This window comes from Gossypium raimondii, chromosome 9 (assembly GCF_025698545.1).
Source record: "Gossypium raimondii isolate GPD5lz chromosome 9, ASM2569854v1, whole genome shotgun sequence".
Lineage (NCBI taxonomy): Eukaryota > Viridiplantae > Streptophyta > Magnoliopsida > Malvales > Malvaceae > Gossypium > Gossypium raimondii.
In genome coordinates this window covers 22468332-22540420 of record NC_068573.1, presented here as the reverse complement: position 1 = coordinate 22540420, position 72089 = coordinate 22468332, and the positions used below count along the sequence as shown (strand labels likewise).

At 31.9% G+C, this 72089-nt stretch overlaps 3 protein-coding genes across 4 annotated transcripts; 1 reads left to right on the top strand and 2 right to left on the bottom strand.

Moving 5' to 3' along the window:
- Nucleotides 1-2: 2 nt before the first annotated feature.
- On the bottom strand, nt 3-1849 carry LOC105798673 (transcription factor BEE 1). Its single transcript, XM_012628831.2, has 5 exons — nt 1434-1849; nt 1160-1345; nt 986-1054; nt 420-497; nt 3-294 (listed from the first exon to the last, which is right to left on the bottom strand). The coding sequence occupies exons 1-5, from the start codon at nt 1794-1796 to the stop codon at nt 181-183; spliced, it is 810 nt and encodes a 269-aa protein (XP_012484285.1). The 5' UTR covers nt 1797-1849; the 3' UTR covers nt 3-180.
- A 44990-nt stretch (nt 1850-46839) lies between these two features.
- LOC105798674 (hypothetical protein) lies at nt 46840-54798 on the top strand. Of its 2 annotated transcripts, none has more exons than XM_012628832.2 (11): nt 46840-47190; nt 47276-47337; nt 47735-47953; nt 48166-48394; nt 49817-49986; nt 51270-51412; nt 51571-51748; nt 51926-52511; nt 52872-52984; nt 54060-54303; nt 54396-54798. In XM_012628832.2, exons 3-11 carry the CDS (start codon nt 47790-47792, stop codon nt 54621-54623), a joined length of 2055 nt encoding a protein of 684 aa, XP_012484286.1. In that variant the 5' UTR covers nt 46840-47190; nt 47276-47337; nt 47735-47789; the 3' UTR covers nt 54624-54798. The 2 variants fall into 2 exon arrangements, with proteins under 2 accessions (XP_012484286.1, XP_012484287.1); XM_012628833.2 differs by having other exon boundaries at nt 47708-47953.
- A 3085-nt stretch (nt 54799-57883) lies between these two features.
- LOC105798675 (cleavage stimulating factor 64) lies at nt 57884-61574 on the bottom strand. Its single transcript, XM_012628835.2, has 7 exons — nt 61395-61574; nt 61195-61272; nt 60660-60698; nt 60011-60580; nt 59835-59930; nt 58444-58626; nt 57884-58350 (listed from the first exon to the last, which is right to left on the bottom strand). Exons 1-7 carry the CDS (start codon nt 61485-61487, stop codon nt 58225-58227), a joined length of 1185 nt encoding a protein of 394 aa, XP_012484289.1. The 5' UTR covers nt 61488-61574; the 3' UTR covers nt 57884-58224.
- Between the last annotated feature and the right edge of the window lie 10515 nt (nt 61575-72089).

The following is a 72089-nucleotide window of genomic DNA, read 5'->3' as shown; positions in this document are numbered from 1 at the left end:
TCTGTTGTAAACATTGAAATGGAATTCCATAAATGCTTTGTGACTAACAATAAATTACAAGTAAAAAAAATTCACATATGCTAGTGGGGAACATTTGTGACACTTTATAAACTTGAAAAGGTGTTGAAAAATATGGCATCTTCCTCTTGTCATGTGTTGTAAGGCAATATATATTAGGTTTTAAGTCAAAGAGGACCATGTTGATGATGATGATGAGTGGAAGCAAGCTAGCCCTCCAACATATCCTTCTCTCATTAATCTTTCCAACTCTTTTGCCTCCTGTGCCTTTTCCCTCTTAAATTACATTGCAAAAAAAAAAAAAAAAAACAAAGTCATTTGTGAGATTAATTAATGAAATTTACATTTAAATAAAAGAAAAATATTGAAAGATTATGAGCTTTATAAGAATAATATTTTACCTGCATTCTTTCCAAGGCATCTGGCTCTGAGTTGAAATCATAATATGTGCTTGCTGCCGTCAGCTTCATTGAAAGAAACTGTAACATTTAGGAAACAATAGGTCAGTGAGATTGTGTTACAGCTATACAAAAAGGCACACATACAATTTACAATACATATATGCAACCATACATACATAATAGATTTATATTAAATAAAAAAAGTATTTATATTAAATCAAAAAATAAATTGATCATTTTGTTAGAATTTTATTTATTTTTGTTGTTAAAAACTGATCCTTTACGTTAGCATGACATATCCATAACACCCCACGTGTTATTATCGGGTTATTTTGTCAACTATGTCGGTAATTAACAGTACAAATGAATAAAACTTTTATAAAAAATGATCAATTTACTCTTTGATATAATGTACAAAGATTATTTTATCCATTTTTTTAATAAAAAAAATCAAATGCAATATACTCCTAATACAAAATATTCATGATACTTTTACCATATATTTATATTCTACACTAAGTTGAGAATGGGCCAAGGCAAATGAGTAATCTTTGTTTTAAACCCACCTCAATTTGATTCTGCAAAGATTGTACATAATTGATTATCTCATCTAACATTACTGCCATGCCCATGGTCTGCACAATATCAAACACAGTAGACAATGTGTAAGTGTATAAATAAACTTCACTGTTTTTCACAAATTCCTTGTCCTTGAAGAAAGAAGAAAAAAAAACGTTTACCCTATGGCACCCTGGAACAATATCTTGCAAGCATCTTAACCTTTCATTAATTTTCCCTCTTCTAACCCTTTCTGCCAAGCTGTGACTATCAGTAGCTTGACCTCTTCTGGCTCTAACATGAACTACATCTTTTGGTTTCTCTTCTTCCTTTTCATTACGTTTTGCTCTTTTCCCTCTTCCTGAATCCTGCATACCAATCAAAAAGTCTAATTGAAATTAAAACCCAAAAACATGAAAAGGAAAAAGAAAAAAAAGAAAGAACATATATATTTACATTTCTTCTCTTGACTTCAGCTTCAGAAACCTGAGGAGATGATAATGAGTTCCCAAAACTACTACTTTTTGATACATCCAAAGCTTTTCTCTTCATGCTTTCATGGATTAATTCAGTTTTAGCAGAGAGAAGGGGCTGGAAAACTGATGCTGTGCTCTGCAAGTTTCCTCCCTCGTGTCCTGGGATAGCCTGTGCTTGATTGCTGAAGAAGTTGTCAATGGAGGAGGGCAAGAAGCTTTGGTAATTCATGACTGAATTATCTAAGAGACGGGGGTTTAGTTCAGTGAAATGGTTAAGTGATTCCATATCCAAGAAAGAAAATGATTGTTTAAAACTTTGAAAGTCTGATGTAAAATCAGCCATTGGAATTTATGAGACAAGTTTTTTTATTTGAAGATGGGGAATGGGTATTTTGGATAATGAGGAGTGGGACTTGTATTTATAGAGTGGAATCAAAATTCAATAAGCACACACGTAAAAATGTTTTATGAAAGTAAAGATGCATTCTGAGAGGACCACGTGGCGTTTTAGGCTTCTGTGATTCATGTTCAGAAGCTTTTAGCTAAGGTAGAAATCTCCTTCAACTTTTTTTTTCTAGGTGATACTTCCCAATATATCTAATTATGAAAAGTTATAAAATAATTATTTTATTATTTTATTTTATTTTTCTAAAATTCAAAATAATTAGATGATAAAAATAAAATTGAATAATTAATTATAATTTTTCAAAAACATAATTTAATTATACTAATAAAATTTACCCTTTATTTAATTTTAAATTTAATTTATCCTAAAAAGTTTTTAAAGAGAAAAGAATTATCTTAGAGAGTAAGCATTTTAAAGAAAAAGAAAACTAAGAAAAGAAATTGAGAATTAGTGTAGTGGGGCTTTCATTTTCCTTCTTTTTTGTTATAATAATAAGATTAAATTCACCATTGGATTCATTGAATTATTTGGATAAAATAATATGTATGGTCCATGGTGTGATTTCCTTTCCTTTTCTTTTTATAATGTTATTATAGATTCCGATTCTATTTGTTTTTGACATAATGTCTAAAATTATCCATAGGTCTTCCTCAATTCATAAATAAGTGAATAATGCAATTTAGAACACTCAAATCCACATTCTCTTGCGTTGACAATAATACTCAATTGACTTTCCTTTATAATTATTTCACATATATATATATATATATATATATATATATATATATACATTTAAAATTTTGTTTTGAGGGCTTATCACCACCACCACCTCATTGAACAAACTCATGTTATCATAACTTTTTTTATTCATATTAAACACTTATATTCAATAAATATTTAAATAAAGTATGAGATATAATATAAAACGGTCCCTTTTATCTAAGTTTTACGTCCTTATGCATTCATGTGTTTTTTTTATACTTCTATATTGTGAAGATGCTGAAATTTAATTGCAAATATTTAATAATTCTCATATTGTGTTTGTATTATTCTTTTCATAATGTTTATCAAGATATATTCTTTTCATGCTTTATTTATTGAATATTGAGTTTAAAATCTTATAAATTAAAGAAGACATTTTATTCTCCTAAACAAATAATTTTAAGTGAAAAATTAAAGCTAAAATTTAAAGAGTAAATTCTTAAATGCATTCACATAAATCCAAGTAACAAAAGCTATCATTTCTGTTTAAGTGCATTTGGACATAAAATGGGAATATCAAATGCATTTTGCCTTTAGTGGTTACAAAGGTGTGAAGCTTTAATCAAAATATTCAATATGGAACCATGTATTCCTAATTTCTATTTTCTCCACTTGAAGAAAATATATGTCAACCTCACAATGCACTTACCATTTACAAGTGCCCATCCTTTTCCAAGTACCATGATCAATTTTATGGTTTTCTTCACTAAATCCTCTCTTATCAAGATTTTTTTATTTATTTAAAATACATAGTATCTTTGAAATACAAAATGGGTTTTACGGATGGGCTGTTTTTAGTATTAAGGTTTTTTTTTTTTTTAACAATCTCATTATATAGCTTCTGATCGTATCTGTTATTTTTGATATAATGCCTAGAACTATTTATAGCTCCTCCCTAACTTATAAATAGAAGAACAATGCGCTTCAGTGTGCTCGAACCCACATCCTCTTGCATTGACAATAATGCCCATATTAGTCGAGTTAAGACCCAATCAACCTTTTTAGTATTAAGGTTAAAAGCAATGGTAAATGATCAACGTTTTAAAGAAAAGGATTTCAACCTAAATCAAAAAGTTAAAATATTTTAACTTAACTTTTGCAAAAGTGTTTTTAGCTAAAATTACTTTCATATCCTTATTAAAGAGGTTCAATATTTTTTTTACTTTACAACATCATGTTAAAATGAACATTTATTTTTCAAATAAACTTTTGATAATGATGATAGACAACTAAATTGACTCGTAGTAGAATTCGAATCTAATTAGATTTTTCAAAATATAAAATTTATCCACTTTGTTTTTTTTCTCCATCTACACAATGGGTGCATTATATTCTAGCATATGTAAACTCTAAGAAAAAGATTGTTCCCAAGTAAATATTTAAGAAAATGGTAAAAGTATCATGGAGGCCTTTGTATTAGGAGTTGGATTGTATTTTTCCTCTACTCAAAAAATGGACAAATTAGTCATTGTGCATCAGATCAAAGAGCAAACCGATCCTTTTGCTAAACATTCCATCCATTTTTCTATTAAAAATTGGTCTTTATACATTAACATAAGATACACGTGCACACCACGTGTAACTATCTGGTTATCTCATCAACCATACCAATTTTTAACAATAGAAATGGATGAAATTTTTAATAGAATAAAACCAGTTTACATTTTAATCTAACGTATAAAGACTAAATTGCCCCTTTTTTTCACCTCAAGATAACATAAACACAGTATAAATATACTGTGTACGTAGGGAAGCAAGGGGAGGATGAAAATGAGAGAGGTCCGCCCCATATTGGATCCTTATGTGCCGACGTCTTGAAAGCTAAATCTGGCCAACAATAATAATGGCCATTGCCAATCCATTTCCATATATTGCGCGACGAGCGACCAACTTGCATGGGCTCCTTTTGCTTTTTCCACTGTTGGTTTTGGCCGATACCCTTCCTTTTCATCTCTATAAATCCATATTTACATATGTCTATGGTTTATTAATGGGATTCATACAAAAATAGACAACAAAAGCAAAAACTACATCAACAATAATTAAATGAACTCAATTTGCACGTGTGATGTGTGTTTGGCATACGTGGAAAAAACCCATCTTATTTCCTTCTAAATGCATAAATTGCTAGGTTTCCACCATGATTTATAGTAGCTATAATTAAAATGATATCGTTTGTAAAATCTAAGCCCCTTTCCCCAAAATGGGATATGGTTTCACAATTTGATTATTATTAGACTTGTACAAATATTTGGTTATAATTGGATTTGGATATAGATTTTATGAATTAAATTGTTTTAGATAATCTAAATTTCTATTTAATTATAAGCATGTCAATATAGTAATCTAAAATTTATATACTTAATTTGTACAAAAGCTTTCAAATTTTACTATTTTTTATTAGAAGAAAATCTTACTCAAGTTCGATTTGGACCGAACTTATACAAGGAAAAAAATTAATATTTCAGACCTAATCCTCTTAATTATTAATTATGAGAAGGATTTGGTCTCCATTAAACATATAATAATGATTCCCATTCCTCACAAAGTATTGGATTTTAGCAACCATTGAAATTCGTTTGGTGTACAAATTTACTACTTTGGGAAAGGTTTTGTTTGACTTTAGAAGCATATAATTTTGAGGCCTAACCCATTGGGACTTGGATGTGGCTACACGTTATTTCCAAGTTATGGGGATATTAACTATGAAAATGGGGAAGAAACATAAAAGGAAATTAATATTCTATTCATATGTACACGTTTGTTTATCTCTATGATCTTTCTTTTTTTTTTATCAAACTCAAGACATGCTGACCATGAATCCAAAATGTAACTCAATTACTTCATTTTAAGAGCCTTAGTTTAATTGGTATAAACATTGTTGTTAATGTAAGAGGATGTAGGTTCAAGTGCACTAAAGCGGATTATGTCACATCTAAAAACCGGGTTAGTAGAAATTGAGTTAGTAAAACTAAGGGTAGTCACATCCTGTTTTTGAATTAAAGTTTTGAAAATTTTGTCAAGAAATTTAATCTACTTTAGTGGATAAGTGTTATGAGAAGAATGTGAGAGGTTTTGGGTTTGAATCATTTCCCTTTGAATTTTGTTAAATTTGTTTTTTCTAATCCCCTACTTGGACCTTCTGGCTTAAGTAATATTTTCGCTCAATTGATGATAAGAATGAGCTTGTTGGTTCAATGGTAAGGCATTGACTTATTTAAAGGTCTTATGTTTGAAACCCTATGTGTGTAAAGTTAAAATTATCTTTGTTTTTAACTCTGCATAAGCTGATAAATTGTTAGAAAATTAGTTTGGTTAGGATTTAATTTAAAAAAAAACAATAGTTAGTTAATATTAATAAAAGATTTAACTTTCCCAACTTTCTTCTTCCATTACCTCACGTTCTTTTACCCACTTTTCCCAATTTTTCTTCTGTTTATTCTTTTTCCTTCTGCCATTTTATATTTTGTTTTTTCTTTTAGCTTCTTTGTTGGTTTGTACCTTTACCAGAATGAATATTACGATATTATTTCTCCAGAAAATCATTAATCCGACACCTCTGATACCAATAGGGGAAGACACATAATATCCCTGTTTAGGATAAAATGGTATTTGAGTAGGTACAAATCCTTTTTTGGAGTTTGATTCTGCTTTCCCTTTGTTAGATTTTTTGTGAACAGTAGTCCATTCACCAACTATTTCTTGTAGAGGTTTTTTACCTCTATCCATAGGGCCTGCTAAGATAATCAACAACAATATTATCAGTACTTTTTATATATAAAACTTCAAAAGAAAAATACATAAATCATTGTACCACCTAATTCTTCTTGGTACAGTTTTCAAACTATTGTTAGTTAGGAATTGCTTTACCGCCTGATTATTAGTTTTTATAATAAACTTTTCAGGTGCTAAATATATAAAGAAAATTTTATTGCCTTTTAATTGCTAATAATTCTTTTCATATATAACATAATTAACCTCATTTGGTTTAAATTTACGAACTATATCCACATATTAATTCTTCATTATTAGCAATTTTAGCTTTTAAAATTCATCCCCAATAGTTTTATGACGCATCGGTTTCTAAAATTAATTTATCACATTGTTTAGGTAGATAAACTTTAGGATTTTGATTTATTTGATTTTAAATTTTTTATAATTTCGAGTCTTTTTAGACCAAATAAAAGGTATATCCTTTTTAATTTCTCATATAACTCACCTATTTTTTCGGTAAGTTATGAAAGAAATTTATTCCATAGTTAACAATTCCCAAAAATTGTTGAAGTTGTTTTTGTCTTCAATCTTTTCGGAAATTCTTATTTTTACAATAATATGATCTTGGAGTTTAAGACCATCCATGAGATAATTTTAATCCTAAAATTACATCTTTGTTTTCTCTAGCTCTATCTTTTAGGGCTTAATATAATTCCATGTTTTAGGAATTCTTGAGAAATAATATTTAGATTTTTTCTATGCTTTTCTAGTGTTTCTGAAAAGACTAAAATATCATCTATATATACCACACAAAATCTTTTATACTTATGGAAAATGGAATCCATCCATCTCTGGAAGATTTGTGGAGCATTACATAATCCAAATGGCATTACCTTCCATTGATAATGACCATTAGGGGCACTAAAAACCGTTAAAGTTTTTGACTCTTCGGTTAGCATAATTTGCCAAAATCCCGATTTACAGTCAAATTTACTAAAGTCTTAGCTTGTTTAGCCTGATTAATCAAAACTTCTTTTCTTGGGATAAAGTATCCGTCAAAAATAGTATATTGATTTAATCTTTTATAATTAATTACCATCCTAGCTTTTCTTCTTTTAATTTCAGCATGGTTTCTTACCTTGAAAGCTGTACTAGAATGAGGACTATTAGTTTTTCTATTAATCCTTTTCTAATAGTTCATATATTTGAACATCAAACTCATCTATATCTTGTTTAGTATAGATCATGGGCTTAACCTTAATGATTTTTTTAGGATTTTCTAATTTTATCTCACAATATCTAGGGCTATTTTTCCATAATTTTAGTAGTTCTTCACTAAAATTATCTTCTAGGATTTTAAACAACCAATGATTTGTTCCAAGTTGTTTAATTTGTTCCTTTTGAGTTGGTGTAAAGTTTTTATCACACACAAACTTATGGTTTTCTACAAGTGGTATTTCCACTGAGAAATTTTCTACGGATAAAGTGACTAGATTTTTATCTATAGAAAATGGTAGATGTTGATATATAAAATTATTTCCTAGTAATATGTCTCCATGCATTTCAGGAAAACATAAAATCTTAGGAATGACAAATCTAACATTGTTTATGTAGATTGGTATATTTCTAGCTTTGAATTGTATTATGGTTTCGTTACCATCTATTCCTATTGCTCTTATAGGATTATTCATAGGTTCCCATTTTTCTATAGGAATAGCATTTTTTCTGCAACTACTGGTTGTAGCTCCAGTATCTAATAAAGCATGTAAAGAATATTTTTTATATTCTCTGAATTGAAAATTAATTTCAATTTATGTATAATATTTCCTCGGTTGGAAATTTGAAAATGTAATAATATCATTTTTCCAATTTTCATTTGTTGAATAATTGTTTTTAACTTTCCAATTCTAGTATTTCTAGAATTTTCTAATAGAAATATATTTTCATCATTATTAATTTTAAATTATGATTCATAACATATTTCCAAATCTTGTTTTCAAGACTTTTAATTCTTTTTCCAACTTCTTTTCTTTTGTTAGAAAAGTTTTTGACTATATGACCTTTCTTAATATCTAAAATACATTTAAGTTTTCTAGAAGTTTTTCTTCTAAAAGACTGACTATTATAACCAGAAAATTTTTTATTTCCTGTTAGGATCACCCCAATTAAGCAACGAACAAGTAAAAATTGTAGAAGAAATTGAGAAGATGAACACACAAATTTAACGTGGAAAAACCCCTTCAAAGAGGATACAAAACCACAGGCAAAGATAATTTTACTATACTGGCAAAGGAATGAAGAGTACAAAAGATGGAGATAAAAACTAAACCCCGAAAACCCGAAAAACAAAGAACCCTCAAACGTAAACACAAAATTCTCTGAATGTGTTATGAGTTCTAATCTAATGGGTGTATTTTCCTAAGATTGTAAAATAGCCTATTTATAGGCTAAATTATTAAGTCAAATAAACTATGCTAATAAAAACTAAAAATATATTATACTAATAAATACTAAATCTTCTAGAAAGAAAATATATTTTTGTTTAACTTGACTTGCAAGCAATCTCTTAGAATTTGGGTCACACAACTCTAACAATGTCTACCTTTACACGAATTCTTTCAACGCCATATTTGCCAAAACCTGCCATGGGCCTATCTTGAACTATGCAGGAAATTAACTGAGTCGAATCTATGCTTAGAAGCTGGAAGACTTCGAGCCTTCAACTTGTGCACTGCCAAATCAAAACTAACCCCGGTCTAATTTTCACGAATACAGTGCCCTAACTTTTCAAAACCTGCATCCAAAAGAGAACCTCTCTTCAACGAAACGGTCATACCTTTTTCCCTCCTATGACCAAGTTGCCTTTGCTCCAAACGAGTTGACTTTGACTCTGTAACGGAAGAGGGACGTTTGATTTCACCGGTCACTGTAGAACCTTCCAGAATATAAAGACTGCCAGTTCTTTTACCTATTAACAAAACGAGAGCTCCATGAGATACTTTAATGTCGCTCAACTCGATGTTGATTCTGCATCCTTTCAAGTCTAAAATACTCAAGGAGATGAGATTATTTCGTAAATCAGGTACATACCTGACATCTGAGAGTGTCCTAATCGTCCCATCGTGTATCCTAATTTTAACAGTACCAATACCAATTATCTTACTAGATGAATCGTTTTCCATGTGCACAACTCCACCTTCAATTGAACTGTATGTGGAGAACCATTCTCTATTGGGACACATGTGGAAAGAACATCCTGAATCTAGGATCCACTCAGACGTAAGCTTGGAGTTATTGCTTGTTGACACTAACAAGAAATCACCACTCCTTCATCGACCAAATTAGCACCAGCTACATCTTCCTCGTTACTCTCAGCAGCTCTTTTATTTCGCAGTTTATAACAATCTGCTTTGACATGACCTAACTTTTTACAATAGCGACACATTTTGTCTCTTTTCTTTGATGCTACCAAAACAAAAGCTTGACTATCTGCTTTGCTATTCAAACCAAACTCATTGTCGAGTTTGTCTCTACTCAACAAATGACCCTTCACATCTTCGAATGAGAGTTTGTCTCTGTCATAAATCAGGGTCTCCTTGAAAGACTTGTATGAAGAGGGTAAAGAGCACAATAATAGCATAGCTTGATCTTCATCGTCAATATGAACCTCAACATTCTTTAAATCATTTAAAAGAGTAATGAATTGACTGATGTGATCTCTAAGAAGCTCACCTTCGTTCATGCGAAATGTAAATAGACTTTGTTTCAACACTAAACGGTTAACCAGAGACTTATTCGCATTAAGAGTTTCTAACCTTTTCCACAAGGCGGATGAGGTCTTCTCCATCAATACCTCCTGCAATACTGTATTCATGAGGCACAACTGGATTGTAGACAAGGCCTTTTCATCAAGCTCTTCCCATTCTATTTAATTTAGATTCTCAGGCTTTTTCCCTATAACAACCTTTTTCAAGCCATTCTGAACTAGAATTACCATCATTCGAACTTGCCACAGATTGAAATTTGTCTTACCATCGAACTTCTCAATTTCAAACCTTGTTGCTGCCATCTCTGAACAAGCTGATCTATAAAAATTGAACTAGCTCTGATACCACTTGTTAGGATCGTCCCGATTAAGCAACGAACAAGTAAAATAGTAGAAGAAATTGAGAAGATGAACACACAATTTTAACATGGAAAAACCCTCCAAAGAGGATAAAAAACCGCGGGCAAAGATAATTTTACTATAATGGAAAATGAATAAAGAGTACAAAAAATAGAGATAAAAACTAAACCCCGAAAACCCGAAAAACAAAGAACCCTCAAAACGTAAACACAAAATTCTCTGAATGTGTTATGAGTTCTAATCTAATAGGTGCATTATAGGCTAAATTATTAAGTCAAATAAACTATGCTAATAAAAACTAAAAATATATTATACTAATAAATACTAAATCTTCTAGAAAGAAAATATATATTTTTTTTAACTTGACTTGCAAGCAATTTCTTAGAATTTGGGTCACACAACTCTAACATCCTAGTTTCCATTTGACTAGCTTATAGTATTTTTTCTTTTTATACTATTTTCTTTTGCAAATTTAACCTTTGTGCAATCTGTTTTCTTTTTCTATGTTGTGCTTATCGGACAAATTTTTAACGGGTTTATTATTGTATAAGTGCCCCGTTGGTTTCCTCTTTCCATAGCATGCGCCTATTTTTTATGTTTCCGTTAATTCATGTATAGTCAGTGTTCTGGGTCGCGTTTGTTTCTAATTTTATAGATTTAAAATGTTGTCGTTCTTTAAAGGGTAAATGGCTAATCATCGTTGTTAGAGACTGATTTCGTTGTAATGAAGTTCGATTATTAATAGTGGTTTTTGAATTAGCATTTCAAGTTTGGTAAATTCATGTTAATTAATTCGTGTGAATTGTCAATTTAGGGTTCTAGAATTATTGTCGTGATGTTTACTTCAGAAATTAGTAAGGTGTGTAACGAAAACCCTAGAAAACAGCGAACGGTAAAAGCCAAAATTGGGACTGCCGACGCTACACGGCCGTGTGTCAGACCATGTGGTAGGTCGTGTGTCGTGTGACAGGCCATGTTCTAGATCATGTGAACCACACAGTCTGGGTTAATTGGGTCGTGTGAGCCACTTAGGTGTGTAGGCTACACAGGCATGTGTGAGATCTTGTGACAGGTGGTGTAGGCCTAGTTAGAACACCGGTACACCCCATGGCATAGCGAAAAAATTAAATCCGGCGATCACATCCAATGATCTACGTGCGAGGAATGAATCGGGGTGAGAAAGGTATGAACGAATTACCTTTAATTGTCTAGAAAAACAAAGATAACTATTGTGAAACTGATTACGCAATTGTATGTCGATTCCAAGCCGCTACGAAAAGTTTCGCTCTCTACGTATACCACCCAGTGTGACAACGAACAATAAGAACTCTCTTAAACTTTCTAGAGAATTCACCATATAACAGCTGCTAGACCTCACTCTTTTTATTTTAGGTATATTAGGTTCTTCTAAAAAACCTTATATTTCCTAATTCGAGAATAGTTTATATTTAAATATGAATCAAATTTTATTATAATAATTAACCGAATATAATAATTATAATTACCATAATTATAGTAATGTTTGACCGAAAATTACAATTACAATAATTATAATAATATTCTATCGTAAATTATAATTACAATAATTATAACAAGGATTTGATAAATTATGTTTAGTTAAATTTTATACGAATCAAATTCATATATATTAATTTAACCAGGTTCTCATTATGTGTACAACATACTTTTACATATAATTCATTCGATATTTAATTGCCCAATTAAATTTATTCTATAATCAATTTAATTCATGTGACAGCTAAAAACAATACCAACTATGTTTGGATTCCATTCGTTTCAACCATAGAGGGTGACCTTGTAGGTTATTGTAACGTTAGCAGTAATACTAGAACGATTCTAATATTACAAACAATGAGTGACATCTAGTAATGCATCATTGTCACCTAAGTTGCAGGAAGTCATGATTCGACATAGCCCCTCTGTGATTAACCCTTCATGTATTAAATTCTTTTGTCCTTTATATCTAGAATGGACACAAGTCATGGAATAGTCACACTTGTATAGTGCATCTAATGTTTTTTGATATCCTGAGTAGACTATGAGAAACAAATAAGTATGATATCTCATATCAATTTATTCGAGCATGACCATGCATTTCTAGTCTTACACAATCAAGTGGTCTAAGATATTACTCTTATTATGTAGGAGGGACAAATCCTATATTGATCAACCATATCCCACTACATAGATTGTGGTTTATCCAACATCATCATTTATAGAACAACCAGTTATGATGGACATTTGACTATATCAAAATATACGACTCACGATGTTGGGATAATGATGATTTCAAGTCTGAGGATTGTTTGCATAGTAATCACTATGAGTAATGTTGTGATTATTACATAATAATCCAAGAAACATACTCATACCGGGTCAATCCAATATGTTGTTCTCTAACACTTACTCATGTATTGATTTTAACATCCCATGTCAATGACAACACTTTGTCATCAATAGACTACACGTTAGTCTTAATGCATTATTGTTGTCCAAACCCACAATAATACTCGACTAAGAACCTTTTAAGAATAATCATATTATTCTTAGGACATTATTAGAAAACAGCTTATTTATATACACAGAAAAGAAGCTGAAATAATAATGGCAATGCCTTATATGAATAAACAAGGTAAAACAAGCATGTTATTACAATCATCTCATGGCTGGTCTTTGGGCATACTCTAAAAATCTCCCACTAGCACTAAGACCAATCACGCATATATCTAATACCAAGTGATTTAATGTGACGATCATGCTTTTGCTATGTCAGAGGCTTGGTTAGTGGATCAACAATATTATCTTCTATAGGTATCTACATATCTCCACATCCCATCGATCGATAATCTCTCGAATAAGATGATATCGCCTAAGTATATGTTTAGATTGTTGGTGAGATCTAGGTTCCTTGGCTTGTGCAATGGCTCCTTTGTTGTTACAATGGAGTTCTATAGCATTTAATATGCTAGGCACTACCCCTAATTCAGTAATGAACTTCTTGATCCGAACAGCTTCTTTTGCTACCTCACTAGATGCAATATACTCAGCCTTTATTGTAGATTCAGCTATTGTATCTTGCTTTGAACTTTTCCAGCTCACAGCACCACAACTAAGGCAAAACACAAAACCTGATTGCGATCGAGAATCATCCTTATCGGTTTGGAAGCTAGCATTAGTCTAACCTTTTACACTTAGCTCTTCCCCACCTCCATACATAATGAATGTATCCTTAGTCCTTCTCAAGTATTTAAGGATGTTTTTAACTACCACCTAATGACCTTCACCTTGTCATGCTTAAACCATACGACACATCTGGATGAGTACATAGCATGGCATACATGATAGACCCTATAACCGAAGCATATGGAATCTTACTCATGTGTTCTCTCTCTTGTGGAATTGAAGGACACATTTCCTTCTTGAGTGAAATATCATGTCTCATAGGTAGGAATCCTCTCTTAGATTCTTCCATACTGAACCTTTTCAGTACTTTATCTATGTATGTACTTTGGCTTAGACCTAGAAGTCGTCTTGACCTATCTTTATGAATCTTGACTCCTAAAATGTAAGTAGCTTCGCCCAAGTCTTTCATAGAAAAACAACTTCCTTACCAAGTCTTAATAGACTATAAGATAGGTATGTCGTGTCCTATAATAAGTATGTCATCGACATACAATACCAAGAATGTGATAATGCTCCCACTAACTTTCTTGTAAACATCAGGTTCATCTTCATTTGTGATAAAACCAAACTCTTTGATTGCATCATTAAAACGAAGATTCCAACTTCGAGAAGCTTGCTTTAATCCATAAATGGATCTTTGTAGCTTGCTATAGACTCGAAATTATATAGGATTTTTCTATATATTTTTACCACATTTTTTTACATAATTATTATGTTTATCTCGAGTAATTATTATTGAAATAAGTTAATTTTACTTAATTAGTAATTTTAGACATGAATTCGGAAGTATGTTAAATTATGCTTAATTACATGATTTTCATGCATATTTTATATTAATTCATGTTAATTTATTAATGTATGTATTTTTCACTATGTAAGTAGGCTATTGGAAACATGATTTAAATAAATAAAATATGGTCATGCACAAATTATCCATGTGGATGGCAAGACCATGTAATTTTAGGCATGGGGTTGACTACTTGACCTAGTAAAGAAAGGTGATAAAAGATAGACATGTCTGCTAAGTTATTGGACTGAGAAAATCATCCAACAAGGGGAATTAAAAGTCCAATTTCTGCACTTGATGTTGGCTGCCCAAAATGTATTTCAGGATATTTAATTGAATGTCTCTGTAGTTGAAAAATAATCAAAATTCAGCCCAACAACTTCCCTGTTGAAACCGTCCACTCTATAGCTATTTTTAGCTTGAAATTCAAATTCAAATTGAGAAGACTTGATCATCCCTTTTCCTTGAAGCACAGCCAACCACATAAGAGAGGCAAAGAAGAAAATTTAAACCTGTTTTTAGTAAACTCAAACCCTTACCTTCACCTATAAATACTTTGTCATTCCTCACTCTGCCATCATCCTTCATCACTCAACATTTCTATTTCACTCACATTAGTTTTCTCTCAATTTCTTTTCCCTTTTTCCCTTGCATAACCATCCATCCCCTCTCCCATCTTTAGCCTCAAAAGCTTTGTCTAAAGCGCTCTTTAGCTTGCTACCTTCTAAACCCTTAGAAAAAGAAGCTTCAATCAAAATGGAAGAGCGCTTCAGTCAGAATAGATCCGAAAGGATGTTGAACTGAGCAACTTCTTTCCTCTTGTCATTTATTTTAAACATGCTTGTTTTTTGTTTTATGTTTTTGACATCAACTATGAAGTTTTAATTCCTATCTACTAGGATGATTATATCAATTTAATGAGATTTATTTAATTCATGTTAACATGTTTTGTGCCTCAACCAATTATGTTTTCAATTAATATCATAATTCATTTCATTCATACGTGATTGGGTGCACTCAGATTACCTGAGCTATCCTAACCTGACAATGGCTAGTAGACGCATAATTGAAAAGTGCAATGCTTAATTTAGGTCATTAAAATCGACTAAGTTAAGGTTCATAATATCTTTAGTTAGCTCTATTATCTTACATGGTTTTTAGATTTATGTAATTAAACTGTTGCAAACGTAAATGTCCCTATGACCGTGCATAAATTGTAACACCCCTATACCTAATTTGATTACCGGATCAAGTATAAAAGTGCTACATTGGTTTTCAGGAACTCTAATAATAATATCTAAATAGAAATAACATTATAATTTGTACATATTAGTTTTGTTGTTCCAATATATTAATTATTGGTATTCGAGATAAGCCGAAATAAAATTTTTCAACCATTCTTATATTTAGAACAATATACTAAAGTGAAAGAAGGGCCATTGTGAAAAATAGGGAACATGGTTGTGTGGATTTCAGAAACCATGTTTAAATTTGAAATTCAAGGGATAATTTTCCAAATTAATTCCTAAAGTTTACCTAGTTTAAACCTTGTTCACATCTCAAATTTTAAGCCAATTTAATTCAAATATAAATCGTAATTAAGCATTTTAAAAATCCAATTTTCTTATATTACTTAATTAAAATTTAAATTATTTCATATAAATTAAGCAAATATCGAGTCTCGCATTTAAGTCCCATCACATTCAACTTTAATACACACACCTAGGTACATGCCATTTACTGAAACGACATAAATTAATACTTTACCCCTTTCTCGGATCCATTGATGTGATGAGATGAGGTACCTTCAATCTTCAAAGATCCTTTTCCTCTACTTTTAACCTACGCGTATAAACATTCGTTAAGCTATTGCTAGCTTAGTAAGTACAACTAATATTTAGATCATAATCTATATTATAAATTATAACTTATTTATTATTACTACATAGAATCATTTAAATGACCTGTTTGTATTCATCATACATAATTTACCAATCAATTCACTTATTCTTACAATTAGGTCCACATTTATTATTATGTACTCATTAAACACCAACTAAACATATTGATTTAATTATCATCTATATAATACTAGAATCACATGATTTATTCTAAATTCTCATTTACTCCATTTAGCTAAAATTTATGATAATTTGCTTTACTTATTTCAACCATATATTTTCTTATTTTCCTCAATTTCAAAACTTTTCAACACATAAAATCTATATAATTCAATAATCACCAAAATAGTTTTGTACCTAGGCCTAGAAGACTTAATAGAATACACAGGATATATGGAATAGAACAGAACACCGCCAAAACGGATAAACAGAGAGCACAAATGTGCTAATCGGAGAGCACTGATGTGCTAATAATCAGAGAGCACTAATGTGGTAATAATCAGAGAGCACACTAAGGTTTCTTAATGGCATGTCACTAATATCCCAATAGTTCTTATCTCGTCTACTTGGGCAAGTCATAAAATACACATGTCACTTTTACACTTTTACCATTTAATCCTTTTAACAATACTTCATATGATTATATCTTCCTCTTTCATTAACACGTGTAACTTGTCTCAATATTTAATAATCTTACATAATTTCATTAATAATTCTTATTATACATTTCACCTATCACTTTTACTTACTTTACAATTTAGGCCTCATCATGACATTTCATGTAACAATGTCTTTCACTATATATAACATATTTCATTTCTTAGTTTAATTTTATATTTCACCATGAATTCTTATTATCATATTTATATATTATTCTTAGTCCTTAGGTCATCAATTCACTAAATAAAACTTTCAGTATCTTTTTAATACATGTAGCATGTTTCGTATTTAAATTTCCATAATTCATCATTTATTCATATCTTATCTACCTTATACAACTTTTACATTTTTAACATTTTAGTCCTTGTAACAATAGTTTATTTAACATTATTTTCCACTAACAATAATACATGTAATCTTCCATAATTTACTATTAATTCTTATTATATATATTTTCATATATCAATTTTACATACTTTACAATGTTATCCCTTTCTTTCTCATATTTTATCATATAATCTCACAACATTAACACATCAATCTACTCATCAATTATATACATATATCATTTCATACATTCATTTTATTATTTATAAAAAATTTAGTTCATTAACTTTTGTACCTCTTTTGAATTAGTCATTTGTACACTTATAATCTTTTCCTTACTTTTCTTTTATTTTCTATTACATTTTACTTAGTCAATTCATCATACCAATATACTCAATCATTATCGCATTTTATTATTTAATTATATAATATGTAAATTTCTAATTAAACACTATATCTAGATTTATCCTCAACAAATTTTACTTAATAATTCATCACATATTTAAAATAAACAAAACTTTAGTTGTACTTACAACTCAAAGTATGGAATCAAGCTTTCTTCCTCTTCTTCCTCCTTTAGCTCCTCATTTGCTTTAATTATCTACTTGTTTCTCACTTCCTTTACTTTTCTTTAATTTTCCATATCAAAATACACAATATTTGCACATTAAAATCATATCCACATATCATATTTTATGTTTTTCAAATAAAACCAACATGTATTTCAAGAGAAGTTTAACTTTCTTGCCTTAATCACTTGTATTCAACACTAATTCTTATTTTCTCTCTCCTTTGAGACAAGTATGGATGCATTTCTTTTAACAGTTGGGTAGTTACAACACTTCTCTACTAATTTTACTCACTAATTGTGAAGAAAATTGGAAGAAACTAGCTTAATTGGTTTGTATTTGATGAAAAGGACTAAATTAAAAGAAAAATAAAAGTTGAAATGGTGTAAAAATGGTGGCTGACGTGAAACACTATGGCTGATGGCTTTTTTATAGTCATCCCATCCTTTCTTTTCTCCATTTCTCTAGTTTCTTCCATTAAAAATATCTCTTTTATTTTATTTACCATTTTGTCCCCACTATTCACACTTTTACTATTTATCCTTAATCAGTACCTTTCATAATTATCTTTTCAATTCATTTATCATTTTACCCCTTCACTTTTTTTTATAATACCACCCATATGTCCTATTTCCTTTTAGTATATTTTCACCTCTAGTCTCTCCTCATTTTTCATCAATTTAATTTAATTCTTCAACACCCAATTTTCTCACCTTGTCCTAATACTTTCCATTAATTTCATTGTTTCCCCAAATAAATTAATATTAATATTTATACTTTTCCAAATAGCTTATGTATCTCTCTTTATTTAAATTTCCAATTTTCTAACTTTTCTCAAAATTTCGACTAATTTATTGTATATTTATCACTATTCAAGACTTTAGAAACTTTTGGGGATGTTACATAAATGCTAAGAAACCATTAGTCTAATATGATCAGTAACATGCATATTTAACTAAGTAAAAGATCCAAGAGGACTTAATTTGGTTTCCAAACCCATAAGAGATCGAGTTACCATGGAAGTAATTTCGAACATGTTAACATGATGAAAGTAAGTTGATTTGATTAATATAATTATCCTAACTCATTTAATGTTGATTGTTGTTGTTGCTAAAGCCTTCATTTCATACATTTAGGTAAATTGCGTCTAGATTAGTTTGCATTAGGAATCACTCTTACATTTAATTAATTTAATCATCACTATCCAAATTTATTGAGTTTTTTACATCAAATTGTTAATTATAATTTTGCAATTAATTGTTTAAGCTTGTACAGTCCATGTGGAGACGATAACTCATTTTTACTTACTTATTACTTGAACGACTACGTACACTTGCGTAACACGTTACAATTCATTACAAATTTTTGGTGCCGTTACCTGGGACTGTTGCCTTAACCATTTTCTTTGTGAAATTATTTTTACAATTTGGTTTGTATTTTTTTATTTAAACCTACTAATTTATTATTTATTCTTTTTTTTGTGATTTATTCTCATGTGTTTTATAAGCATAAATCGAGTCATTGATCTATTACCCGTGGACCCTGAAATCGAGTGGACTTTTAAACAAAGAATATGCGAGAGATTTTCTCAAAGACAAACCGAGATGGACCTTGGAAATCAAAACGAGGAAGAAGGTAATGGAGTCAATCATGCGCACAACCCAATCCTTATTATTGATGATAGGGATCGTGCTATTAGAAAATACGTTGTGCCACTCTTTAATGAGTTAAATCTGGGAATTAGAAGGACGGATATTGAGGCACCCCACATTCGAGTTGAAACCAATGATGTTTCAAATGCTCCAAACGGTGGGTCAGTTCAATGGTATACCCACAGATGATCCATACTTACACCTTCGATTATTCATGGAGGTTAGTGATTCATTTAAGTTAGTTGGTGTGACTGAAGACGCACTAAGGTTGAAACTATTTCCATACTCGTTGCGAGATCATGCACGAGCATGACTGAATTCATTGCCACCAAGTTCAATATCTACTTGGAAAGAATTAGCAGAAAGATTTTTGGTTAAGTATTTTCCACCAAATAGGAACGTAAAGTTGTGTACTGAGATAACAACTTTCGATTATTCATGGAGGTTAGTGATTCATTTAAGTTAGTTGGTGTGACTGAAGACGCACTAAGGTTGAAACTATTTCCATACTCGTTGCGAGATCATGCACGAGCATGGCTGAATTCATTGCCACCAAGTTCAATATCTACTTGGAAAGAATTAGCAGAAAGATTTTTTGTTAAGTATTTTCCACCAAGTAGGAACGTAAAGTTGTGTAATGAGATAACAACTTTCCAACAATTAGATGACGAATCTTTGTATGAGGCTTGGTAAATATTCAAGGAATTACATCGTAAGTGTACTCATCATAGGATTCCTCATTGTATCCAATTGGAGACGTTTTATAATGGTCTCAACGTACATACAAGATTAATGGTGGATGCTTCTGCAAATGGTGCGATTTTTTCTAAGTCTTATAACAAGGCTTATGAGACCATTGAAAGGATTGCAAGTAACAACTGCCAATGGCCGACGAATCGAGCAGTTTTAAAAAGACAAGTAGCCCGAGTCCGTATCACACAAGTGGCTCTGATACTACGATTAAAACACCGGTACACCCTATAGCGCATCGAAAAAATTAAATCCGGCTATCATATCCAGGGATCCATGTGCGAGGAACGAATTGGGGTGAGAAGGGTATGAAGATTACCTTTAATCGTCTGAAAAAAACAAAGATAATTGTTGTGAAACTGATTATGCAATTGTATGTCGATTCCAAGCCACTACAAAAAGTTTCGACCTCTACGTAATCCACCCGATGTGACAACGAACAGCAAGAACTCTCTTAAACTTTTTAGAGAGAATTCACTATATAACGGCTACTAGACCTCACTCTTTTTATTTTAGGTATATTAGGTTTTTCTTTAAAACCCCATACTTCCTAATTCGGGAATAGTTGATATTTTAATATGAATCAAAATTCATTATAATTATCATAATTTTAATAATGTTTGACTGAAAAATTAAAATTACAATTATTATAATAATATTCTATCGTAAATTATAATTACAATAATTATAACTAAGATTTTGGTAAATTATATTTGGTTAAATTTTATACGAATCAAATTCATATATATTAATTTAACCATGTTCTCATTATGTGTAAAACATACTTGTACATATCATTCGTTCATACTTAACTACCTAATTAAATTAATTCTATAATCAAATTAATTCATATGACAGATAAAAACAATATCAACTATGCTTGAATTCTGTTCGTTCTAACCATAGAGTGTGACCCTGTAGGTTATTGTAACGTTAGCAGTAATACTAGAACGATTCTAATATTACAAACAATAAGTGACATCTAGCAATGCATCATTGCTACCTAAGTTACAAGAAGTCAAGATTCGACATAATCTCTCTGTGATTAAACCTTTATGTATTTATCCTTTTGTCCTTTATATACAGAATGGACAAAGTCATGGGATAATCACACTTGCATAGTCCATCTAATGTTTCTTGATATCCTGAGTAGACTATGATAAACAAATAAAGATGACATCTCATATCAACTTATTCGAGCATGACCATGCATTTCTAGTTTTACTCAATCAAGTGGCCTAAGATATTTCTCCCATTATATAGAAGGGACAAATCCTATATTGATCCACCATATCCCACTACATAGATTGTGGTATATCCAACATCAGTCGTTAGAACAACTAGTTATGGTGGACATTTGGCTGTATCAAAATATATGACTCACAATGTTGGGATAATGATGATCTCAAGTTTGAGGATCGTATATATAATAATCACTATGAGTAATGTTATGACTATTACATAATAATCCAAAAAACATACTCATAGCGGGTTAGTCCAATATGTTGTTCTCTAACACACATACTCATGTATTGATTTTAACATCCCATGTTAATGACAACACTTTGTCTTTAATAGACTACACATTAGTCTTAATACATTATTGTTGTCCAAGCCGACAATAATACTCAACTAAGAACCTTTTAAGAATAATTATATTATTTTCAGGATATTATTATAAAACAATTTATTTATATACACAAAAAAGAATCTGAAATAATAATGGCAATGCCTTATATTAATAAATGAGGTAAAACATGTGTGTTATTACAATCATCTTATGATTGGTCTTTGGACATACTCTAACAAGCCCATTGTCTGAAAACTTCCATCTAGGCCTGTTTTGACACATAATAAGTATTTAGACTCTTATTAGGGTCCATACTTCATAAATAAGGTGTGAAAACATGATATTTGTTAATATGCTACCGTAGGTGATATGATTAAGGTATGTGAATTAAGTACGCGTGATCTGTCTACTATTTATTTTGATGGTATGTATTTGTTCTACTATGTTTTATATGATATTTTTTCTACTAGGTGATATGATATTTCATAAGCAAATGATGATGTCTAGATATGTTATTATGTATTTCTCTAAATTTTCTATTTGACTGTGTAGGTGACGATATGGCGAAACTAATTTGGTTTTGTTGAGTTTGTGATATATCTGTCTACAAAGCATGTAATTGCATGTGTATTGGTTTCTGTTAAAGATATAAATGTATGTTTAACATGCTTATCATTTTGTTTCTGTATTTGCATGCCATGTCACTTTACATAGGGTTGAGATATGATAAGTGATGGAGGAAGTGTGATTCTGACAGTATTATTGCACATTCTGGTAGTGTATCTGCAATATTTGTTCTAATAGCTTGACTACTATTATAGTGACTTAACAACATATATATTTGATTCTGGCGGTTTACCGTAACATCTCTGTTTGGTAGCTCAGCTGCATTTATATGAATGGCATACCATCACGACCCTGTGTGATTGGATGGATGGAATCTCGTAGTCCTAATTGGTGTGATTGGTTGGACGGAGTTGGTGTGTAGTGGATGGGGGTAGGATCTGTGTTTACATCTACATTTGAATCTATGTCTGCATTTGTATCTAAACATGTATATGCATTTGTATTTGATTATGATAATACATCTGATTCCGTATATGAGAATATGTTTGAATTTGTAACTGAAAACGTATCTGTTTGTGTATATGCTTCTGATTTGTTGCTTGAGATGTGTTACACACTAGGCTTCTAGCTTACTCATTTGTTTAATACATTTCAAGCGGTCTTCTGACTTAGGATTGGACGGCGTGTGGGAGCTTGGATTGTTTTTTCAGTTAATTAAAATATGGTGATTTTCGTAATTATCTATTTTGGACTTTTGGGATTGTAATTTGTCTTGGGCTTGTTTTGGTTTTTGTTTAAATCGTCGATAATTAATATTTTTGAATGTGAAACTGCAAAATCACACGAGTTAACAAAACGGACTTCGATTTTCAAAATTAAAACTCTAAAAATTTTTCCACTACAAATTAAGTAATCACATAAGTGTTTTTCTGTAAACGAATAAATAAGCTCTATTTATAATTTTCGAAATAATATGCAAGTGTTTTGCTAAAAATATTGTTTTCAAAATTCTCGGTTTCTAAAGTTATGATTTAACTTTTGGTTTTCAAACAAACCAATGTAATATCTTCAGATTCGGCCATAACGTCTACGCCGAGTTTGGGGGTGTCACACATTATCTTCCCATTTACGGATTGGAGAAGGGATATGGGTAGTTATGGGCTTTGTGTAAAAAAAATAGATATGATCAAAACAAATTATATTGGGATGATCCTAAAATATATAGTTTTTAGGCACCAATAATAAAATGTCACATATCAACTTTTAAAATATAAAAGTCTTATTATACATTCATCCGTATTTAATATCTTCTCTAACTTAATTTAACTTTAATTAAATAACTTAACAAATTAAAAATTTTAATAAATAAACAGACATGTTTTCTTCTTTTATAAAGTTTAGGTAAACTACACCCATGGTCACTTTTGTTTACCTCAGGTTACATTTTAGTCACTTAAGTTTGAAATGTTACATTTTAGTCACTTATGTTTTCGTGTTGTAACATTTTAGTCACTAAGCTGTTAATTGTTGTTAACGGTGTAACGGTAAGCTGACGTGACACGTTAAATCATCATTTCAAACAAAAATTTTAGGTTAAATTATTCAATTGGTCCCCATAATTTTTTGTTTTATGTTCTTTTATTTTTTTTATTTTCCATTCTTTTTTGCTTCTCCCTCTGTTTTCCTACCTTCTCCATTTTTTTTAACATATCAGGAAGTTGAATTGGCAATGGAGAAAGAAGTATGGTATGGGTTTATAGGTTTTGGTTATAGGCAATGATGACTTTTGACTTCCTACTTTTTTTTTCACTGCCAATTCGATTTCTTGATATGCTAAAAGAAATGGAGAATGTAGGAAAACAGAGGGAGAAACAGAAGAGAATGGGAAAAAGAAAGAAAAAAAACAGGAAAGTTTAAAAAAATAAAAGAAAAAATTTAAATTGCTCAAAATGAAAAAAATATGGGGATTGATTGTATAATTTAACCTAAAATTTTTGTTTGAAATGATGATTTGACGTACCAAGTCAGCTTACTGTTACACCGTTGACAACAATTAACGGCTCAGTGACTAAAATGTTACAACACGATAACGAAAGTGGCTAAAACTTAACATTTCAAACATAAATGACTAAAATGTAACCTAAGGTAAACAAAATTGACCATGGGTATAGTTTACCCTAAATTTTAAATAATTTTAGTTTTTTTTAATTTAATCGTCTTTTATTTCTTTATTTTCAAATTGTGTTTTATTTTTATGTAGTAATTTTTTTAATTTTTCTAATTTCTAGAGAAATAATTTATCTTTTTCAATTTTAGTTTGCTTTTTCTTTTAATTTTAATCAAAATTCAAATTTTTATAAAACCATGAATGATGGTTATAATTTTTCAAATTTTGATTTTTCTACTAGTGGTTTTTTAGATTTTTAATGGTTTATTTTATTTTATTATTTTCAATATATTTTTCCGGCATGTAATTTCAACATTTTTAAAATTAATTATTTTAATTAAATTAGAGATGATATCATGTGTGATTGAATGTAAATTGACATTTTTATGTCTTTAAAATTAATGACATAACATTCTTTGATACCTAAAAATTATAAAATTATATATTTTAGAATCTTATTCTTTAAAAGAAAGCATAAACATTGAAACCTTTACTTTTATAATGAAAAATTCCATGTACTAAATTAACATTAGAATTAAAGTCTACGAAAAGACATGAACAAAGTTCATCAAGCAAATGAAATGATGATAAACAATAAACAAGCAAATATTGGAAGATAAGCCAAATTACATCCCACAACCAAAATCTACAGAAATGCTTCAACAAAACTACAAACACTAGCCATACTGATTCATGTTAACTTATTATAATGCTCAACCAAGTTTATGCTGATCTCCTAACAACAATCCCCTTTTTTGCCAAACTGATGAAATAAATCATCTTTTCAAACAAAATTTGTCTGTCAAAGTGGAGACAGCTTGAGAAAATGAAAGTCTGATTTCTCAACAGCGCAATGAAATCCAAAGCCTCGTCGCTAAACAAAAAATCTCAACAATGTGTAGTGTACTGCCACCTCCTCTCTCTCGATCTCAACTAAAATAAATGTCTTAGCATGCAATAATATGATGAGCAGAGGACAGTTGAACTGAAGGTGCTTCCACCTTCGGGTTCTTGAGTTGGGGGCGTTGGCCAGAAGTCTGCAAAAGATGAAGGCTTAGTTTGGATGGGCGGTGTGTTTACTTCCGGTGAGGTTAAAAACAGTGGTGGCGGTGAGATTAGTTGCTGTAGCGGTGAGATTGGATACTGTAGCGGTGAGATTAGAAACAATGGTGGAGTGAGTGTTTGGATTCAAACGCAGCTGTAGCGGTGAGGTGAAAAAAAAAGACTATTAAGGACATTAGATTAGAATTGATATATAATAGAAGTTTTTTAAATTATTTTACTTTTTTAAAATTATTAAAATATGTGAATTTATAAATTAATTTAATAAAATATTAAAATGTATCTTCCAATATTTTAATGAATTATATAATTAATTTAAATTATTTATTAGATAAAATGATAATTATTTTTAATTTTTATAGTTAAATATTTTTATAACAATGATAAATATTATTTTCACAAATAGTAACATTATATTTGGATCAAATTTTGAAGTATCTAAATGGATGATTTTAATAAAAAAAAATATAGTAACATAAGACATAACAAGTTTCAGTATTACTAGAAATTAGGTTATGATACAAAATGTTTTTACAAATATGGATTCATTAAACTAGTTGGAATGGTTTCTCTTAACATCGTGATTTCAAGGTCACTTTCTCTGTTAGAAGAACTCGATTCACCTCTGTCAAACTGGCTTGGAGAGACTAACACAATTTAACTAAAATCAATTAGCACCAGCAAATTACAACATCCAATCAATTAGGAAGGGCACTGTACCGAAGAACACTTGTTTTTTGGTTAATGGGAAAGTCTGAACCATCCAATGATCGCAAAACAATCAAGGGGAGAAAACACCAATTTCACCCTGAAAGAGATCCAACAAAATTGGTGTGTATCACAGCACTAATGCGATGTTCAAAAGAACTAGATTTAACAATCTGTCAAAATAATAATCATACTTTAAGACACTCTCAGAATCGCAACAAAAGCACAGCAAGTATCCCAGTAGCATATTGCCACAAAGAAATAAACAGTCAGACAAATTCTCGTAGCAGATTCTTCCCACAAATAGAGTACATAAATGCAAGATAACCTGAAAAATGACAGGGGACTGCGAAACTGAAGCCCTCAACAAAGCATATGAGAGATATGCTTTCACTGAATCAATGAAATGAAATTTCTTTGTAAATGAATGGCTAACCCCTTCCAACAAACCGTGAAATAACATAGGCTAGCAAACATGATGAATTACATAAGCAATCACTCCTTTGTTACCTTTAGAAAGTACACAAATTTTGGCATTTTAAAACATTATTTGTGCTGATAAGATTATTTTAGAGATACAAATGAAAGTCTACTCTACAATGTCAAAGGCTTTCCATCTATTTAAACTCAAATACAAAGATGCTCCATGGATGCCTTTTCCCCAGAGAAAGAAAATATCAAAAATATCATATTAACAGAGAATTAATATGATGAGGTGCAACTGAGAAGTGAATAGAAAGCACAAAATATCCTATTTGAATAGAAAGCACAGAATATGCTATAGTTTCAGTAAGAATACTTCTCAAACTTTGACTCACATTTGATAACTTGAGGAAAGCATCTAAACTTTGACTACCTTGAGGTTCCGGATAAACACGCCGTCAAGCTTGATTCTTCCAAATTTCCTAAACTCTTGCTCAATTTCAGTAGCAAAATTCCTAAATTCCTAAGCAAATCAATTTTGTTGCTTTTATTTAAAATAAATAACTAAATAGTTAAAAAGAAAAAATCGATTAACACCTACAGCAAAATCCTAACTTTCAAGCTTAAACAATGTATTCAAGTACCGAGCAGCCAATTGCTTCACAGTCAAGACCACCCATAGCTATTCATTCACGAAAAGCAAAGCAACCCAATGTTGTTTCATATCAAAAAACCAAGCTCAATGCTCAAATTCAAGTCTTTATTCTCCCAAAGATCCTAACTTTCAAGCTAAAAGAGATGAAATAAAATCAAGTAGAACACAGCAAATCACAAGAACCCAATCAATACAATAGATAACTGAACAACTCCAGCTCTTCAGTTGGGATAAAAAAAATAAAACTTTTAAATTAGATCCAGGCATGATAATCATGTAAACAGAAAACAATAATTCAAACAACTGGTGGAAGCATTGAATTAAAATCAATGAACAATAGAAGCAAAGATAGAAAAAGTTTGAATCTTGGGAGAATATTTAGATGGGTTACCTTAGATTCAAAGGATTTATCTCTGTTCTTGGTGAGGAAGTTAGGAGAAGTAAATTTCTGGCATAGAAATGAGGGAACCTAACCTCAATGAAAAACAAAACGTCTGTAAAGTTCCCAAATCTGACAACAAATAAGGTTGGGAAAGAAATTACTTTAACTTTCAAGGATAAAATGGTAAAATAATAAATAAAAATATGGGCATTTTTGTCTGCTAAAAAAGTTGACTGCCCACTGTGTATAGACTAGAGCTTTTAGCTCCGGTCCAAAATGAGGCTGGCAATGAGGTTGAAATTTTCAACTGCACCTCACCATTGTTTACCCAAACATCAAAACAATGCAGTAAAAAAGAATATTCCCTCAACATTCCATCTCACCATGGCTGATTTTTCATCCAAATGGAGCCGAAGACGATGATGGTGAAGGACGAATGACGGTGGTTGGCTGGTGGCTTGATGCTGGGGGACGTCCGACTAGTGTGGTTGTGTGGCCTCCAGTAGTGGGTAACTATTGGGGAGGGGCTGGTGGCAGTGCAAATATGTTGTGAATTCGGTCAGTTCGATTTTTTATGCAAAAAATTGAATAAAGCGGATTATCTATGCAAACTGAATAACTGAACTTACTTAGGGAACAAAATCAAATAAATCGAACAAAAATTTTGGTTCAGTTCAGTTTGGTTTTTCGATTTTTTTAGTTGGAAAAAATTTCTAATTGAAATACTTATAATTTTATTTCCTTTAAATTTTTTTCACATAATTACCTTATTTCTTCAATTTAGTATATCATATTACTTTTACTTTTATTTCTAACTCATTACAAAAATATTAAATATTAAATCAAATAATTTTAATGAACTCAAAAATATTTATTTTCTTATTGGTCAACATACAATTTCCATCTCTTCTACTATTTTTAATAGATATATATATCAATTTGGGTTTTTATATATTAATTATAATAATTAAAATGAATATCATAAAAAATTAAAATTATTTATGTATTATATATATACATTAAAATTATAATTAAATTAATTATAAAATTGGAATTATAATTTTTAATTTGAACTTGGATTTTATTTGTTATATTTGGGTTGAATTTTTAGTTTATATTATTTTTTTGGATTTGATTTATATTGGGTTGGGTTATAAGTATAATTATAAAATTGTTTTTAATATTTAAAAATTTGTTTATTTGGTGATTTTGGTTGAGATAATCAAAATCAAAATTAAACCAAGCTAACAATTTTAATTGATATAGGTAATTGAATATATCAAAAATTTTGAAAAAAAATTATCTATTTGATTCAATTTAATTGGTTTAACATGGTAAAAATTGTTAAAATTTGCAGCTTACCGTAAATAAGAGAGGTCCAAATGCAAAGAAGGAGATAATGGTATAGTTGGCCAATACACCATAACAGGCTCACTTAATCAGAAAGGTGTTATGGAAAGAAGAAACCGAACTTTAATAGACATGGTGTGAAGTATGCTTAGTAGCTTTAAACTACCTAAGTCCTTATGGGTTGAATCTCTCAAAACAACTCTGTATATATTAAATCAAGTTCCAACCAAGGTTGTCCTAAGGACACCTTTTGAGTTCTTCATAGGTTGAAAACCAAGTTTCCTATGGGGATGCCCATATGAAGTAAGAGTTTATAACCCACAAGAAAAGAAACCAGAACCAAAGATCATTAGTGTGTATTTCATTAGACAAATTCTATTGTCCATATTATAACACTATAATTGTGGAATCGAGAAATGTAAAATTTCTTGAGAATGGCTCAATCAAAGAGAACGATCTGTCTCGGGATACAATTTCCGTAATTCAACTTTCCACTTCAGATGAGAGATTGGTTATCATGCATAACACTCATCAAGCTCAATTGGGTGTTAAACAACTAATCAATGAAAATCCACAAGCTGCTGAAAACACTCCAATAGATCAAGCTATTCAAGAAATTTTGATATTTATTGAACAATCAGTTAAACAACACAATCCACAAGAAAATCTTGGTTCAACATTGAGGAGATCTACTAGAGAAAGGAAATCAACAATTTATAGTAACTATATTCTATATCTACAAGAGTCTGACTATAATATTAGATTTGAGAATGATCCTAAGTCATTTTCACAAGCCATGAGTTGCAAAAAGTTAGAATTGTGGTAAAATGCTATGAAAAAAAGATATGAATACCCTGAAAAGTAACAATGTTTTGGATCTTGTGTCGTTGCCTAAAGGAGTAAAAAATATTAGATGTAAAAGGGTCTTCAAAACAAAAAGAGACTCAGTGGGCAACATAGAAAGATATAAATCTAGACTCGTTGTGAAAGGATTCACTCAACGAGAAGGAATTGATTATACTAAGACTTTTAGTCTTGTATCTTAGAAAGATTCCTTGTGCATTCTGATAGCATTAATAGCTCATTTTGACCTTGAGTTACAACAAATGAATGTAAAAACTGCCTTTCTCAATGGTAACCTAGAAAAAGAGGTATACATGAAATATCTTTAAGAATTCTTCTCTAGTGATGGTGAACACTTGGTATGCAAGCTAAAGAAGTTCATATATGGATTGAAACAAGCCTCCCAATTGTGGTATTTAAAATTCCATGAATTAATCTCTTTGTTTGGTTTTGTTGAGAATATCATGGATTAATGCTTATACCAGAAGGTTAGTAGTAGTAAAATTTGTTTCTTTAGTCTATATGTGGAAGACATTTTACTTGCAACGAATGGCAGGGGTATGCTACATGAGCTGAAACAATTTCTTTCTAAAAAAATTTATATGAAAGATATGAGTAATGTATCTTATGTCATTGGCATTAAGATTCATAGTGATAGACATCACGTTATCTTAGGTCTATCTCAAAAAACCTATATCAACAAAGTTTTAGAATGATTTTGGATGAAAGATTGTTCACCAAGTGTTGCTCCTACTGTGAACGGTGATAAGTTCAATTTAAACCAGTACTCGAAGAACGAATTTGAGAAGGAGCAAATGAAAAGCATTTCATATGCTTTTGTTGTTGAAAGACTGATGTATGCTCAAATCTGTTCAAGACCTGACGTTGCATTTGCAGTTGGAATGTTGGGAAGATATCAAAGTAATCTAGGCATTGACCACTAGAGAGCTACAAATAAACAATTACATATACCTCTGAGAATAAATGAACATATAGAATACCCAACCTAACAATACTTTCGTCTAACATTATAGTTGGCTGGCATTCTTTTATGACAAGAATCACCTCTGAAGATGAACAATTACATATACCTTTGAGAATAAATGAACATAGGGAATACCCAAAAGAGATCGTCGTAAGATACTCGACTATAACCGTTGCATTCAGATATTTTTGCAGTTCAAACACTATTCCACTAACTACTAAAGTCATCGATGATCTCACATTATTTCGTTTCATTAAAGAAATCAATTCAGAAGAAATTCTGGTTAATCTGTTCTTTAGATACCATACCTGAATAAGTCTATTACCCATGAATAACCTCTTCTTTAACAACGACATTACGTACCCCGAATGATCTTCAGAAAAATCTAATATCCCTTCTAGAACTCTCTTTATTTGCTAACCCATCCTTGGCTCTAAACGCATTATTATTCATTAAGCCACTGAACTTTTCGATTTCATACTTGTGGGCTTAATCAACATAAATCTTATGAATTTCGTTGCATAAGATTTTGAGGGTGAGGGGGAGGAGATCGTAAAGCCTCTAAATTTGACTATCATATATACACATAACCTAAAATTCATTAATAACATAACATTATGAACTTTTTCTCTTACCTTTATGAGTTCTGACTCATCATAAGTAACTTTTTACTTATGCCCATGAATATCGCTTCCAACATTATCGGAATTAGCTCGGTTGGAAACATCTATGTTTATAAGTAAACCAAATCTCATCAGAGTCAAGAGATATCACACTATCATAGGATATACAATGACATGTATTTCTATACTTCATACATGTTACGCTCAATCTGAGAATTGACTAAATCGTAGCTCTGATACCACAAAATGTAACACCCTTAACCCGTATCCGTCGCCAGAATAGGGTTATAGAGCATTACCAAAAAAAATTAACTTAAAATATTCGTTTACAATAATTTATAAAACATATCATATTCCATTTAAACACATGCATAGCGTCCCTTTTTTGAGCCCTTAAAGCCTTAGAAACACTTTAGAAATGATTCGGGACCAAATCGAAAACATTTAGAAGTTCATAGCAAAAGATAGAAAAAATTATACTACAAGGGCCACACGGTCGTGTGGCCAAGCGGTGTGAGTCACACAGCTGAGACACATGCCCATGTCTTAGGCCGTGTAGGGATTCCAAGTAGGGATACATGGCCGTGTTCTAGCCCGTGTCTGTGCCCGTGTAACTCTCTGACTTGGTTTACACGGCCAAGCCACACGCCTATATGCCAGGCCGTGTAATTCTCGAAATGCAACCTTTAAAAACCTATAAGGGACACACGACCGTGTCACATGGTCGTGTGTCACACACGGCTGAGACACACGCCCATGTCTTAGGCTGTGTGGACAAGAAATAGGCCATTTTCAAGCCATTTCTTTCACCTAAAATATGCTTATACATACAAGCCCTTGTACCTATTTCAAGCATTCAAAAATATACCTAAAACATGCATAATAAAGCTAGATCAATATGGTATTTATCCATACAACCAATATGCTCAAAAGGCACTTCAAAGCAAGCACTCAACTTAACAACACATATGCATAATTGATCACCTTGCTACCATTTTAAAACATGCCATGCTTAACTTATACCTTGTCATTAGAACTTATCATTTGAACTATAGTTTTCATGCATCCCAAATATACATATATCTAACTTATACATATTTGACCATAACTTATCCATATATATATAGTTTAATTCCATACCAAGTTATACCATAATTGACCACATGCCAAAATCACATTCAAACATACCGATTTGGTTATTCAAAAGACAACTTCAAATGACCATTTCCACTCCAACCATCAAGGCCATCTAAATTACACTAATCGATGGATAGTGTGATAGATCTCCGACTAGCTTCCAACCCGATCGAGCTTCCAATAATCTAAAAAGTAAAGGAAAAACAACTACGTAAGCAATGCATGCTTAGTAAGCTCATATAACTTTAGTCATATCAATTCATTTCAAATATGAAATTTATACATATCAAGAATAATCCTATACTAATACAGCAAGATTCATGAAACCATAATCAACAACTCACAAAGTGAAAAAAACCACAGCATCACATATACATATCATCCCTAACATAGTAGGATTTTATAAAACTTTAAACCCTTTCAAATTTTCTTATTTTCATTTGCATTTCATTACTTTCTATTGCATTTACTTTCTTTAGCTTAAACAACAACATCAATTCAACTCATCATTCCCTTTTTCATCAATTTACACTTCAAGTATGGACTTACAATTTCATTACCTTTCCACACTCGTTTCATATGCATAACACACAAGACATAAGCATATCATCAACCATAGCCACAAGCTAGTGCATTTAAACATAGCTCTTTTGGAATTAACCACATGATAAACCATTTCATAAGAAATTACATAATTTAAATATTACCACTCTTTCATGAACACAAGCTTATTTTCATTTTGACACTTACCATTTCAATGCATAACTTATAAGTAAACATAATACAATCCAACCAATAGCTTGGCACATGCCTAAGCATCAAACAACAACACATGTTAGCATACTTGAACATATTTCACATGAATTCAACATGGATAACCATTATACTTGAATATGATTCAATTTGGATATAACATCCTTCATAACATGACATGCTTTCCATGTATCTCATCATTTCAATGTATTTCATGTATACCTGTATTTGCTCATATTGAATATTTACCATTTCCTTTCCAATTCATGCCTGTTGAACCGAATAGAATATCATTGGATACCCGGGATAGCTCACACAAAGTGTGCTAAATCATATAATCGTAACCCATCAATTCATGTACATATATGCTCACACGAGCTATGAATAAGTATGTTCATACGAGCTGTGAAAATGGGTCTTCTCACATGAGCTGTGGATCGAAACGTAGCTACACGATGCTGCTCACACGAGCTGTAGAGTATCCGCAACACATGCCGAACCTCAGCCACCAGTAGGACATTCAAGACTAGCACCTGAATCATGTAAACCCTAATGACATGTCATTTGTATCCTACAAATTCTTAAGGTTCAAATGAGGCTCGGTAGTCGTCGTATGTCGTTGAATTTCTATCGTTTCATGACATAATAAATTCCATAATCACATCTATATATTAATTCATGTACAATAGAATAGCACATTAAATAGTCAATTTAACTCACAACTAAGTTTTTATAGTTCATACAAACTTACTTGGCTAAATTGCAGAAATGTCAAAGTACAGGGCCATTTTGGTAATTTTTTATTCTCTTCGATTTTTCACCCGATCTTGATCTAAATTAATAATTTCATTCAATCTATCAAATTAGACGGTAAAAATATACTTTATGCAGTTTAGTCATTTTTGAAATTTTTATAAAATTTCCCTTAAAGTTTTACTTTTATTCAATTTAATCCCTAAGCCTAAAACATGCAAATTAACCATTATTACCCAAAATTGAGCCTATCCAAATACTTATAGCATCCAAAAAAGCTCATTAATTCACATCAAATCCTTGTAATTTTACTATTTTAACAATTTAGTCCCTAATTAAAAATTCATCAAAATCACTTAATAAAATACTTTTAAATAACAACTAATATTTCAAATTAATCATTTAACATCTAAAATCACAAGGTTAATCAATGGACACATTCAAAATCTTTAACAGTTTCAAAATCAAAGGTACAGGCTAGCTGGACCTAGTTGCAATGATCTCAAAAACATAAAAATTAAAAGAAAACGGGGCTAAAACGGACTTACATGCACCATCCAAAGCAAGGCCAAAGCTTGAAGCTTCTCCCATTCTTTTTCCATGGCAAATTTCGGTGGTGAAAAACAAATGGGGGAGAAAACATTTTGTTTTCTTTATTTTATTAACCTTTTATTTTATTTTATTAAGTAAATAACATATAAAACATTATAATTAAAAGAAATTAAGCATCCAACCGCCCCACTATCTTTAGGATGGCTAATTACTCAATAATCTCTTCCAATTATAATTCATTAAGCAATTAACACCTTTAAACTAATAGCAATTGATTATTTTCAACTTTTACAATTTAGTCCTTTTTGCTTAATTAACTATCGAAACGTTAAAATTTTTTAACAAAACCTTAATACCACCTTAATGACACTCCGTAAATATTTATAAGAATATTTACGACTCAGTTTATAGAAACAAGATCCGATACCTCATTTTCTAAAACTACCTGACCTTAGGGTCATACCACTTGAACTTAATAAATCGCTTAAATAACATAAATTATCAACTCAAAAACCTTTCAAAACTCACGTTTGACTCGTAAATATTGAATAATAATATTTACGATAAATATTAAATAATAATATTTACAAACTTACTCGTCGGATTTGGTGGCCCCAAAACCACTATTTCTGACACCACTAAAAAATAGGTTGTTACACTAGAAGTTATAACCGAATTTGGAGAAATTACATCCCCTTGTTTGGAAAACTAATTTCAAAAAGTATTTAGTAAATATGAATTTAGCAAATAGTCATTAGAAAACTATTTGTCCGCTTTCAGAAAACACTTAAGAAATTACTTAATTTGCAACGGAAAACCATTTTCGGAGTTTTAGTTTTGAAAACCGAAATTCGTTTTGTTGACTTAAGTGATTTTGCAGTCTCGCATTAGAAAATATCAATTACTGACAAATTAAGCAAAAACCCAAAACAAGTTCAGAAACATATTACAAAATTCAAAAGATCAAAACAAATAATTACGAAATTCACCATATTTACATTAAGTGCAAAAATAATTCGAGCTCCCACATGCTGTCCGGTCCTAAGTTAGAGGTTTACCTGAATAATCAAAGATAAAACAAATGGGTGAGTTATGAAGCTTAGTGTATAACTAAACTCCAACAGAGATCAAACAAAACACAATATACAAATCAGAGTAATACAGAGAATTTCATAACGATAATATAACCAGAGCGGAACAAATCAAAGTATCACAGAGATTTTCATAACGGTCGTATAACAGAACAGAGGATGTATGGTTATGCCAATGTAGTGTTTTTCAGAAAATTAGAATGCACATTTATCTCAAAAATCCTACCTAACTCTGCTACACACCAAAATAGAGTTCCCCAAAACCTATCTAGTTAAATCACACCAACAGATAATTGTAGACAGTACCACCAGAATTACAGTCAAAATTGCCAAATCAGATATATGTGGTCAAACCACTATGTTGCAGCCAAGCTGCCAGATAGAATTGTGGATAAACCACCATATAATACAGATCATTGAACTTCTAGAAACTTCCTCCTTTCACATCACCCAGAACCCCATGCAATGTGTCATTGTATGCATATTCAGAATCAGAATGATAAGCATGTAGGACATGTTGTCATACAATAACAGAAACAGAAGATAAGGAAATCCATGCTTTACAAAACAAATTAATCAAATATTAATGAATCATAATAGATTTTTCATGAAGTCACATGCATTGTTACATATCAGAATCAGTATCACACACAACAACTTATTCGGATATCACATGTTCAGAACCAACTAGGTAACACAGAAACGAATCATCAAAATTAAAAGAGCACAGATCGTACCTGAATAAATCACATACCTTAAATACTTCCCAAACAAAATTACATTATACGCTCACAAATCATGCTTACTTAGCTTATATCATATCAGACATACGTACAAATGACAAATTATACATCAATAGATCAATAAAAATTAAGTTTTATAGCTTATTTTAGATCATACGGACTCAACAGAAGGCTTACGTTCGATTCGAACGATGTCTACGACCCTAGGAAAAATTTTCAATTTTTTGCCCACACACGTGGCCCACATAGCCTGGCACATGTCCATATGGCTTATCTCAGTATCTCACACGGCTGGCACACGACCATGTGGCTCAAGTCAGTCCCTCACACGACCTGGACACATGCCCATGTGACCCAAGTCGGTGCCTCACATGGCCTGACACACAGCCTGACACATGGCCGTGTGGCGTCGACAACCTCAATTTCAGCTTTCACAGATCGTAGATTACTCGGGTTTTTGTTATACACCTGATACAGTTTTGACATAGAAGCAACAAAGATGAGCTCGGAACTGAAAAATGAATCAACCAACATGCAATTCTTAAATCGTTGGAGGGACGTAAATCTCGAGATCTTTCGCAGTTCGATTGAAAGATCGACAGCACAATAGAACTTAGAGTAATAGATTTGAAACGATTCAAATAATAAACAAAGGGTGGAAAAAGATCACAACCAAAAAGAAAAGAAAAAGAAGAAACGGTTGAGAGAAGAAATGGAAAAGGAATGCGAAAAAGAGAGGAAGTTTTTGGGAAAAACTTCAAAATTTTAAGAAAATAAAAACTAACTTACAAGGCAACAAAAAAAAACATTTTCTTATTGCTTTCGTAGGGACTCAAACACAAGACCAAAGGGTATACAAAAGCTTAACCACTGAACCACTAGGCTCATCGTTGTCCTTAATTGAGCGAAAATAATATATAAACCAGATATTCAAGAATAGGGGTTTAAAAAAAAAAGAAAAATTTCAAAAGAAATGGTTCGAACCCAAAACCTCGCACACACAATCACAACACTTATCCACTAAACCAAATTAATTCACTTATCATAATTTCACAATCTTAACTCAAACTCAAGACGTAATCACTTTGAGTTTCACTAACCCAATTTCTTCTAACCCGGTTTTTGGGATGTTACAATGGAACTTGTTCCTACCTTGTAAATTTTCATTATAAGAAAGATTATAAAGAAAATATGTTAAGTTTGATGTTTCTCATATTTTGTGCGCACATTAATTTGATTATTTCGAGAATTATCACTAAAGTTTGGATCTAGAATAAACATTAGGTTTATTCATTAAGAAATTTGGGCTAAAGTGTTGAGACGTGGTAGATTATGATATATGGAAGATACTACTCAAATTCTAAGACAAAATATCACCATGATTCATGCATTACGTTTCGACTTAAGTTTTGATGGGAAATATGAGCCAAGTGGGAGAATGTTGGAACTGTTGTGGTTCATGAGGTCATTCCCACATTTCCCCTGCCCCTTAGTTTCATGTTGCATAGTGGTTAGTGTGAACTACCTTTTTATGTGTGATAGTGGGACATGTAGTTGGTGGTTTTTTATGTGGAACTGTAACACCCCTAACTCGCCTTGTCGCTGGATTAAGGTTACGAAGCACTACCAAACAATCATAAACATTTAACATCATAATATTTAAATAAATTAAACATATCATAATCCAATCAATCACATGTATTATCTCCCTAAATCGAGCTCTTAAAGCCCTAAAATAGCTTTGAGGCAATTCAGGACTAATTTGAAACAAAACGAAAAGCTTAGGAAAAAGTTACAAAAATTGGAAATAGGGGTCACATGACCGCGTGGTCAGGCCGTGTGACATCACCCCAGGCCATGTAACAATCGAACAAGGGACACACGGTCGTGTCCTAGCCCATGTCCTCACCAGTGTAACTCACTGAGATGTGTCACACACTCGTGTGCCAAGCCGTGTACTAGGCCGTGTAACTCTCTAAGTTGTCTCACACACTTGTGTGCTAGGCCGTGTAACTCACTGACTTGAAACATTAAGAAACTCTCAAAAGACACACGACCGTGTCGTCAGCTCGTGTCTCAGGCCATGTGAACCCAAAATTTACCTAAAATCAAGTCATTTCAAAACCAATTCCTAGCTAACTATTCATACCATTTGGGCACATATTCAAGGGGTTCAAATATCATCCAAACATACATAAACATGCCATATCAACCATTCTAAATCACATAACCAATATGCCATTTAAAGGCACCACAATTGTATCAAAACATTCATTACCAAGACATACCAACAATGCCATATTCCAAACATACCAACCTAGTTCAATTAACCATTACATGAAACCATAAAAGACCATCTCCAAACCATCACTTACATACTAAAAGAGCCATATAAACAAGTACTTAAAGATGGTCAAAATAACCTAACTTAAACAAGTATTAAAAGTCCATCAATTTCAAACTTAAACTTCACAAGTATGATCATACCAATTCACCATTTACACATTCACAAAATATCTTAGTCCTAAAGACTCTTCGTATTATATGCCACTTTAAACTAACTTTAAACAAGTATAAAATGACTACTAAGGTATAGATGATAGTGTGTGAGCTTCCAAGTCGATCCAATCGATGCAACGATTCCAAGAGTCCTACAAAATCAAATTAAACGAATAAGCACAAAGAAGTTTAGTAAGTTCAATAAGTCAACTCATTTACTATAAATTTCCAAATTTCCAAGGGACGTTAAAATACATTACACCGGCAATAAGTCTGAATAACACTGGTACTAAGCCTACTAGGCACTAAGCCTAAATAACATTGTCACTAAGCCTGCTAGGCACTAATCCTGAATAACACTGGCACTGAGTCTGCTAGGCACTAAGCCTAAATAACACCGACAATAAGTTTGAATAACACCGGCACTAAGCCTGCTAGGCACTAAGCCTAAATAATAGTATGGTTCAACATTTAAATATCAATACATAACAAAAATTAAACATTAAATCACTAACAAGGAATTGAATTCAACTATACATAAACATAAAACGAACTTATTGGACTAGTTTGCAGTAATCGCAAAAGCATAAGAACTACTCTAAAGTCTTTTCTTTTCCACAATCGTCAACACGCTCGTGATCTAAAACAATAGTTTCATTCAATTAAGTACTTCTAGAACTTCAATTTAATTAATAATTATGTTTATGTAAAATTACAAAATTACCCCTAACATTTTAAATTTTCACAATTCAATCCTTAAGCCCATAACTTGAAATTTAACTATTTCAATAGAAATCCAATTTAACCAATGTTACAAAGAACCTGGAAACAATCCATATTTACCATCATTTCACAATAAAACTGTAACAGCCCAATTTTCAGTAGTGTCAGAATAGTGATTTGAGATCACTAAATCCGATGAAAAAAAAGTTAGAAAAATTTAATAATTAATAATTATAAGTTAAGCGTGATTTTAAAAATATTTTTGAATTAGTGAATTTTGTGATTTAAAAGAAATTATTAGGTAAATTGGGTCGAAAACGAGGTATCGAGACCTCGATATAATAAACTAAGTCACAAATAATTTTATAAATATTTACGGAGTGTCATTAGAATAGTATTAAAGTTTTGTTAAGAAATTTTAGTGTTCCGATGGTTAATTGAAGTAAGGGTGAAAGTTAAATAATAGATTAAAGAAAAGTTAAAAGGACCAAATAGGCAATTATGCCTTTTCTAAAGTTGAGTGGCATATGCATGATAAAAATCTTAGATTTTTTTTAAAAGTATGTTATTATTTTATTGTAAATTATATTAATTATATTATTATATTTTAAATAAACAAAATTGTTGACAAATGTATGGTGCATATGATGACATGTGGAAAAATGAAGTACATATATTAGTAATTATTACATATTTACTTAGTATTTAAGTATAACTATTATATTATTATATTATATTATTAGAAAAAGCAAATGAAAAAGAAAGAAACAAAAACAAAAGAAACAGAGGGCAAAACGAAACAGAGAAGGAAGGAAGGAAAGAAGAAAAGAAAGAAAGAAAAGGGAAAATTGAGGTTTTAAGGTTTTAAAGCTTTAAAGGTAAGTTTAATCAAGTCATTTTCTTTTAATTTTAAATGTTTTAGAAGTTTTAAAACAAAGTTTTGTTGAAATAAGTTGAGGTTTTGGAAGTTTATAGCTTTTTTTTTAGCATGGGTCATGTTGAATAAATTGTTAAATTAGGGATTTATTTGATAGAAATTTTATTTGGAATTGAATAAAGGATTGAATTGTAAACTAAACTATAAGTTTTGAATTTTAGGAATTAAATTGAAATAAATTGAAATTAAGAAAAATATGATAAAAGTTAGATAGTTAAATGTGAGTTTGGTAGGAAATTAAGTAGTAAAAAGGTATGGATTGAGAAAGAAAAATATATAGGTTAGTTAGGATTAAATTAGAATTAAAGTAAAAGTTAGATAAAAATTTCAACAATTAAATTGTTTTGTGCTAATGATTGTGAAATTATCTTAATTATTCGTAGCTAATATCGAGCCTGAGGCACCGGCCCAAAAAGGAAAAGAAAAGATCGTTGAGGATTAAATCCGAAGAGAATTCCGGTTTGTATTACTATAATTCAAATCTATTTATTATTAATTGTTATATTTTAATTAAAATGCATGGTAAGTAAAATTAGGTAAGCAATTGAAATGATAATAGTGATTTGAATTGAATCAATTTGAATTGAATGATGGAAGTATGTGAGTAGTAGAAATGTATATTGATGGAAAAGTAATTAGTGATTTGAATTTAGTTGGAAAATGAATTTAAAATATGAATTAAATAAAGTGAATTAATTTATGAATATGTGTGAATTGTGTATTGATTGAAAAGTGGTTTGAATTGAATCGAAATATGATTATATGTGATTATTTGAAATATGTATTGGTATTAAATTGTCAATTGATTAGAAAGTGGAAAAGTGATCTAGAATTGAAAATAAAAGTGAATTGAGAATTTGAATACCCTATTAACTAGTCAGGCTAAGTCGGATATAGTTGGCATGCCATAGGATTTAGAAGAGTACGGGATTTATCGGCTTTGCCGATCAGGCACTTTATGTGTCGTATCTCGGGCACTTTATGTGTCGTATCAGGCACCTCGTGTGTCGTTTCAGGCACTTATGTGTCGTATACTGATCAGGTACTATGTACCGTTTTAGGCACAATGTGCCGTACTGGTGTGTTGGGTTGGAATCCGTGTATCCGTCAAAGTCCAGCTTGTTAATAGGGTGAATAATTGAAATGAGAAAATCAAATGAATTTGATCGATTGTCGTATTAAATATGAGAAAATTTAAAATGGTGATATGTGATTGAAATTGAAAAATAGCTAAAAATTGTATTGTTATTGTCAAGTAATGAAAATTTATGAATTAATTGATATTTAGGAAATTGGATAGTTACATGCTTGGTAATTATAATTCTTTATTTCTATTATAATTTGAATTATGGTCATACCACTGAGTATACCCATACTCAGCGTACGGTTGTTTCCGTGCGCAGGTTAAGTTAAAGTCAGATCGTTGAATCAGCATCCAAAGCCGATTCCGAACTAATTGTGGTGGTGAACATTTCTTTTGGTAATGGCATGTACTTAGGATGTTATGTATGTAATTTTACAAAATAATTGTAACAAAATTAATGATGACATTGGTTACTTTATGTTAAAATATATGTATGTTATATTGTGATTAAAGAATAATATGTTTAAGTTGTTATTTAAGTGGATATTAGATAAGGGATAAGAATATTAAATTGTGATGTGAATGTTAAATAATCTTATAATGTTTGAGATTTCTGACTATTTGATCCGATGTGTCTGGTAATGCTCCATAACCTTGTTCTGGTGACGGTTTGGGGTTAGGGGGTGTTACAAAAACCTATATATTTACACCTTTAAAAATTTAATCCCTAATTCCAAAATTTATCAAAAATAACCTAACAAAACTTGTTTATTTTTCAACAATGATTCATAATCTATCAACTAACATCAAAACTCATTCAAAAACATTCATGAAAATCCCCTCAACCTTTAACAATTTTGCAAATTAATCCCTGGGCTAACTATATAAAGCTAAAACGGACTCAAAAACATAAAAATAATTAAAAACAAGACACAAAATCATACCATGCAAGGTAGACGAAGAAATCAAATGCTCCCCACTTCAAAAATGGTGATTTTAGCCAAAAAGGAGAAATGGGGAAGATGGTAGCATTTTTCATAGTTTAATTTAGTTTTATTTATCAATTTACCATTTTACCCTTAATAATAGTCAAAATTTTCACTAAAACCTTGTCCATAACTATCCACTAACACATTAAACGGTCCATTTACCATTCAAGTCCTTTACTTTAAGATTTTATAGCCATTAAACCCCTTTAGCTAATAGAACCCAACTTTTATACTTTTTACAATTTAGTCCTTTTTACTTAATTAATCATGCAAACATCAAAATTTCTTAATGAAATTTTAATACGACCTTATTACAATCTCGTAAACATTAAATAAATATTAAATAATTTTTTTGTATATAAAAAAATTTAATATGGGCGGATTAGGTCGGGCTCGAGTTTTTTCTTTTTTATTTGAGTTGAGCTTAAGTAAAATTTTAAGCCTATTTTTCAGGTCAAGGTCAAACCTAAAAAACAAGCCTAAAATTTTATTGAAACAAAGAAGAAGAAGAAGAAGAAGAAGAAGAAGAAGAAGAAGAAGAAGAAGAAAGTTTTGAAACAAAGAAAGAAAAAGAATATTTTGTATTTTGTATTTATATATTATTTTTATAGGCTAATATACAAAAAAAGCCCTTAAATTATTAAGGTTGATTTAAACAAGTCATTATATTTTTTACAATTAAATAAATTCCTATCTTACAAATTTTACTCTTTTTTTTTTTAGTTTTAGGCTTTTAATTTTCTATTGATATAAATAAAATTTTATATATTTTAACATCGATATAAAATTTAAAAGAGTAATCAAATTTTTCAAAAGAGTGATTGTATTATGTATATAAGCACTTTCAAAAGTTTTAAAATATTATTTTATTTTTATTTAATAAACTATTCTCGTCAAATTCATATTAACATAAAATGTAAATTGGTATATGTAATGACCCAAAATCTGTGAGCACCGAAAAAGTGTAGTATCGGGCCTCCGTCTTAGAAAATTGAACTTGTAGATAATTATTAGGAATATTTGTGAGTCTAGTTGTGTGTTTATTTAGGCTTTGATTAGGTGAATTTAGCTTAATTAAGAGTAATTACGAAAAAGGATTAAATTAAATAAAGGTAAAAGTCTAATTATAGATCAAAAGAAAAAGAGGGACTAAATAGGTAAATAAGCCAATGACTTAAGATTAGGCGACATGGAAAAATCTTAGATTTTTCTTGATTTATATTAAAAATATTATTTAATTAAAACATTATAAATTATATTAATTAAAGTTAAGATATTATATTATAGGAAATAAATAAGATAAAGATAATTGTATGGTAATTAAATTATATATGTGTAATATATGTATTTGTACACTTGTAATATAATTGTATATTTTTCTTAAATTTTAATTAAAGGTACTTATATATTATATATTAAATTATTATATTAATAAAAATCTATATTAGTTAAATGTTAAAAGAATATAAAGTAAATAATAATAAAAAAGCAAAAGAAAGAAACAGAAAGAAAGAAAGAATAGACTTTCGAAAGTAAGGAGAAAGAAAGAAGAAAAAGAAAGAAGAAAGTGAAAATTAGGGTTTTAAAGCTTGAAATTTAATTGCTAATATCGAGCCTAAAGCATCGGCCCAAAAAGGAAAAGGAAAAGGAAAAGAAAAAATCGTTGAGGATTAAATCCGAAGAGAATTCTAGTTTGTATCACTACAATTCAAAATTTATCATTATTATGTGTGTAATTTACTAATTATGTGTGGTAAGTATTTTAAGATAAGTGTTTAGTAAAATGAAAATTTATGATTGGGTATTGAAAGTGAGACTGATACTGAACTGCATTAAGGAATACTGAATATTATTTTTGAGTACTGAATTGAATTGTGAAGTTACTGAATATTGTTATGTGTACTGCATTGAACTGTGAAATTACTGAAGTAATGAATTATTGCAATACTGTGAAACTGATTTAAATAAGGAATTATAATTAATACTGAACTAAGATGGAAATTGTACTGAAAAGTGAATTAAATACCCTATTAACTAGTCGGGCTAGTCGGATATAGTTGGCATGCCATAGGATATGGAAGAGTATGAGTTTTTGCTAGCTTATTGATCAGGTATTTATATGCCGACTACTGTTACTGTTACCGATTCGACACTTTGTGTGTCAAATACTGTTACCGTTACTGTTATAGATTCAACACTTTGTGTGTTGAATACTATTACTGTTACTGTTACTGCTACCGTTACTGATTACTGTTTAGATGCTGTGTACCGTTAAGGTACAATGTGTAGTACTAGTGTGTTGGTTGGAATCCGTGTACCAGCCAAGTCTGAGTCAAGTTAATAGGGGCAAATGAAATAAATTTACTGATAAAATTAAATTTGAATGATATGACATATGTGAAAGGTGAGAATTGAAATAAAGAAATAAGAATGGTATATATATAATCAAATGATAATATAAAAGACTGAATTGTTCATTAAGTGATGGTAAATGTAATGTAAAAGTGTGTGTGTGTGTGTGTGTGGATTTAATGTATTTAAATATAAATTGAATTATAGTGATACCATTGAGTATATGCATACTCAGCGTACGGGTGTTTCCGTGTGTAGGTTGTAGAAGTCAAGTACTGAACCAGCATCCAAAGCTAAACCCGACTTCAGCAAACTTTTGGTGATGTATATTTTCTTTTGGTAATGTGGCATGTACATAGGATGTATATAAAAGTTATTATGTTTTGAATATAAATGATTAAAAATGTTAGTAGTACAAGTCTAAGAATTATAATGAAAGAAGTTTATCCGTTTCAATTTAATTAGTACATTAATAAATGTAAATTGATATTATATTGAATTGGTTGAATTGGTTATGTTTGGAAATGGATACGGTTTTAATTGCAGGAAGTTTTATGTAAAAATAAGCAGAAATACTGTCGAAATTTTTAAAAAAAATTACGAATTTTTTTTCGGAATACTTGAACAAGTTCCGTTCTACTTTTAATACATGTTATGGGCTTCGAGAGTCCATTATAGGGATTTAATTATTAAATTATACTATGAATGTTATTTTAATTATGAATTATTCGTAAGTTGTCTATAGGTCCGGTAATGCCTCGTAACCCCGTTCCGGCGATGGTTTGGGGTTAGGGGGTGTTACAGTATAAAAATTCAATTTTTTTACTTTAATATTAAAATCAAGAGCTTTCATGAGTAAAGATTATAGATTTGAGGCTTATTTAACTACAAAAATAGCATGAGGCCTATTTAAACAAGATTAATAGTTTAAGGGCTTTTTTAGTATATTAGCCTTTTTTTTTATATGTTTAAAGCATTATTGTAAAATTATATTTTATTGTGTATATTTTGACATATAAATATTTTATTTTTAGAAGTAATTTATTCGTATTTTATTCATTTTACTTTTTATGTAATTATTTTTCCTATGTTTAATGTATCAATTCATCTAATACTTCATATGGTTTTCTTAATAATATTTTCTAAGCATATTTTTCTAAAATTATACATAATATTGATTGATATATAAATAAATTTAGCACTTGATGTCTATATATTCTGTTAAATTTATCTTAATTCTAAAATATCAACCTAAATTTTTAAATCATGACCAAATTGACCGAATGCCTAAATTTTAAGTGCTAAACTTGTTATTACACCAATCAAAATTATGTACAACTGATATAAAATATTAATATCATAATTAATTGCCAATCGTTGCTGATTTTTAAAATTAATAGGAATTAATTATTTCAAATTCTTTTGAAAAGGACTAATTTACTAAATTTTCAGAAATGGTGTACCAAAGAAAAGAAAATGATTAATAAGCTGTTTTTGGGCTTTGAATGTTTGAAATAAAGTTGGACTCATGTTTTAAAAGGTCTCATTGATTTTAACTTAATGGACTGGAATTGGAAGTTGGATGAATGAATATCCGGACAGGAACAGAGTAGGGATCGACTGGAACATGTCCGCATCACCAGGATTGTGATCCTTGCTCCAAACTTCCACATCTCTGATCCTTTCCTCTCCTCTGACTTCACCATATCCTCCTGCCAATCATATACCCTGCCACGTTGTCCCACTAGCTCAATTTCATCTCTTCAGATCACCGCACAACACAACAAAACCACCGTTTGAAGATCTTTAAACTTCCTTTACACTACTTCCTCAACCCCCTGTATTTCACTCTCCCTCTTTTCTTTTGAGACCCATCAACCAATTATGATTTTTCTTCATAACCAACTTCTTTTAGGACTCTTGTTTTTAAGGTAATGTTGTGAATCTTGCTATTTGTAGAAATGGGTTGAAGGCTAATCAAACTAGGTAATCTAAGATGAGGGTTCTTGAATGCAGGAATCAGCAGAGTGCACATGTTTGGGGTTGTACAAGGGTTTGACAGTTCGATTTTTCTTTAGGTAAATGCTTTCTCTTTCTTTTCCCTTCTTTAAGTAAGTCAATGGAATTCAGCACGTTGGTTTTGGGGAAATAAAATCCAAAAATTTATATATTTTTTGTATAGGGCTTAGATAAAGATGTGGAGATTGAGAGTTTTATTAACTTATCCCTAGTTGGATTTCTAAAGAAGATTTGGAGTTCTTAGCTAATATTTATAACTTGGGGAGCTTTCTTTCTGATTCTTTTAAGATTTTGGTTTCCATTTAAAATTGCTACTGATTGTTTACCACTTAGGATTTGCTAATGCTAGTTTGATGCATTGAAAGATTGCTAAACTTAAAAAGTTTTATTTATGAAATCTTGACATGTGAACTTGCTTCCGCGTTTTAGGAATCTCACAGTGGAATTTATTTTCAGTGGGTATGCATTGAGGGGAACGGTAGAAATTGTGGTGACAAGCAAAACTAGAAATATGCTTGAGGCTTTGATAAGAGAAGGATCATTCAAATGGTTACTTAGCAAGCGAAGCTCCTTTGCAGAGGAAGTTGAGGAGCTGCAGAGGTCTCCATCTGCTGGAAGGAATTGGATTCCTGAGCTCTCTCCAGTTGCTAATATCGTTGTGCGCCGCTGCTCAAAGTAGGTTTCTTTTGCTGCTACTTTGCTATTGCTGCCTGCCTGTTATAACCACGAAAAATCATTTTGCAAGTTGCACCTTAAATTGAATGTTGTTTTGTTAAATTATGTTCATATGCTTCTAATTCAGCCTAGATACAAATAGGAACAATGTGCATTTCTGTTTGACTGAAATACATTGTCTCCTTGTGGATAACAAAAACAAAATGATGCAGAATCCTGGAAACTTCTTCAAATGAGCTTCTAGAAAGCTTTAATGCCGAGGCATCAGATTCTGTGAAGTCACAGCATGCAAGGAATTTTTTGGAATACTGTTGTTTCAGGGCTCTTGCTCTTTCTACTCGAGTAATGGGTCATCTGGCTGATAAAAAGTTTCGACGCCTTACATTTGACATGATGGTGGCCTGGGAAGCCCCAGCATCTGCCAGTGAATGTCTAGTTAATGTAAGCTTCATATTTTAAGTCTTCTTTATTTTTATATTTGTTTTGAAAAGGGGTGGGGGGATTGGCATTTTGGATCATCTCGCAAACCTTCCATCATGTCGTTGGGCACATGTCCGACACTTGGGGACTTTCACCCCACAGTAGTGTCCTGCTTCATAGAGGGATCCTTATCTTTGTTAACATGACACAACACAGATACGTGTGCGCAATATGAGTTGAAATCTACTCTTGAACATGTGGACTTGGCTACATCAGACGAGTCTATTCACTTATAAAAATGAGATGCTAGAAAAAAAAAGGATAGAGATGATGCAGGAGATTGAGATTGTTAGGCTAAGGGAGTGGTTTTTTACTGGAGGACCAGCATTTGTATGAACCTAATTCCATTAGATCCCAAAAAATCCTAACCATGAGTTAAACTTAAAATTACGCCAAAAAGTTATTAATGACCAGAAATTGAGAGGAGGTTTTATTTTTTCATTGTCTTTTGAGTAGATACGTGACCTTTATCTTTGGCTATGGGTTGCCACAAACCTAATTATTATTTAACAGTTTCATCTTTCAGCATTTAAAGTTCAAAGTTAGTCTGCACGGAAAAAGCTTATGCTAGTCTTGGGTTTTCCAAGAGCTAATGCTCCTAATTATCTCTTTCCAATTAGTCTTAGCTTGGTCCAAATTCAATTTTAGTTAAAACAATGTTAGTATCTTGTATTAATATATTTTTGTGACATTTTAAAATAACAGATCCCCGTATTATATCCTATTTCAGTCACTTTTTAGATGACTCCATATGTCCAAAAATTTAAGCAAATGATGACTCTGACCTTTACACTATGATTGGATTGAACTAAAACAAGGGAAAGGAAAGGAAAGTAACATCCTATCCCTTGTTTGGATAACTTATTTTATTTAAGCAAGGGAAAGTAATGGTAGTTGAATATCCCTTACTTTCCCTGAATTACTTAGTTTTTATTTACCCCAATTTGAGGGAAAAGCTAAGGAAAGGAAAGTGAGTTTTATTTTAAGATGCAAAATATTATTTTTATCCTATTAATTTTTTATATAAGTTATTTTATAAAAAAATATAATTAGAAAAAAACATTATAATCAATCATTTCCTTTACTTTTCACAGTTTAACCAAGCAAAAGGTTGTAAATATTCCTTTACTTTCCCTTACTAATTTTAGCATTCCAAATAAAATAAACATATATCATTTCCTTTCCTTAGCCTTCCTTTATAATTATTTACCCATGCATACCCATATTGGACTCCCAAATCTGAGTACATATAACGTAGCTTTTCTGTACACATTTAAACAGTTTTCATGCACTTGGCTAATGGGTTTTCCTGTGCTATTACTAGTCCTACAAACCTAAGATTTGATGCTGAAACTTTTTGTGATAATTTTGTCTTCCTTGCAGTTAGATGATGACCTCTCAGTTGGGGTGGAGGCCTTCTCTCGAATAGCACCAGCAGTTCCAATTATTGCCAATGTGATTATTTGTGAAAACCTTTTCAACGTTCTTACAATCTCAACAGATGGTCGACTTCATTTCTCTGTCTATGACAAGTACCTAAATGGACTAGAAAGGTAAGGACCTTTACTGTGTGAGTTTCTATATGCTTTTTTGCCCCTCTTTTTTCTGTTTTGTTCTAGTTATGCATTTCTATTGCAAAGTTTTATGGTCAAATGAAAGGTCTCTTCTTAGCTTATATTCCTTGAAGGTTTAAATAACTGAACAACCTAGAGGGAGATACTAGAGGACATATAACCAAACCTAGAGGGACCATGTTAAAGGGTTTGTAAAGTCTTGAACTGATTATTTTAAAAGTATAAACTAGTCTTGAAAGGGCTTTGGCTACCATCTTAGGTAGAGCTAAAATAGTTTGTCCAGTAAAAGCTACTGGAACAAGTGCTGAAAGTTTTTGCAAGAAAGGGAGATGCAGATTTCCAGAGAGTAGAAAATTATATACAATATTTAAATTGTTCTAAGGTGCATATCTAATATGACTAACTAAAAAGACTGACTTGATGGGTGTGCAACCAAGTCTATTTCACACTAGCTTTTGGGGCATGACTTCTGCTGGGAATTGCAAAGTAGCACCTCCATTAACCTCAACCCAATATGTTTGGTGGGAAAACTTTTTCGATAGGTTTTAGTGCCGAACCATATAAGGTCAGAACTACAGATAGGGAGGGACATTGATTTTTCCCTATCAAAGATGTCTCTGGAAGGTTGGAGGCTGGGAAATGTGAATTATTACTGGTAAAGGTGTAAACTTGTAGTTTAAATTGCATTTTAATTTATTTTTGGTTAGAACAGTTTGCTTTAGTGCATGATAGTGAAGCTCGTATGCTGTGTCCTATCTCTATAAATTGCCTGGTTAATCTCTTTCTTATGGCTTTTTACTGAATGGATCTGATGGATAATCTGCTGGCTTAGTCTTGACTTTTTGGTTATACTTCACCTCAACATAATAGAAACTCGTATATCTAGTTTGAAGGGTTCTATAATACATGATAATACTTGTTATGCTGTTATGTGATATTATATTAATTGAAAACTATCTTTAAATTTAAGATTGTGCAAAATCATTAACATTCTCCTTTGCATGTAATCCTGATATAAAAAATTGAAACAAATAGGTCTATGAATAAATTGGCCTCTATACTATTCTAAGATTTAACTAAAACCAATTGGCTTATATGATATGCTAGGTTCTTCTCAGAAGCATAGTATAATCTATTGACTATCTTTTTTATTCAGTTGCTCACTACACCTTGTTTCAGTTTTTAGTTTTAACTTTGTCTGTAACATACCCTTTTAGTAGGTTTACGCATCTAAAAATTGTGTTCTAAAATATATTCTATAGAGTGATAAAAAGGATGAAGAGCCAATCAGAATCATCTCTTCTGTCTGCTGTTCGACAGTCAAGAGGAGAAAAGATACTCGAGGTGGATGGGACAGTCACTACTCAACCAGTTCTTGAACATGTTGGAGTATCGACTTGGCCAGGTAAGTTGATTGGATAGCAAACATTGTAATTAATAGAATATGTTCCTTGATGATAGGCATTTCTGCAACAATACCTTTTCCTCTCCCTTTTTCCTTTGATTCTCTTGCTCTATTTTTGGCAAATAGCCTTCTCTGAGGTTGTTCTTTCATGTTTGCAGGTCGGTTAATACTGACAGATCATGCATTGTACTTTGAAGCCCTTAAAGTTGTATCTTATGATAAACCTAAAAGATATGATTTGTCAAATGATCTAAAGCAAATCATTAAACCTGAGTTGACTGGACCATGGGGTACTCGACTTTTTGACAAGGCAGTCTTGTACAAATCAATTTCCATGTAAGGCATGGTGCAGATTTATTTTATTTTCTTCTTATAACTGTCTATCCAGTAGAATTCTGTAATATTCTGGTGTTAAATCAATCTTGAAATTTATTTCTTGCTTTGGTTTTAACATGATGCTTGTCTGAGAATATATAATTTATTTATTGACTGTTTACCATCTTTCCCTTTTAGATCAGAACCAGTTGTTATAGAGTTTCCTGAGCTTAAAGGGCACACTCGGCGTGATTACTGGCTAGCAATAATCCGGGAAATTTTATATGTTCATAAATTTATAAATAAGTACCGTGTAACGGGAGTTGAAAAGGATGATGCACTTTCAAAGGCTATTCTTGGAATTTTACGTGTGCAAGCCATTCAAGAAATTAGTTCTTCAAACCCTGTTCAGTTTGAGTCTCTTCTCATGTTTAATCTTTGTGAACAATTACCTGGGGGATATTTTATACTGGAGACTCTTGCAAAAATGTCAAAGTCTAGGGAGCTAGATCGAGGTAACAATCTTGTGGCTGGAGGTAGCATGTACTCAATCTCAGCCTTGGCAATGGTTTCAAACTTGGGTTTTGTGTTTGATTCATGTTCAAGTTCAAGTAATCCAAGTGAGGCTGGACTTCTTGTTGGTGAAGTAGTTGTGGGTGAGATGAGTTTATTGGAGAAAGCAGTTAAGGAATCCAGAGACGACTATAAAAGGGTGGTGCTAGCACAAGAAACAGTTGCTGGGGTTAAAGTAGATGGTATTGACACAAATTTAGCTGTTATGAAGGTATTTGCTTTATAATGTACAAAATGTCAAACCTTGTTCCTTTTCATTATTCAACTGAAATTAAGTTTGTTAAAATTAGTGAGTTTGAATAACGGTCCGCTTTTGAATTTTGAGTACCGAGTAAAATGTAGTTGGTTGACATTGTAAATGCTTCATGCACACTTGTCTATCTTTTCATGCTGCCATTAAATTATAATTCGGTGTTAGTTAGCAGAAGAACTAATTTGGACTGCAGTTTTGGTAGTATCATGAACTCATATTATATGGGTCTGCCTTTCTCATCTTCTTTCTACTGTGGTTCCAACTTTCATGACTTGTTCGGTGGTCTCATTATCTTTTTTTTAAATTTTGTACTTGCAGGAGTTACTTCTTCCAGTATTGGAAGTTGGGAAGGGCCTTCTTTCTTTGGTGTATTGGGATGATCCTCCAAAGTCATTAATGTTCTGCTTGATTTTCACGTTCATAATTTTCAGGTAATTAAATTGAATAAAACTTTTTTCTTTATTATTAATTGTTCGGTGAGCACATGGTATCAAAACCACTATATATCTGTGGGGTTTATGTGAGGTATATGTTTAATTTCCAGACATTATATTTGGATGTATTCTGTATTGAGGTCTTAAAATGATCAATGTTGGCCTTATTTTGTTTTTATGCTTAACCATTGACATGAAACCTTGATTCAAGCTGATGTAGTCTAGTGACTAGATTACAAACCTGGATTCAAAATTATGTTAATCCTTTTGTTTCAGATATTGTCAACTCAGATATTTAATGGAAGAAAGGAATACGGAAACTGTCTTGGACGTGAAATATAATGTTTTAAAGATATTTGTTGGGGTGTTTATGTCCTTGTTGCTTTCCTGACATGTTTTACTACTGTTTCACCTTCTTCTGTAGTGCATGCTTTTCTTCTTAATGCTAATGGTTGGTTTTACTTCTTTTATTAACGATCCTTAGTTAAGCTGGTGTAGTTCTACTGATGTCTAGAAATCATGTAAATATTTTGATACGATACTTCTTAGCTTACATACTCTGTTTAGTTGAAGAAATATGTTTTAGACATGATTACTATGATCTAAGGATTTGTGTGAAAGAAGAGTCAACTTTGAAGTAGAAAAAGTTCCCTGCTCTACCTCAAGGGAAAGGTTCATGGTCTAGTGCCTTCCTAGGTACCTATTTGAGAATGGAACTGTCAACTGATGGGTTCATTTTCTAATGCACATCTTCTAAATGCCCCCGGTGGCTGGTTTTGTCCATCTATCTGAACTTAATATAAACAATCCTGAGTTAAGCTGGAGTAGTTCTACTGATATCTGTGAATCAAGTCAAGTGTTTGAACGAGTACTGTCAACTTAGCTAAGTCGAAAGAAAATGTCTTGCTCATGAATACATGGATTGAATGAAGGGTTTACGTGAAAGTATACTTGAATTAAGAAATGTTAAACTATGCTATATTACAAGGTATAGTATGGTTGATCTAATTGAAAAGATTTCATCGTAAAACTTGCATGATCTTAATGGAAGTTCTTTGTTGTCCGTTTGCAGGGGATGGGTGGGTTATGCCCTTGCATTGATGGTGTTATTTTTTGCGATCTTTATGGTTCTTACGCGATTTTTCAACCAAGGCAGGCCTGTGGATGAAATCAAGATAATAGCACCTCCACCTATGAATACAATGGAGCAGCTTTTGGCTGTTCAGAATGCAGTATCTCAATTTGAACAACTTATCCAAGACGGAAACATCATTCTTCTCAAGTTCCGTGCCTTGTTGCTGTCCGTTTTCCCGCAGGTTGTTCTCCCTACTTGTCACCGTAGAATACGTAAGACTGATTTTATTATAGTCTGCTTGACTTTGTAGCTACATGATGTTTAATCTACCAGGCAAGCGAGAAAGTTGCGGCCAGTCTTCTGTTGACAGCTTTGATGGTGGCATTATTGCCTGGTAAGTACATGTTTCTCCTGATCTTTTTGGAGATATTTACGAGGTATTCCCCGGCGAGGAAAGCAAGCACAGAAAGATGGATGAGGAGATTGAGAGAGTGGTGGTTCAGCATCCCAGCAGCTCCAGTGGTAATTGAAAGAGAAAAGGAAGATAAGAAGAAAAAGTGATTGTATGTTCAAATTTGTTTTTTCTTTGAACTGTACATAATTTTTGTATATGTAAAGTAATGATTTTTATATTACATTACAGAACTCCTGAAAACTAGATGTCAGAAATTGAAAAATAGTAAAACACAATAAGAGAACAATAAGATAAATGAATGACACTTGTTTGTGCCGAAAATTGATGTTGTGGCCTTTGTTGTTTTGATCGGATGGTAAAGGTTTTCTTCTGACATACTGTTGTGCATTTAAATGTAAATATCAACATGCAAATATATGATACCAATAAGAGGAAAGTATCCAAGAAAACAATAATTCAAACATTCTACTGACACAATCTTTTAGCTACAATATTTAAACAAGAGACTTTCAAGGATCTATCATGGTTTAAGTTTTATTTCCATGTACTCTAAACTTCACGACAGATTCTTTTAAACTCTTATTCAAATAGATGACTCAGGCAAGGAAGATGAGAATTTAGAAAACTGAATCTTTTATTGATAGGTTGGAAGGCTTTTTTTTATAAAAATATCCAAAATTTTGTATTATTTCACTTTAAAAATTATGTACGTAAATGACCTGTTGATGTCATTGCCATTGGCGTCATCAAACTGAAGTCTGAATATATAAAACATTTAGGGACCTGATTGGATAAAAAAAGTGGTGAGGTAATTCAAAAGTGGTGAGGTAATTCCTTCTGGCACCAATTAAATGCTTTTAAACTATTGATTTATTTGCATGTTAAGTCATTCTCCTTTAAAATTTAAATTTAAATAGCCCTTTAAAAATATAAGAATAACAAAAAAACCTCTTTTCAATTTTTACTTTTTAAGAATAATAAACTTAAAAAACTATATAAAATTCTTACTTAGATTACTTAAATATATCCTTCAAGAATTTTCTTGTATTTATAGAAGTGGAGGATGACATACGACAAATTTCTGAACATCAAACGTACAAAAGGAAACACTAAGAATTCCTAACATATAGGATTCACGACACCCTTTAAATACAATAAAAATTCTTGACACACTTCAAATAAGTAAACAGCAAGGATTCCTGATAGAAGTAGACTAGTTAGTGTCTTAATAATCAGTGTTTTTTTTTCTTCTAGGTTTTTTCTTTCAAAATTGACCCAAATAAATAAATTATTTATGAAAATGGTCCAAATGCAAAATCTTTATGGAAACTGATCTGTTTTCTATAGTATATATTGGTATCGGCCATCTCAGCGCCAGCACCACCCCCTATCATCCCCTAATGATTGCTCGGTTTATAAAATTTGATTTTTTGTGGCAACATTAATATGTATTTTTTTTCAAATACAATTTAAAAGCACTGGTATTACAAGATTAAAAAAAAAAAAATCTAATAGGTGTCGACATTCACGTTATCGGCATCGGTTCAAATTTAAAAAAAAATTGATTTTTTGCTTTTTGTGTGCTCTGGTCACCATCTACGGTGGAACATTAGCCTTGAGAACATCAATCTTGTTCTTGAAGCGACCGGCATCGACTTATTCAATATTGTGGCTTGGTTTGAAAAAAATTAAGGAAAAATGAAAAGAGAAGAGAAAGAGAAGGGAGCAAGAACAATATAGAGTTGAGAAATATAACAATTAATAATAACAGTAATAAGATTAATTAATTGTAAAATAAATAAGAGGCTAATAGGGTCACAGGAAAGGACAATTAAAACAAAAGGAGATTGTAAAATAATTATTCTTGAAAAGAAAAAGAAATTGGGTTGATAAATTTGACTTTCAATTTTATGGTTTCAATGTACTTTACTTAATAAAAATATATTTTTATTCTCTAAAAAAGGGCTGTATATAGGGACTAAAAGTTTAAGGAATTGAAGAGTTGGGAATGAAATCTTTATTGTAATTAGATTTTACATTAAAAAGAAACCGGCATATATTTTACTTTATAAAATTTTATTCCAAACTCTTCAATTCCTTTAATTTTACCTTCCAAATTTTCTTTTTTTATCAAAATCTGGTGTCAATAATGATAACACCAACATAAAAAAAAAAAACAAAAAATCATTTATTTTAAATGTGAACTAATGTCGACAACGTTAATACCGATACCTATTAAAATATTATTTATTTATTTTTAAATCATGGAATACCAGTACTTGTGTATTTGAAAAAAATACATACGGGTGCCGGCGAACACAATGCTGGCACAAAAAAACTATTTTTTATAGACCGAGCAATCATCTAACAATCATTAGGGGATGATGGAGGGTGGTGTCGACGGTGAGATGGCCGGCACCAACATTGTAGAAAACATATTGTTTTCGTACAAAATTTTGCACTTAGATAATTTTCATAAATAATAAATTTATTTAGGTCAGTTTTGAAAAAAAAAACCTCTGAAGTGAGGTTGAGATTTATTTTCCTCCACTCCCTTTTTTGTTTGGCTGTGTATGCTTTGATCTCCATTTCTTCATCGAGATTTGGTTCAGTCTCTGTGTCTATCCCCATGCGAGTAATCTTTTCAATTGAGTCATCGTCTATCTATTTGGCAGAAATACTGTAATATCATGGATAATCTTGAGACCATTTTGATGGGTCTGGAATGATTGTCCTGTAGTGCTTTATTATTGTCATTATCTCTTGTTGATAAGGTCCTAGGGTGTCTGGCCAAAGATCCCATGGTGGATCCACATCTAGTGGTGGCCATATCTCAAGGGGGATTGTTCTGTTAAGTTTACATAAATATTTTTGGAGTTTTCTGTATTCTTTATTTAGATTTTTAACATTGTGTAGGTTTTATTATGCAGTTTTTATATTTTAATTTTATTGCTATCTTTTTTATTTTATAAATTTCGAAATTTCAATTCTGACTCGAATAGTAACTGTTAAATTTATTAACTAAAACATGATTACTTTTCTACAAGTAATATAGCATTATATAGATATAATAAGCTAAACATGTCATTACACATTTAATGATACAAAGATTTTGAAAGACACAGAATTTAACGGTTGAGCTAATGATTGATCAAGACTTGTAAAAAACATACAAAAACTGAAAGTGAACAAACTAGATTATAGTAATGACAAAATTTGACCTAAAAATGCGAGCTCAAGCAAGCATGGCCACATTGATCCGGTTTCTGAACTCACAGCAAGCGAAGGGATGCAATTTAATTGTCTCGATTGGGGCCAGGGGCATATAGTCTCTCTTCCCCATCAGAAAAGCACTTGGTTCTATTATACTTTCATATTTTGTTGTTAACACAAATATGATACATAATTAGGCAACATATACACTCGAGTGTCACATTCCTACGTCCAGAAGTGTACATTAGTTTTCAATTTTGATTAGCTTAAGCCAAATAAACAGCGGCAGAAAAAGATACTACATCATCACAGTACAAACAACACATGAAAGAAATTTAGGGCCTTCAAATCTGCCCCTAGAATTCAACTTTCAGAAGCTATCAACCTACAAATAAATAAACAAGGCAGGCTCAAATGAGATGAATGCTGAATTGGCAGCTGTATTAAAGCAGCAAATCAATCAATTTTAGTCAGCTGAGATTTGTCTTCTTTTATCAGTATATGGCATGCAAACATAGCTGAAGTAGAGTCTTGTCATTGGCGCAGAATTTGCTGGAGCTGAAGCACTTGATTCCTTTGCTCTGTAGGCAAGAGATTAATCTGTTCCGGAGTGAGGCTCATCACCTGCTGAAGTAACGCCTTCTCCATCTCAGGAGTCAACTATAAAGAGCCAATGGAAACTGTTAATGGAACTACTCAAACTACTGACCAATTCTTTTTGCTTGTATGAAACTCAAAAGTCTGGATAATCACCGATGCAGGATGAGGGGGCTGATTTCCTGGAACCATCTGACTGGAAACCAATGGTGAGGGTCCTTGCAACTGAGTTAGTGTTGAATTATCTGGTTGACTAGGTGTCCACGAAGATCCTCTATCTGCCTGCATCGAACCTCCTACTTGGTTGCCAAACTCGGATCCTAAATGCAAGGCTCCTGCCTGAAAGAATAACCATAACACATACAAAAGATGTTGTCAATTGCAGAATCTAATAAGCCATAGACATTTCCCACAGGATACTATTACATTAGAGATGGAACTTTTGTTTCAACTAAAAATTGAAAATCAAGTGCAGGAGTCTAAAACTCCAGTTAATATGTAGCTTTCCTCATTAAGATCTCATTATTTGCTCTTTGATTACTCAAAATTAGTAAAGTTGAATAGTAAAAATATTTGATTAAAATGACTTATAGTAAAAACAAACCATATTTGATTAAATATAAGTAACTTTAAATTTAACATTAATCCATATCTTTTACCCCATGCAAAACTAAAATCATGCTTCCTTATAATGTTATTATTAACCTTTATTCTTTCAGAAGTACCTTTTTAATTGGTATCCAAAACACTTTTCTTACTTCTTTTTGCTTTTGGTGGTAATGTAACAAAAACAATAACTAAAAAAATAAAGAAAATAATTTAACTACTTGAACATAAATTGTAAAAGCAACTAAAAAGCAAACTTGAAAACAATGAGCCCATCTTGCATGTTAAGGATAATTTAATTCAGTTATTAAAGCTTTACCTTTTATTAAATCAAGACCAGTTACAAACTCATAATCTTTCTTCACCTCATTCAATGGATTATAATTACTCTAGCCTGAGCCAGAACTCTAACTTACATAGCTAGCTGAACGAATTTAATCATTCAAAGACAGCAAACTCTGCTCAATGGTAGCTACAAATACATTTCCCCTTATTGACATGTGTGCAGTGGAAGAGATACCACATGTAATCAGACATTTCTCCACCTTGAAGTACATAAATTCCACCTAACTACTATTGCAATCACAATTGTGTGCACTTCTAACTTGCAATTGTGTTTTCATCTACATGTACAAGAATTATCAAGGAAAAGGGACTCAAAAACAGATTTTCACAATTTTAATGAAGCCCGAAGCCAATCAGTTCAACAATCTGTTAGCAGTGGTGTGAATAACAAGGCAGATATTTGTCAGACTTTTTCAGAGAGACAAAAAATAATCTAGTACACACACGAGGTAAACTATGGAATGTTTATAGCCTGCCACTTAAACCACTAGCGTGATTAAAAAAATGAACTCATTTTTTTTAATAATCAACCCAATTAGAATGGTCCACTAAGTGATAAAACCAAAACACATCAAACAACTAAAATTTGCACATACCTGATTTTGATACATTGATTGAGCTGGCAGCTGATTTGCACGCGGTGGCTGCCCTTGTGGAAACGAAGGTCCAAGGCTAGGAGGTCTATTACCTGACTGAGTAATTCAAAAAATAAGAGAAATTGTTATGAAGGAGACACCCAAGACTGACTTCCAAACTGCAACTTTTGACTTACATGGAACATCGGCTGTGAAAGATGCTGAGCACCAGGGTGTTGGAAACCAACATTAGGACCCATTTGTGGGGCATGCTGATGATGGAAACTCGGAGCTGATGAAAGTCGAGCCTGTGGTTGTATTGGTGGCTGCTGATGCATATGAGGAATTCCAGTTGTTTGAAATGACTGCTGCAACTGGCTAGAGGATGTTGACATATGGGTTTGATGATGAGCAGGAGGATGTAAAGGTGACTGCAGAGGAAGTTGAGGTGCATTTGGGAGTTGGGAGGAATGTGGAAGAGACATTGGAGGATTCAAATGGACCTTTGTTTGCTGTGGTGTCTGTAGGGAATGTGGTGGTATGGATTGAGACTGAAGATTTGCAGCAGGAACAGAAGCAACGGAGATTCTTGTCCCAGCTTGGTTTTGATGCTGTTTCCTTACAGGAGCTTGGATCTGGGATGGAGCAGCTTGTTCTTGCAAGCGAACTTGACCCGGCAACAAATGTGCTGGCTGGATATTTGGCTGAGGGGGTGGTTGTACTGATTGCTGAGATTGTTGTGATGCAGGTGGCTGAATAGCTGGAATCTAAACACAAACAGTAAGTACACTAGCACAGTCCCTAAACATAATTTCAAGGATGATATTACAGAGATCAAAAGCATACCGCTTGAGGGGGCTTAACCATTCCGAGCATAATCTGAGCCTGAAGAAACAAGAATAATCAAAGAAACCTAGTCAGGCATGGAAGCTACTAAATCAACAGTACACCATCTAAAAAGTAGATGCAATTTAAAGCAAAAGAAGGGTAATTAACCCATCAAGCTGTGCAGCACTCTAGAACAAGTCCATCAAGAAAGATGGATAGCAACTTCTTATTTTGAGTTGCAACTAGAACTAAACGCATCTCATTACTACAAAGCTAACTCCAGAGACCTAATTGTCCATACAAAGGTTCCGAAATGCTTGATTCCTAGTGACAAGCTAACATCAATCTCTATACCAAGAAAAGGCAACAAAAAATTACAACTTCAGCCTACAAGGGATATCAAGAGAGGGTAAAGCTAAAGGGTTACGCGATGCTAATAGTAATATCAATCAACAGTCAGTCATGCACATAACTAGTATCAATATTAAAACAAAGGAAGAAGGGAGTTTTTTTCATATTTGAAAAGTACATAAACAAAGAAGAAAAGGGAAACCTGGAAAAGGGCTTTCGTCAAGAGAGGATTTTGGATAAGGATCTCCCTCGCCTGCTGCTGGTTTTGTTCTATAAGTGTCTGTATATACCCAAAATAAAGAAGGAAAAACCACTAATTAGATTTAACGGCGGAGGAAGTGGCGTTTGGAAGAAACGAAAATAAAATTTTGAAACCAAATAGAAAACAGAAAGAGAGAGTACCTTCATGTTTGACATAATATCATAAAGCTGGTTCTTCGACATTCCGGCAATGTTGGCTGGCAAACCTTCGTCAGCAACTTGCTTTCCCGCCATTGTCTCCGCCGAGTGTTACAGCAAGCAACAGAGATCAGGGAGTGGTTTTCGGCTTCAGTCTGAGAACTTATAGCGATGTGGTTTTGAAAGGTATTAGCCCACTAAAATGGAATCGACCTTAAAAAAAGGTCTTAGGCTTAGCCCAGGCTTTTTTTTTTTTTGTATGAGTTGAAAAAATTAATTTACTACACACACACACACACACACACGAGGGAAGTCATTAAATTTTTTTAGGGTTAGAGGTTATGTTGTATATTTTTATGAGTTAAATATAATTTTTTTATTATATTAGTTTATATTATAATAGTTTTTAAAAGGATTAAACCGAAATTTTAGTATTTGGAAGGCAATTAATAATTTTACTTATATTAACTAATATTTTCTAAATCGAATCGTTGGTCGGACTGATCAAACTATTGATTCGTTGATTCAATCAGTATAATGGGTTTGATTAGAAAATTATTAAAAATTTAAGTAATAATAATATTTAAAAAAATCTAGTTCAATTGATCTTTCACCTAGGTCAACTAGTTCAAAACCCTTTCCGGGTTGATTCCCGATCCGACTGGCCAGTTTGGTTTGGTTCAAACAACATTGATATTAACTTAAAATCTTATAAATTTTGAGATTAAAAGAAACATTTTTTTTTCCATTTTGTGGGTTAAGGGCCCTACCCCCTTCACCCTTGGTTATATAGTTGATTTGCTGAATTATTTGGCAAACTAGTCAGTTTACAAAGGGAAAAGTGAAGTCCACATTAGAGGACCGACTTCAAAGTTGACATCTCGAAAAGTCGACGTCAATGGTAGTAATATCCTGGAGGTGTCGACTTTAGTGTATAAACCATTTACCTTGCATGTATGCACAATGAAAGAGCACATGAAGGCTGAGAAATATAGTTTTCTCATGTATGCGTGAGAGGTTGCAAAAATGTGATGGCTAGGTCAAAAGAAAATTGTTTGGAAATGATGGAACAAGGCAGAAGGTTGAGATGGTAGAACAAGACAAAATGCTATTTGGAGATGATGGAACAATGTAGTGTATGAGTAACATGTAAGTGAAATAGTAATGGTAAAGGTGGGGGAGGATGGAAATTATGTATATACATATACCTTGACACCATGGCAAATTAGAATAGTGAGTTTATTCAACAATTTTTTATTGAGTATTATTATCTTCTTCTATCTATTATCTTTTATATATTATGCAATCTTCATATATCTTCTTCAATCTTTGTAAGTATTTTTTCCATGATATTATAATTCATGTCTTGATGCATTAACATCTACTAACTATTAGTGTTAAATATACAACAGATTGTTGGGATTGTTTTTGAACATAGTTTATGACATTTTTAATATATGTTAGTGTTGAATACATATATTAAAAGTTTATATTTATTAGTGTTGAATATCTATTAGTGTTAAATATACAATATAGTGTTGAATAATTATTTACTAGTTCATTATTTGATTGGCATAAAAATGATGATGACATTGTTTTTATTCATTGAAATTTGACATTGTTGTGTTGTTGTATATCTATGGTGAAGGAAAATATTATTAAGGAAAATATTTAATAAGCTTAGTGGTATTTTGAATATAAAATAGTGTTGTTATGTTGTTTGAATTATAAAATCTACTAAACATAGTTATATTTTAGTATGAAAATGTTTATTTTTAGTTAAAGATATTATATTAGAGAAGAAAATATTTTGCTTTATTCGTTATATATTAATTATTTTTTTGTTTTAAATTGATATTATACACATGAAATCTATACAAAATGAACAACAATTTTATGTTGTAGTGAACTGTAATGACTCGATTCATGATACGAATATTGGTGTAATATTAAAGTTTGGAAGTCCAATTAGCATGATGTTCATAAAGGACATCACGTTAGTGGAGATGAAGCACAAAATTGGTCGAAGCTCTTGTTGAGGTATAGATTTATATGATAATCCAATGAGATATTCTACAATTAATGTAGTGGATGATGATGATCTCCAAATAATGACTACACTTTATGAGTCAAATGGTAGTGGAAGAGTTGAGTTGTATGTTGAGCTTGACAGTATTGAAGGACATGGGAGATCGATGTTCTAAGCTTGTTGAATGGTTGCGTGCGTGCACATTAAAACACTGAATTTATACAATAATTTTTAAAGCCCGATTTTACTACAAGCGTACAGGTCAATTGTAATATTTATAATGTTACAATGAAACACTGAAGTATTTCAAGGATCGAACCCAAATAATATTAAAGTTTGGAAGTCCAATTAGCATGATGTTCATAAAGGACATCACGTTAGTGGAGATGAAGTACAAAATTGGTCGAAGCTCTTGTTGAGGTATAGATTTATATGATAATCCAATGAGATATTTTATAATTAATGTAGCGGATGATGATGATCTCCAAATAATGAATGCACTTTATGAGTCAAATGGTAATGGAAGAGTTAAGTTGTATGTTGAGCTTGACAGTATTGAAGGACATGGGAGATCGATATTCCAAGCTTGTTGACCGGTTGCGTGCGTGCACATTAAAACACTGAATTTATACAATAATTTTTAAAGCCCGGTTTTACTGCAAGCGTACAGGTCAGTTGTAATATTTATAATGTTACAATGAAACAATAAAGTATTTCAAGGATCGAACCCAAAGGAAGAGGCGATTGAGTAATAACTAGCATACACAATAGAGTCTAAGTGGTTACTAATATAATATTATAGTACGACAACCCATAAAAGATGATTTTTGCAAGAAAATTAAATATTCTACCCTAAAGACTAAATTGCAAGAAATGTAAACTAAAGGGACTATCCAGCAAATCAATAATGGGGATTGGTTAACTTCGATGTGGTTCACCAAATTTTGGACTCAGGACATAAATCGCTTAAATTACCAAGTGGCTCCATTTTATCTTCCAATATCAATTTTATCGAATTAGATGAATTAGATTTGGCTTATCTTCCAACCTCACCGGTTAATCCAAGACTAACGAATGAATGCTCGATAAGATTACCTTTCTGTCTCACTTTATCTTAATATTCCCTTAGGGGCGTCACTACCTAAGTTTTTAGTTCTATTCAAATTAGTCCAATTTGTTGCGATTCAGTCTTTTGTCCAAAGAGTTTAGTTTATACACATCTCTATCAACCAACCTCCTTAAACGCTTAGCTACACATGCTCAAAGTGAAGAAAATAAACATAGTAATGGAAAACAAGGCAAAATGAAAGAAAAGCTTGAAAAAAATATAAAAGTTGAAAATTTTAAGCAAGAAACTTAAATAACATGAAACCAAAAGCATTTAACAGATAAATCTAAAGCTAGAAACATAAAAGGAACAAAATTTGATAGATTTAAAGTAAAATAAATTGAAATACATTAAACTAGAACTTAAATAGTCTTAAAAAAGAAGTACATGGACTGGAAATGTAAATAAACTTAAGCTACAGTGTTAACCAACTTAACTAACATAAATAACAATAAGAACAATAGTTATATGCAGAAAAATAAACTCTAACCTAAAGTGGGAGAAGAGAACAATAAAAACCCTAGAAAAAGTGCAGAGAAAACAAAAGAAAACCTAGAGAAAACTAAACCTAAAACTAAGCTAATGTGTGTGTTTCATCTCCTCAGCAATGTTTGGTTGTCTTGAAATGTATTCTGATAACTTTTCGATGCCACTACACGGGCCTTGTATGATTGGTGGGCCGAGTAGACAAAGGTTTCCATTTTTGTCCAAGTTTGTCCCCCTGACGAAAGTGATAACGTAATACCCAAAAGAGGATATTGCGATATCTCGAGCAATATTGAAACTTGGGATCTTCCTTGGGAGGTGGATATCACGATACCCAAGGGGATATCGCGATACCATAAAGGACGTCCTTAGTTTTCTATACCGTTAAAGGTATCGCAATCCCAAGGGTGGGATATCGCAATACCCTTTCCCTCGATGCTGTTTTTGCTTGTTTTCGACATCCGACATGTCCCTACAGCATTCAAACACACGTTAGGCCTCCAAATGGCACTAGCGACCAATTTGGGTAAAAAAATAAACAAAATTGAGACATTTTCACTTATTATATGAAAATATTAAAACAACGAAAAAAATGAAAAACCATGCTAAAAACTTTATTTTACTCGAGAAAAAGTTCCTTAAGTGTGTTGGAAAAGCCTAATTTACCACGTCGATTTGTGGTAAATCACTTGTCTAGGACCTCTGTATCAATGTCATGGACGTCTCATTTAGTGGATTCACAAATTGGAACACTTGACCCAACATACGGGTTGATTAATAGTTTCGTATCGTTATTGGAAACTCTTTTTAACTCTAATGGATACACTCAAATGAAAATGTTATCAGGATTTTTGCATTGGAATTTCTAGAATCCGAATTTAGTGGTGCTTCGAATTCATATGAAGTGCCATCAACTTCTATTAGAATACACCATTCCCAATAAAAGCTAACGGTGCATGAGAATATCATTGGCTTGTTGTTTGGAGAATGCGTAGGAGACTTTAGCGATGACGATTCTAAAACCAAGGAAAATGTACATGGTGGTGTTGTTGCTAAGATATCCTGGAATATTAAACTCTAGCCCATATGCTCGAAGTAGCATTACGTGATCGGATTATAGTGGATACATTTTGCTTCCATTTTGCTTTGCGTGCAAAAAGACGACTTTGCTCAAAGTAGTGACAATTTGCTTCTATGTCTTTACTCTAATTGGATCATAGTGAATATTAACATTATACTAAGTAGTATTACATGATCGGATCATAGTACAAAAAGACAGGTTGTATTAGTAGATGAACTTAAACATGTCTTTACTCTGATTGAAATGAGCAAACCAATTGAAAGACTAATATGTCGTCTATCAAGTCCAATTGGGGAGATGTTTTCTCTTGAGCATCCTAGATAAATGGTACATATTGACCTAAAACATAAGTTTTTACAAATAAGTTTCATATATTGTTATTTTTCCAGAAAGTAGTGGGAACTTATTTTCATAGAATAAATTCTATCTTTTGGGAATTACAATTCCTATCGATTTATATTGAGAGAATTACGTTCCTACTGAAAGTAATTAAATTATTTCTTATTTTGTGTTAGGTTCGTGTTGCTCGAGCCCACACTCAGCACTATTCGAGGTATGAGGATAGTAGAGAAGGTCGTTCAATTAAAAGCCAAGAACAATACAAATCTATCTTGCACATAGCACAATTACTTTTCAGAAAAAAGTATTGATATAAATATCACAAACCAACTCGATTTTAAAAAAATTTTAAACTTTCATTGTAATTGAAAACCTTTTTTTAATCAAATTTTCCAACAATGACTTGGTACATAGGTGACTTGGCTTCCCCACTTTAATTTTTGAGCCTGGAGTTGAGACCTTGGTGGTTTGAAGTTACAAACATAAAGGTCATTGTTGCGGCAACCATTACTTGGGGTCATGACTTCATAGGCAGGCCACTTTGGATTATGAGTTGTTGAAGTACAACTCCTCGAGTGGTGGCGAAGCATTGGTGTTGCGATACCGAGACTACATTGTCGTAAATTTAACCATAATAGAGGCTTCTTTTCACATTGTCACCTCAATCACTTCCTCGTTTCACGGACCACTCAAAGATTGTGACCATTGTATACAGAACATCCTATGAAGGTCAACTTTTTAAACAGGGCTTATTTGACCTGTTTGAACTGGCCCAACTCATGGAACATATGGAGAAACCTATCTACTTGAAGTCTTAGTGGCCTAGAGTAGCACTCAAGTGAAACTAGAGTTACCGGGTTAGTTAATGTAAATCTTAAAAGATAAATATTTGTAGAGTTTAAATCCCTTAAGACTCTCATTTTGTAGATAGACACAAATCCTAACCGCTGATTTAACTCAATCTGTACTGTTGGATCTGGGGGAGCTCGACTTTAAATAAAGGTCTTCCCCCTCATTTGTATTCACTCAATTGTAAGCCTTCAAAGTAATAGAATACTGTTGAAAGCATTTACTTAAACACTTGGTGTACGCTATTTTTTTCTGTGGCTTTTTTGTTCGTTCTTTGCTGTTTCGTCTCAAGTTTGCTTTTGCTTTGCTTCGGTGCCTTAGAGAATTTCTAAAGTAATTCTCATCTTTTGAGAGTAGGCTGACTTAAGTAGGATTTGAACCCAAGAAATCACCTAAGACCTCACGGTTTGCCAAACTAAAGTTCTAGCCTTATGACAGTTGGTATCCGAGCTAGTGTTCGAAGGCATTGATTAAGTTGACAAAATGAGGAGACGAGCAAAATGCCCGGACAGAGACCCATGAGAGGTCTAGGAAAAATAGTAGATTGATGGATATGCTATCAGCTTTGGAAGGTCAGGTGACCAATCTCGAGGAATCCATGAGTCGTGCGAAGGAAACACTTGAGGTAGTTGAAGGACGCATCGATGAGTTAGACTCAATGAGAGTGCAACTTAAGGACTATAGGGCGGAGGCTTTCAGTTCAAATTAGGATACGATGAGAGAGACCCTCAATACCACCATGGATAATCAAACAAATAAGCTGATAGAGAAGAATGGTGCTCTTGAAGCTATGACCATGGCTTTGAAGGAGAAAATTGAGGAGCTTGAGGGAGAGCTCGCTATGTGTGGAGTTGCTGTAGGAAAAAGGATGCTGGATTCAGTTCTTAAGTAGATTAGAATGGATGTCCCCTAGTTGAAAATAGATGTGGACAATTTTCTCTCAGGGATGGAACAATACTTTCGTGCGATGGGAATCGAGGATGATGCCACTAAGGTAAATATTGTTACTATTTATTTTTCTGATGTCGCTCTCTTATGGTGGCGTTATAAGACTAAAAATAAGAAATGAGGTGAGACCGCAATCAAAACTTGAGAGGGGTTCCAAAAGGACCTGAAAGAGTAGTTTTACCCGTAGTATACTGAGAAAGAGGCTTAGGCTAAGATGCGTTGGTTTATGGAACAAGACATTGTTTAATAGTATGTTTGAGAGTTCGGTGAGTTGATGCTTCAAATATTTGAATTAAGTGAGAAAGAAGCTTTCTACTTGTTTGAAGACGAGTTGAAGCCTTGGGTAAAGAAAGAGTTGCGTTAACAAGGTATCACTAAGCTTACTCTAGCTATGGCCGAGGCAGAATTCTTTGTCGAGCTTAATTTGAGGAAATACAAGTTTGACTTTTCCAAGACCAAAAAGATGAGTAATGATGGGGGAGACCATGAGGGAGATAGAAATGGCAATGGTGGAAATGGTAAGAATTGTGGCAATGAGAAACCACCTAATAGGAAGTGGAAGCCCAACAATCGACTAAAGGGTCCAATCAAATGCTTCCTTTGTGATGGTTAGCATATGGTGAAAGACTGTCCAAATTTTTTGCTAACCAATTATTGGGTGCTGACACATGACAAAAATGGTGACTTTTGATTGATACCTTAGGGATCTCAAAGTAATTAGTCCAAAATATTTTTTCTTTTAAGGGTCTATTGGTTTACATGTAAAAGATTTTACAAAAATAATTTTCATTATTTTTCCATGTTTTTTTGGTGGAAAATGAGTTACCAAAGGTAAACCATTTTCCAAAATACGGTAAAATGAAGGCTTTTCTTAGGAAAGTGTCTTACACTTTCTAATCCCGTAAAATATTTCCCAACCTTTACTCCTCTTCACATCCCCTGGCAAACAAACCAGAAAATTCACCTTCTTCCTCCCATTTTACTTGTCCCTTCGCCGCCTCCAATCCTTAATCCAACCCTTCTCTTGCTTTCAAGTTTTTGGAAACCTAGCTAAAGACCACAAATTTTACCACTACTCTGTGCCAACCTCGTATTCTCTTCCTTCTATTTTACATGTCCCTCCACCGCTTCTAATCCTTGACCCAACCCTTCTTTTACCTTAAGTTTCTGGAAACCTAGCTAAAGACGAGAAAAACAAGGTAATTTTCTACTTCGAGTTATCATATTTTGAACTATGGTTCAGTTTGTGTTCTCTGGTCTCTACCTCTGCATTACTTTGCTATATTTGTTTTCTGTTTTCGATCGTACTATTATTTCTCGTTACTCTACTATTTGTGGCCATGATCCGCCGCTATTGACGTGAAATTTGTTCACTCCAATATTGAGGTCTTTTACAACACTCCACTTGAGATGATGGTTTGTGTGGGTCAATAGTTGGCTAAGTTTAAGCTATGGAAAAGCTGATTTGTTGTCACATCCTAAAAATCGAGGGTTAGTAGAATCGGGTTTGTGAATCGAGAGAGAGTGGTCATGCCCTAATTTTTGGGATTATCTGTGTTTTTTAGGAAATAAATCAGTTACTAGTCTGCTAGCTTAAGTGTTAGTGAAACTATCATTGAAACCCAAGTTCAAATCCCTTCTTTCACACCATTTTTATTATTTTACAAATTTTGCATCAAACTCTAGTATGTGACACGCCTTGTTTTTAAAATAAATATTGAAAAATTATTTCAAGAATGAGAAAATAGCTCAGTGGTTAAAAGAAATATGAGAAAGTATGAAAATTAGATTAAGTCTCAACTTTGATTCCCTTCCCTTGTAAAATAGCTTAATTTTTGCCAAAATTTCTCCTCCTCCTTATTTTGGTCTGCCCAAGCCTTGAACCCTAGGTATAAATACAATTTTTTATTATATTTTTAGCCTTTAAGTTAATTTTTCCCTACCCTAGCCATTCACCCTCTTCCTCTCCTCTTTTCTCTTCAATTTTCTTTCTTTTTTCCCTTGTGTGTCGCTGTCCAGGCAACCAAGATTCACTATCAAATTCTCTTCTTTTTGCAACAAGTTCTTGCACCATTATTTTCCTCTTCTTGTTGTTATTTATCATACAATTTTCAGCCTTAAATATGAAATTTTAGCACTCAAGATCAGCCTCCGTTGATGCCCCAAAAGAACTCAATTGTCGCCTCTATCTTCTTGCTTGAGTAAGTGTCATTTTCTTTCATTTTTCTTGATGGATCTTTCAATAAAATACCAAATTTTTCATATTGGGCATTGGGGTGATTTTTAAAGATTTAATGGGTATTTTTCCAGCCTTTGAAGTGATTTCAATTGTGGTTTTAAATTATCCCCGATTTCTCCATTGTTGGTGGTGGTGTGCCATGCCTAAAGGTACAAAATGGGCTGTTGTTTCTTTAATTTTTTCCATCTATTTCCAGTAATATCTTAGGTTCTTAAACCCTTCCTAATAAGTCTTTAATCATGTGTAATTTATGAAAAATCAATCTTGATCATTCGGTGAATCAGATCTGTCAATTCTGGTAGCGTAAGTACGGTTGATCATAGGCTAGTGTATAGTTTCATTTTAGATGTTGGGGAAATTGTTAATTGATCGAATTAAATATTTTAAATATGGAGTAACTAATTATTTATCAGTATTTAAATTCTTTAGGTTCCGACTTAAATTCCCAAATCAACAGTGAAGACAATAAACATTCGCGCGTGCTTTTCACATCAAACCAGTGTCAGGAATCTAACTAGTTTGTATATGAAAAATCATTAATATGGTGAAGATTGAATTTAATTCATAAAAGGGGGTTTGGGGGCTGTTTAAGTGGTATATTAATTGAGTTTAATGATTATTTTTAATTTAGGTTCATTTTAAAGTTTTAAAGAGAAACCACGATATTTGGAAGTGTGCTGCAATATAGCATAAAATAAGGTGTGGGTCCTAACTCGTTAACTTGGATGTTTTAATATTATTTTTAAATGAAATAATTGATGACTAAATCTTGGTGGTCGGACTTGGCTAAATGTTTAAGTAATTAAATTGTAAGTGGTCGAACCAGGTATGTTTTGAGCCCTAATTGTTTGGCAAGTTAGCAAAAATGTGAGAATGACTGAATGATTGCATGATTGAAATTGTTTTGGATGATTAGTTGATATGATGAATGTTGGTTGTGTGTATAGCATGTTTCCGATTGAGAATGAGGCTTACGCAAGATATATTTGTATGAATGATTTGCTATGAAATATTTGAAAGATTGTTATAGATGCACTCAGAAAAGTATTTTAAGTTTAAATGAAATTGTGATATGTTGCATGACACCATCTTAATGGTGAATTGAAAGTTGGATAAATAATCCTATTTACTGGAAGTATTTGATAATATAAGGGCGTGTTCATCAGGCTAAGAAATGTGAAAGTATTGAATTCATGACAACATATGAGATTGTATGTCATCTTGCATGTGCATTGGGGTGGGTTTGTTATTGGGGTTGACGGAGGAGTTCTGTGGAGTACGCATATTAAGTTTGTATTTATTTGTAGTCAGTGCACTGTACTAGGAATCTCGTGGAGATCGACTATTTTATCGCATTTATTTGTTAAATGGCAGATTATCTGCAATTACATTCATTCGGTGGTTTTACCACATCGAGCTTTGCTTGCATTTGTTGGAGTTTGGCAGACAGGTTCTGGGGAAATCATGGTGTGTAGTGAATGGTTTGGGTAGGAACTTTTGCATTGCATTACCCCATGCTTATACACTATTTGACATCAATTTGATAATGGCTACGTAATGATATGAAATTCCAATGATGGTTCTATGTTCTTTTGTTAATACTAATATGCTTCACTGTA

What these genes read in the sequence shown, in the direction of transcription:
- LOC105798673 (XM_012628831.2), bottom strand. Translation starts at nt 1,796, where the DNA reads ATGGCTGATTTTACATCAGACTTTCAAAGTTTTAAACAATCATTTTCT. An exon ending in TTGTTCCAGGGTGCCATAGG is followed by an intron (nt 1,055 to 1,159) that starts GTAAACGTTTTT and finishes GATATTGTGCAG; the next exon opens with ACCATGGGCATGGCAGTAAT. An exon ending in CTTTGCAGAATCAAATTGAG is followed by an intron (nt 498 to 985) that starts GTGGGTTTAAAA and finishes TAAATGTTACAG; the next exon opens with TTTCTTTCAATGAAGCTGAC.
- LOC105798674 (XM_012628832.2), top strand. Translation starts at nt 47,790, where the DNA reads ATGCTTGAGGCTTTGATAAGAGAAGGATCATTCAAATGGTTACTTAGC. An exon ending in TGGAGTATCGACTTGGCCAG is followed by an intron (nt 51,413 to 51,570) that starts GTAAGTTGATTG and finishes TCATGTTTGCAG; the next exon opens with GTCGGTTAATACTGACAGAT. An exon ending in TTCACGTTCATAATTTTCAG is followed by an intron (nt 52,985 to 54,059) that starts GTAATTAAATTG and finishes GTCCGTTTGCAG; the next exon opens with GGGATGGGTGGGTTATGCCC.
- LOC105798675 (XM_012628835.2), bottom strand. Translation starts at nt 61,487, where the DNA reads ATGGCGGGAAAGCAAGTTGCTGACGAAGGTTTGCCAGCCAACATTGCC. An exon ending in TGGTTAAGCCCCCTCAAGCG is followed by an intron (nt 60,581 to 60,659) that starts GTATGCTTTTGA and finishes GTTTGTGTTTAG; the next exon opens with ATTCCAGCTATTCAGCCACC. An exon ending in AATCAATGTATCAAAATCAG is followed by an intron (nt 58,627 to 59,834) that starts GTATGTGCAAAT and finishes TTATTCTTTCAG; the next exon opens with GCAGGAGCCTTGCATTTAGG.